The sequence below is a fragment of the Ursus americanus genome, chromosome 16, assembly GCF_024610735.1.
Source record: "Ursus americanus isolate L20-20 chromosome 16, mUrsAme1.1.p, whole genome shotgun sequence".
Lineage (NCBI taxonomy): Eukaryota > Metazoa > Chordata > Mammalia > Carnivora > Ursidae > Ursus > Ursus americanus.
Genome location: NC_142142.1, coordinates 19,855,742 through 19,919,696, shown reverse-complemented (window position 1 = coordinate 19,919,696; position 63,955 = coordinate 19,855,742). Strand labels below are relative to the sequence as shown.

Genomic DNA, 63,955 nt, shown 5'->3' with positions numbered 1-63,955 from the left:
GAACCCCCTTTAGCTTCCACTTGCTCAGAGTCAATCTTGTGCTGAAATTGCATTCCAGTTATTTCAATGAGTTCTTCAGTGTTGGGTTTTTGGGTTTTGTCCTGGGAAGAAACTCCCCTGGGGCTCTTTGGCTAGCTAATTAGACATTCAATCATTTTCCTTGGTGAATCTCTGACAAATCTTTGATTTACCATTAGCCATTTTGCCTGTCTATAGTACTGCTGCATGTCAAAAAAGAAGTTCACAGAAGACAGTCAAAGACCCATTAAATCTGTCTTCCAAACTTCCTTCCCAAAGACTCATGAATTCACAAGGTCTTAATGACCTGGCATCATTGAGGCAAACTTTTTACAATTTAACCATTTTAAGACCATTTAAAAATGCTCTTTAGTCTTGTCTGCATGTGAAGAATTGGCTTCAGGAAAGATATTCTCTTAATATTCCACCTGCCAGGAGGCTGTTGAGCAATGACCCTAGAGAGTCCACAAGCAATACTTTCCCTTTCAACCTAAGTCAGCCTGGTTGTCTTATGACTCATCTGCAAAACACTTGGGCTACCTCTTGGCAGAATTCTGACCTCTATTTTCTCATTTTTGCACATACGTTTCTCAATGACAAATTCACCAAAGGCAATCTGGAATTACAAGTGGCCATTAGGGAAATTTTTGACATGAACAAAATTATTTATTTGAGAAGCACCCTAAATCAGAAGAGGAATGAATCAGATAATAAGGGGAATTTTTTTTTAAACCTACAGAAGCTCCTGTGTTAATTGGTTTATATTATACACCCACATAAATTTAAAGAAATAATTCAAGAAACTCCAAAAAGGGGGAAAAATCACCTAATTCTTTATATTTTTGGTTCTTCTATGGAAAAACATGTTACATCTAGTTCTGAAAAAAACTTTTTAGCTGTCATTTGCTAAGCCAAGAGTTATGAGACAAAAAGCAAAGCAAAGCAGAGCTTTTAGCTATAAAGTCTTTTAAATTTGATTTATGAACACAGGTTTACAAATTGTATTAGAAAAAATTCATTTATTCCTTAAATATAGATGATTTTGTACAAATCTGAGTTAATAATATCTCTTTTCTCCTTTACCACAATGTAAAAATATTCTAGTGGTGGTGGGGGGGGGGTGCGTGGATGGCTCAGTCGGTTAAGCAGCTGAGGTCATGATTCCAAGGTCCTGGGATGGAGCCCCGAGTTGAGCTCCCTGCTCAGCAGGAAGTCTGCTTCTCCCTCTGCCCCTCCACACCTCATGCTCTCTCTCTCTCTCTCAAATAAATAAATAAAATCTTTAAAAAATATACCCTAGTTGGTACAAGTTTAGGTTTTTTCCCCCCATGGTTTAAATTGTCTATTATATTTATTATACAGGTTTATTATTTATACATTTATATTATTTGTATTATTATAAATTTATTATACAGGTTATATGGGTTAACATTGTTTCCACAAGTCATCTAAATTACAAAAATCTAAAATTGTGTCTAACAAAATGTAATTATAATAATAAAAGTCTTTTTAGAGATTTTAAACTTATGGAATTCTTATGCTACAACCAAAAGGACTTCTAGCAGCTTAATTTGTGATTTCCAGGGTGTTAGTTAAGAATATAAATATTTAATTAATAAGTAATCTTGAGCAACTAGACAATATAATTTTGCTATACATATGCTCTTATTTTAAAATTTTATTTTTTATTTGAGAGAGAGAGCACATGAGCAATGAGGGGGGAGAAACAGAGGGGGAGGAAGAAGGGGGGAAAAGAACCTCAAGCAGACTCTGCACCAAGCATGGAGTCCAAAGCAGGGCTCCATCCCACAACCCTGAGATCATGACCTGAGCCAAAACCAAGAGTCAGACATCCAAACCACTGAGCCACCCAGGTACCCCACATGTGCTTTTATTTAATAAATGGAGTAGATGCCTTTAGATTATGTTGGTATGCATATTCATTTTGAAGGAATATAAAAGAATTTGTGTGTGGGGGGGTGCCTGGGTGGCTCAGTCAGTTAAGCATCTGCCTTTGGCTCAGGTCATAACCCCAGGGTCCTGGGATCAAGTCCTGCATCAGGCTCCCTGCTTAGCTGGCAGCCTGCTTCTCCCTATGCCTGCCACTCCCCCTGCTTGTGCTTGTGTGCTCTCTCTCTCTCTAACCCTCTCTGACAAATAAATAAATAAATAAAATCTTTAAAAAAAATAAAAGAACTTGTGTAGGATGTACATGTAGAGTAGTAATGAATACTTTTTCTACCTAGATAAAAAAATTGTTTTGTCTTAAAGTGTCTTGTTGTGCAAGGTTATAAAAGAGTACTTTTTTTAGGGCACCTGGGTGGCTCAGTCAGTTGAGCATCTGCCTTCGGCTCAAGTCATGATCTCAGGGTCCTGGGGTTGAACCCAGCGTCAGGCTCCGTACTGAGTGGGGAGTCTGCTTCTCCCTCTCCCTCTGCTGCTCCCCCTGCTTGTGCTTGTGCTTTCTGTCAAATAAATAAATAAAATCTTTTTTTAAAAAAAGTACTTTTTTGAAAGACAAATTTGAGTGTACAGAAAGTGTAGAAGGTTTGAGGGGTAAACTTTATTCATACGGGTTTATAATGAGGTACAAGTAATCGTTTGGAAAGGATCAATGAATGTGTTAAAACTTTTGACAAAGTTGGTTAAATGCAATGGGTGTATTCACAAGGATGACAGGTTCATGAAGCCATTACTAGGTGTTGATACAAAAAAAATAAAATGAGTAAAACTATAATTTGGATTTTCTTTCTGGTAAAACAAGAAATCTATCACTGTGCTGAGATCAGTGAGGTTTTTTTTATCACTAAATATTCTATGAGCATTTGATATATATACTATTAAATCATTTTTGAAAAAAGCTACCCACTTTTTAAAAGATTAAAGTTCCTGATAATTCTAGTCACCTATTCTTTCATCCTTTACGCTTGTGCACCAAAATGAGCCAAAGTAGACAATGTTTCAACAAGTGGTGTTAGGGGGGCGCCTGGGTGGCACAGCGGTTAAGCGTCTGCCTTCAGCTCAGGGCGTGATCCCAGAGTTCTGGGATCGAGCCCCACGTCAGGCTCTTCCTCTATGAGCCTGCTTCTTCCTCTCCCACTCCCCCTGCTTGTGTTCCCTCTCTCCCTGGCTGTCTCTCTCTCTGTCGAATAAATAAATAAAATCTTTAAAAAAAAAAAAAAAAAAACAAGTGGTGTTAGGACTACTGGATATCTACCTGCAAAAGAGTGAACTTGGAGGCCCTATCCAACACCATTCACAAATATTAACTCAAAATGGATCAACGATCTAAATGAAGAGCTAAAACTATACAACTCTTAAAAGAAAACATAGGAATAAACCTTTACAACTGTGGGTAAGCCAATGGTTTCTACAATATGACACCAAAAGCATAAGTGACAAAAGAAAAAAGATAAATTTGTCTATATTAAAACTAAAAACTTCTGTGCTGCAACTATATTCTCATCAAGAAAATGAAGTCAATCCATAGAATGGGGGTGATATTTGCAAATCATATATCTGATAAGGGACTTGTGTCCAGAATATATAATTCAACAATAAGAAAACAAATAACCCAATTAAAAAATGGGCAAAGAATTTGAATATTTTTTCAAAGAACATAAACAAATGGCCAATAAACACAGGAAAATACTCAACACCATTAGTCATTAGAAAATTGCAAATCAAAACCAGATGAGATACCACTTCATACCCACTAGAATGGCCACAATCAAAAGAGACAATAACTAGTGTTGACAGGATGTAGAGATATCAAAACCCTCATACATTGCTCATGGGAATGTAAAATGGTGCAACTGCTCTGGAAAACAGTCCAGCAGCTCTTTAAAAAGTTAAACAGAGTTACCATATAATCCAATAACTCCACTCTTTTTTTTTTTTCACCCCACTCTTCTATACCTAAGAGAAATGAAAGGATAAATCCACATAAGAACTTGTAGATGAGAGCGCCTGGGTGGCTCAGTCAGTTAAGCGTCCGCCTTCAGCTCAGGTCCTGATCTCAGGGTCCTGGGATCGAGTCCTGCACGTTGTGCTCTCTGCTCAGTGGGGAGCCTGCTTTTCCCTCTGTCTCTGCCCTCTGTGTGCTCTCACTCTCAAATAAATAAAATCTTAGAAAAGAAAAAAACCTTGTAGATGAATGTTCATAGCAGCACTGTTCATAGTAGCCAAAAAACAGGGGTGGGGGGATAGGGGGAGGATGTCCATCAACTGACATATGGATTAAATGTGTATATTCATACAACAGAATAATATCAGCAATAAAAAGAAAAGAAGTACTGATACACTATAACATGGATGAATCTACTGATAGGTATGGAACTTCTTCTAGGGAAGATGAAAATGTTCTAAAATTAGATTGATGGTGTTTGTACAAACGTGAATATACTATAAAACACTCAATTGTACACTTAGAGTGAATCTGATGGTATGTGAATTATATATCAGTAAAGCTCTTTTTTAAAATAGGCAAATGCTGAAAGCAGATGTGTACACAGAAGTTACAGAAAGAAATAGAAGACACAGAATGAAAAATTATTTGATCATTCTAACACGTAGTTATAAATCTAAAAATGAAAATGTCTTATAACTATGGAGCTAAGAATACAGTCATTCTATTTTTAACAAAATCATTTGCTGTCAGTTTTCAATTAATTCTTCAAGTATTTGCATTTTGCTGATACAAGTATAAGAACCAGAAAGTAATGATAAGGTAGACCCTATCAGAGATGTATTTGAAATCTAAAATCAACATTTATAAGATGGACATGTTCCAGGTTCATACATGAAATTGACAGTTACATTTAGAAGGCAATGCCCTTATCAGGTACATATATTGTCAAATCTATGAAAATATGAAACATAGTTTGCTACTTTCTCATTATTTAAAATTCTAATAAAGTTGTTTACCATCCTTTTACTTTTTGTTCAAGTAACTTAGAAGCATTTTTTAAAAAGATCCATGGGGCACAGATGGTAAATAGTGTCATTATTTTTTCCTAGTATAGTGAATATAGATATTGGCTGAGATTATTTCTTGCCTTTGGATATTTTTGACTCGTGTTCATATCTTGTTTCCTCTGACATCTCTTTATGATTTTGCCCTTCCCAAATTCAGGCATAGTAAAACTGTTGTCTTTTTTGCCTGAACACTTTGGGTTTCCTTCAGTTTATAGAAGAAATGATAGTAGGAAAAATTAAGTTTATTTGAGAGTTTTTAAAAATCAAAAGAAAAAAGCTTGCAAAACCAAGAGTTCAGCCTTCCTAGATTAAATTATGCATAAGTAAAATGTGTTAATAAAAATGTTTCAGTGTGTCTTAGTCCATTCAAGCTGCTGTAACAAAATACCAGAGACTAGGTAGATTATCAACAAAAATTTGTTTCTCACAGTTCTGGAGGCTGGAAGCCCAGTATCAAGGTGCCCAGTGTGGTCAGATGAAGGCCCTCTTGCAAACTTTTCCATGTATCCTAACACAGTGGATGGGGCAAAGGAGCTCTTCAGGGTCTCTTTTATAAGGGCATTAATCGCATGACCTAATCACTTGCCAAAGGCCCTAATACCATCACATTGGGCATTAGGATTTCAACATACAAATTTTGTAGGAACACACACATTCAGACCATAGCAAATGACTATGTACATTTCAGGTAAAAAGAAATATACTCATGCTTACATAAAGACTGATACAATAACTGCCTCCAGAAAATATAAACTTTATGGGATAAATGACAGGCCTAGAAAACTGACATGGTCCATAATACCTTTGTCGTCTCATAATAGTAATAATAATTTATAATGATCTTATAATTGTGCTATACCTCAACAGTGAATTCAACTCTCCTCCATTCTACAAAAACATCAATGTTCGTAACATCCTCAATCTTCAGCAAATATAGTCTTCTGGAAAAGACATCAGAGAAATGAAAATTGCCTTCAATGAAAAATAAGCTTATCAGATACTGTAACTAGCATGGCAATGAAAGTCCAAGACAATGACTCCTGGATTCATGTTTCCCAACTAAATGACAAATATCTTCTCCAAACAGCTGGACAACGACTCCATCAGGAGACTTTTCAGTGATTCTCAGGGATTCTCCAGAAGCCATTACGTTTCTTCTTCCAAATTTTTATTAAATTCTAGTTAGTTAACATATAGTGTAACATTGGTTTCAGGAGCAGAATTTAGTGATTCATCACTTACATATAACACCCAGTGCTCACAACAAGTGCCCTCCTTACAGAAGCCATTATCTTTAAAGGAAGATTGCTAATCAAACCCTCAGGTCAAGCAGATGACAACAGAAAATGAACTGTTTCAGCCCAAGGCAAAAAACATGATTAATTTTCTGGTACCTTTGCTCTTTTCCCCTCTTTTGCTTATTACAGTTTGGCACCTCCTAGAGATAACCCTAAAGCTTTCTCAATGTTCTTACATACCTATATCATTAAAGGATTTTATTTTAATCCTCTGTGGGTTTTGGCCACATTAAGAAATGCAAAACTTTTCCGTTTTCTCAGACCACAGCTTCTCTTTGAAACTGTCAAATTCCATTTTAACAGATGTAATACCTATTCCTTCAAACTCTTGAGACCAGTTTCCTCCCAAAAGTCTCTTTGATACTTGAATTTTCCTCTTAATCAGTAGCCCCAGGGGCGCCTGGTTGGCTCAGTCGTTAAGCGTATGCCTTTGGCTCAGGGCGTGATTCTGTTTCTGGGATCCAGCCCTGCATTAGGCTCCTCTGCTGGGAGCCTGCCTCTTCCTCTCCCATTCCCCCTGCTTGTGTTCCCTCTCTCGCTGGCTGTCTATCAAATAAATAAATAAAATCTAAAAAAAATAAAAATTTAAAAAAATCGGTAGCCCCAGCCTTCATTCTTGTAAAAACTGAAAAGTTTACTCCAAGTCAACAAAATGCTTCTGCTATAATCATAACAGCACTGTCAGCAGAACCAAATTCAACAGGGAAGGGAACAAATGCCAGAGCTATTCTCACTGCACTAGTCATTTTCTCCAAACATCTTCCAAACTTCTATGCGGGAACTAAACTCCACTGACAATGTGCTCAGCTCAAGGAAACAATTATTGGCTCATTTCTGCTGTGATAAACACCATTTATATTCCTAACATTATCTGTAACTCACCAGAGATTACTTAGGTCTACACCAGGCTTTTGCCTACCTCCTAAACCCAAACCTATCTTGAGTACACAGTAATTGTTAAGAAGCTTTCAGATATTTAAAGCCCTTTTCTATTTGGCGTAGCATGTGTCCGTGGAAAGGATAACCAGAGACTTCCAAAATGAACCAGGAATTGCTGCACAAGAGAGTTCTCAGAAGTGTTAACTCTCTTGAATACAACTAGAAAAGGTGGTTCAAATTTTGACTCACGCTGTGGAAGCCCAACAAACCAGTTTAAGTTCACTACCCAGAACTGTCATGGGGAATGACATAGTCTTCTATTTCCTCTTGGCAAGCCAAAGGGCAGTTTGCATTTATTATATTATATATAAAAGTCTATAAAAACTACTAGACAGGTACCATAGTCTTTGACTAAGCTAAAGAAAGAAGCTACCTAATTCTATAGTATAGACCCACCTGGACTATGGGACGTTTTCGTAGCTTGGGTTTTGTAACCTAGGCTCCTGGCTTTGCATTCTGGTAGAATACTCATTTTGCTTCCGACAATTTTATTACAGTTGGCAGATGCTTTCTGTCCTGAGCCTTAAATGCTGTTGTGTAGCCACTGCCAAGTCACATAATTCAACAACGATCAACCATTATTAACATGAAGTCCTGGGACTAAAGCAAGAACTACCATTGGATACCTGATACACAATTATAACCCAGTAAAGAGTAATACTAATCTGGCTTGATCACAACTCCAGAAGATAATGGTCTGTCCTTCAACACAGACTGAAGAAAGACCAGAAGAAAACTGAGAATTGAAAGAGAAACTACAATTTGCAAAAATGTACAGCTTGCAAAACACCTAAGTCTACCAAACTTTGACAACACAAGAAATTGCCTAAGCTCAAACTCTTATTGCTAGCTCAATCAGATACATGCTTCAAGATAAAACCACAAACTGATGGAATGATAATTCTGCATAGGCTCATGTGTTTTAACGACACTAAGTGTACCAGCAACTCTCTAGTTTTCAAATTTTCACCAATCCTTGACAAAATGTTTCAAAACTAACCAGAGGCCCCAAACTCCTATATGTACCCTTCCTTTGGAGACACCCCACAGTTCCTCTGGTGTTTGTACTCGCTTGGTACAGCAAGCTAATAAGCCTAGCTTTGATTACTTGATTTTTGGTCAATGGATGTCACTAGTATAAATGAGTCAAGGGCTCCCTTATGAATGAGATACAATGGCTTCAACTTCATAGGCAAAGGTATTACACCCTATATTATACACACAAATGCCTCACAACATTACCAGTATTAAATAAAACCTCACCAGTTTTAACCATGGCAATTTTGTTAAACAAATAATGATGTATGAATTTGGAGATATAAAACTGACAGCCAACCTGTGTTAATGGAAAAACTTGTAATCTTAAGAAATACTAACTGAAAATAATTGCTCCGTATGTAAAAATGTATATTTGATATGTTTTTCAAAAAGTCCCCCAAATTTTGATATAGTTGATTTTAAGTTAACTACTCTAGCAAACCACTATAAAAACAAATGAAAGATTATAAATGCAATGGCATTTGGCACACTATTGTTGTGAATATGCTTTATTTTTAAGTAAAAAATGAATCCTAGCCAAAACAAAGTGTTTTGCCTCTGAATATTTTAAGCTTAAGGGAGAAAAACTCATTAATAAGGAACATATTTTCATTTTTCATGTTTTTAATTTTTTATAAAGATTTTCATTAAGCTTCAGTCAATAAGCAGTTTTTAAACTTAGGCTTCATGATCCTTTTGACTTCGTACTTTTAAATGGAGGCATTTCTCTTCAAAACATGACAAATTTCAGAATCCATTAAAAATTATTTTATTCAAATTATGTTTTCCAAAAGAGAGGGTTCTGTGCTAGTCGTCTTTGAAAGTTTTCATACCTACAAAAGAAAAAACATATTTACAAGAAAATTAAATCTTTCATAATCTACCAAATGACTTATCAAAAAGCAAACAACTTTAGATGTCACTTCTAAAAAGCTAAGATAAAAAACCAAAAAAGCTAAAAAGTTACTCTGGAAGTTTAATTATTCTTATAAAAGGACAGCAAGCATAGTAATTTAGGTATGACTGGCTTGTATCAGAAAGCACAAATCGTAATAAATTTTATTAATTTTTTAACTTCTGCAAATCTGACAGCTAGACCTAAGAAAAAAAATCAAATCTCACTCCTCCTCCCTCATTTCATAGAGGAATAGACGAGAGGAATTTGCTCAAGGTCACGCACCTACATTTTAACAAAGCTTAAACCTAATACCTCCCAGAGCTATCCATGCTACACCATGCTACCACTGCTCAACGAATTCTCATGTATCCCCCACCACTGGGATATTCAAAGTGAAAAGAATACCTACAAACAGAATCATGGGAAAGCTAGGGAAATAAATTTTATTAATTATTTAAGTACAGGGTGCAGTATAAATAATCCTGGTGCTTTATGCATATCTACTTTAGACCAAGACTTTCTAAAATTACAAAAAAATATTGCTTTGTATTTCAAGACTCATATATGGTTACTTACAAATAAAAATATTAAACATTTACAGCCTTAATTGTGGTCCCTAAATACAAGCAATTGTATTTTCTTGTCTTTATAAATTCAAAATGGCTACTTATATAACAGAATATTTAGAGTAAGAACACTCCTTGATGTGAACTCCACAGTATACTTTTTAATGGCATGCCACTGTTAATGTATGCTGATGTCCACAACGAAAGAATATGTTTAAATGTCAAAGAAGAAAGACATTCACCAGCAAAAAATATATATGGTTACTAAAGGCCTTAATATTAGAGATACAAAATGTCCCATACCATTTCAGAACCACATTTGCTGGAATGAACATTTCAGATGGACTTGGTGTCATCTGGGCCTGAGAGACAGCAAATGATGAAGCAAAATTGTAGAAGTTGTCCAACATCTTTTGTGTGAACTGGAAAGTTAATAATGAATAGATTAATGAATTATACTGAATATTCCATTTAGACCTTAACATTTTTAATTAAAAATGTTCCTGCAGTATACTTGGTTTTAAGGACTGTGAGTTCTAAAACAGTCTAATGCTGTAAGTTAAAGAAAGTCATAAAATGACACCGTGGCACAAAATCTTAACAACCTGCCTTTAGCACTTTCTTCATAGCTCAAAGAATTTCTTTGGTTTTTAACTATTTTAATTTCCTAACATATTCATTTTGGGGAAAAAAGGGAAAAAATGTTTTTCCTTCAAAAGATCTTCTTTTATCTCTACCTCTACATTTACTATGTCCCCCTCCTCAAATCCCACCCTTCTCAAATCAAGCTGCTTTCTCATATAAAATAGTAGGAAGTCTTTTTCTTGCCAGAAAGATAAAAGCCTAAATATAAAGCGAGGAAATGCCTTATTAGCTTTTATCTTTTTGCTTAATAATATCAAGGTAGTTTAATCCAGGAGGCAACCATTAAGTTACCTGGACTAATATCCAGAGTTCAGTAAAATCACTAACTAAAAAAAATCAGTATTAGGAGGAACAAAAATCAACAGCAATGCTTAACACTAACAGCACAATTTTAAAATGTAACTTGTATTTATCGGAAACTGGGGATGTACTGTATGGTGACTAACATAATAAAAAATCATTAAAAAAATTAAAAAATAAAAAATAAATAAAATGTAACTTGTATTTAAAAGATTCAATTCAGAGGGGCGCCTAGGTGGCTCAGTCGGTTATGTGTCTGCCTTCGGCTCAGGTCATGACCCCTCCCTGGGAGCCTGCTTCTCCCTCTGCCTGCCGCTCCCCCTGCTTGCGCATGCTTGCTCACTCTCCTTGACAAATAAATAAAAATCTTTTAAAAGATCCAATTCAGAATAGAAACAAAGTCTGTAAATACGTAGGAAAATATTTCAAGACTGTCTTGAGACAGGAAAGAAAACAATCTAAAGGACCTATATACCACATTCAGTGAAAAGATACAACATGTTCATAGATAGGAAGACATAATGTAATGGAAGCAATTCTCCCCAAATTAAACCTATAAATCTAATGTTATTTCCAACAAAATCCAATAAGGTTTTTCATGAAACTCAATAAGCTGATACTAAAATTATTATGGAGAATATGTAAGCTTATTTTGATGAGTAAGAAGAGGGACCTGGCCTAGCAGATATTAAGACTTTTACTGGCAAATAAACTAACTGGAATAGAAGAGAGAGACCAGAAACAAGTCTAAACATATGTGACATGTTATATGATATATATGATAAACATGACATATAACAAATATGCTATTAACTCTGAGTAAAAAAAAAAAAAAGACTAGCTTTCAATTAAAGCTTTAATAACTATGAAACATAACACCTTCACACATTAGGATAAGATAGGAAGGACTTCTCCAATGCAACAAAAATAAAAATTAAAGAAACAACTGATAAGACTGTCAACACAAAAATATAATGTCTGCATGCAAAAGATACCAAAAACAATATTAAAAGACAAGCAACATGCTAGGAGAATTACAATATCTAGAACAAAGGATTATTACCCAGAACACATAAAGGCCTCTTCCCAGAAAGCTAAAATTAAAAAATGCCAAACAATACAATAGAAAATTGGGCAAAATACATAAATGGTCAATTCCAATTAAAAATACAAATGAGGTTAAAATGAGAAAAAATGCTCAACATCACCAGTCACCTAGGAATACAGACCAAAACAACAGTGATATTCAAATTTTACCTATCAGTTTGGCAAAAATTTAAGGTCTTAAAACAAATATTAGTGAGAATATCTATCAATATGGAAATGAAAAAACTGTCTCATTCATACAATGATGTACTATACAACAATTAAAATAGACTAGATTTATTCCATGTATCAACACAGATAAGTCTTAAAAATAATGCTGAGTGAACACCAAATTGTAGAAATTTTGTATAGTATACCATTTATAATCATTTTAAAAACATACAAAGGAGTAAGTCAACAAGAATGGAAAATAGAGGAAACAAAAAAAAGGACTGCAACAGAGAAGAGAAATAAAAGGAATTTCTACAACAATAGTTAAAGAAAAGAATACCTTGACTACAGTTATGCAACAGACGCAGAGAATAATCAGTCCACAGAAGAACAAAAAAGAGTTTCAAGAGGGATGTTTCCAAAACAAATTTAAAATTGCTTTTTAAAAACATACTGAATAGGAATTTATACTTGGCAGAGTTTGGGCATAAATTAGACCTGGAAATAGAAATCCATGCAAAGGAAAAAATGAAGCACTTATTAACCAAGAAAAACAAAGTCATACAAGAAAGGAAATGTAATCATAGTACTACACCTGGCTCAGTTCTGAAAAATATTTACCTGATCATAATACTGAAAATTCTGAACATTAATTTCGTGAAAATCTATAATAAAAAGGTGTGGGGGCGCCTGGCTGGCTCAGTCAGTAGAACATGCAACTCCAGGTTGTGAGTTTAAGCCTCACGACAGATGTAGAGATTACTTAAAATATTTTTAGGGCACCTGGGTGGCGCTGTTAGGTGTCTGACGCTTGGTTTCAGCTCAGGTCGTGATCTTGGGGTCATGGCATTGAGCTCCATATCAGGCTCTGCACTCGGCCTGCTTGAGACTCTCTTAGCTCTCCCTCTGACCCTCCCCATAGCACATGCGTGCTCTCTCTCTCTCTCTTCCTCTCTCTAAAATAAATAAATAAATCTTTTAAAGAAATAAAAATAAAATCTTAAAAAAAAAAAAGGTGGGGAGAAAAGACAACTCTGTATGCCGGGGAACAGAGGAGTGAGAGAGCTAATTCACATTAGGTATTGGTAAGTCAATGGAAAACACCTATAACAAATAAATTGGTTAAGAACAGATGAAGCAAGTTTTTTTCTGACACATGGAAGTAAATACAGGAAGAAATAGGTAAAGAAAAAAAATGAGGGAGAGGTTGAAAGTGACTGCTTTTGAGGAGCAGAATAAGAGCAGAATATAAGAAGTATAGCAGGACAACTGTTCTGCATGTAAAACCATCTGATGCTTTAAGCTATGTACATGTACTATTAATAAAAACTAAATGAAATAAGTATATACTAAGTATATATTAGAAACATGTTTAAACAAATAATGCTAAACATGTTTTGTGGATATATATAAATGTTTCTTTTAGAGTACTAACATAGGATGGCAAAGATATATGAAGTTAGAAGAGTAGCTATCTGGGGAAGAACTGGAAGGAGAGATACAGTGAGGCCAGCAAGCTGTACCAGAAATACATTTTTTTTAAATTAGTAGCAAATATGGCAAATATCAGTTAAATGTAGGTAGAAGACACTCAGAAGTCTTCATATATATTGCACTAGAAAGAGAGCTCTATAAGGATAGCTATTATTTTGTCTACCTATTTTTATTTGTGCTTAGAAAACTGGCACACAGCAGGCATGCAGTAAATATCGGTGGAATGTATTTCCTATATATGTAAATATTTCATAATAAGATGTTTAATAAAAAATACATATGCTTTATTTTAAAAGCTCAAACAATTTATAAATATATAGAGTAAAAAGTCCCCTTGCCCCTTTCCAGGGATAATATCACTTTGGTATGTATGTTTCAGACATTTTTCTAATACAGTCTATATGGGATACTATTAAATGCTGCTTTACAACTTGCTATTTTCAGCACAGCAGTTTATTTTTTTAATTACTGGAAAACAAAAACAAAAAACAGTAAGACCCAGACTCTGTCATTCTTAATTCAGCCTGTTCTCAAGAGATCATGTGACAAGTCTGACTTTAAATTCATGGCCACAACCCTCAAGAGTACGCTGCCCAGCAAACTCATAAGGGGTTCCCTAGTCCATTCACCCTCCTCCCCTCCTAGAGGACTTATTTAATAATCCACTTTCTTTAAATTTCCAATACTCCTTTCCCCTCAATCTTAGCCGATGACCTTGATTCCTGTTTGAGCAAAGAGAAGGTATCGAGAACATGCACAAGTTCTCATCACATTTATCAACCCCCTGCATCTGTATCCATATAGCCATTACTGTGAATACTGTCTGTTATCCAATCTAACATGCTCCCATTTCCTATTCAAGGAGCTCAGCAACTCTCCCCACTCTCCTGCATCATCGGTTTTTCTTTAATGCTTCATTTTCATCAAACATGATGTAATATCTCCCATTAAAAATAGTAAAAACAAAAAAAATTCCTTGTCCCCACTGCCCCCCCCTTAAGCAACCAAACCATTTATCTGCTATCCTCTGTAACTATATTCAAGAGTCATCTATATTCCCTGTTTCCATTTCCTCCTCTCCAACTCACTCCAAACGCCACTTCTACTCTCTGAACTCTTATCTAACTTTATAATGACTTCCATCTTGCTGAATCCAGTGGATACTTCTTAGCCCTCATCTTGACTCAGCAGCAGTGTGATACTACTGAGGCTTCTTCCTTCTTAAAAACCAGTCTTTGCTTGGCTTCCAAAACACCACTTTTTGGGTCTCCTACTTCAGGCTGCTCTTTTTCTTTATCTTTATCTCTTAAGGTTCTCAAATTTGAAATGGCCCCGAGCTCAGTCACTGGCCAACTTTTTCATTTAGTTACTTCTGTAGTAATCATACACCCTTCAAAACTTAGATACTATCTTTACACTGATGACTCCCACATTTTTATCCATAAACCAGACCTCTCGAACTCTACACTTGTCATCTCCAGCTGGATGTCTAGCAGGTATCCCAAACATAGTACAACTTGAAATCCAACTCCTGATTCCACTCCCAGCCCATACTTGCTCTTTTCATAGCATCTCTGTGTTCAAGTTCCTCAAGCCAACATCCTTGGGCTATAATTGATGTCTCTCTTTAATCTCAGACCTTTCATGCGATCCACATCACGAAACACTATTGGCTCCATCTTCACATTATCTCCAGAAATCAACTACAGGCATACCTCAGACATATTGCAGCTCAGTTCCAGACCACTACAATAAAGTGAGTCAAATGAATTTTTTGGTTTCCTAACACACATAAAAATTTTGTTTACACTATACCGTAGCCTATTAGGTGTGTAAATAGCATTATGTCTTTAAAAAAATGTACATACCTTCATTAAAAAATACTTTATTGCTAAAAAATGCTAAACATCATCTGAGCTTTCAGCGAGTCGTAATCTTTTTGCTGGTGGAGGGTCTTGATGTTGATGGCTGCTGACTGATCAGGGTGGTAGTTTCTGAAGGTTGGGGTGGCTGTGGCAATTTCTTAAAATAAGACAACAATGAAGTTTGCCTCATGGATTGACTCCTCCTTTCACTTGAACCCTTAGAGGCCATTGTAGGATTATTAATTGGCCTAATTTCAATATTATTGTGTCTCAGGAAATAGGGAGGCCCAAGGAGAGGGAGAAAGACACGGGAATAGTTGGTAGGTGGAGGAGTCAGAAAACACACATCAATTAAGTTCTTCATCTTATTATGGGCGCAGTTTGTGGTGCCCCAAAACAATTACAATAGTAACATTAAAGATCACTGATCACAGATCACCGTAACAAATACAATAATGAAAAAGTCTGAAATGTTCCACGAATTACCAAAATGTGACACAGAGACACCAAGTGGGCAGATGCTGCTGGAAAAATGGCGCCAACAGATCTGCTCCATGCAGGGTTGCCACGAATTCGGTATGTAAAAAACACAATACCAGCAATGTGCAATAAAACGAGGTATGCCAGTATTTTCAATCACCTTCACTTCCACCTCCCCAAACTTCCCTGGTTCAAGTCACTATCATTGTCATGTAGATGTTCACAAGAGCCTCCTAATTGATCTTCTTCCTTCCCACTACAGTGTCTGTCCAAACATGCAAAAGTGATCCTTTTAAAATATGTTAGGTCCTACTACTCTTCTGCTCAAAACTCTCTGATTTCTTCTCTTCCAAACAGAATTTGAGTAAAAGTCCTTACAGGGGGACCTGGGTGGCTCAGTCAGTCAGGTGTCTGCCTTCAGATCAGGTCATGATCCCAGGGTCCTGGGATCGAGCTCCACTTTGGGCTCCCTGCTCAGTGGGGAGTCTGCTTGTCTCTCTCCCTTTGCCCCTCCTCCTGCTTGTGCTCTCGTGTGCACGTGCTCTCTCTAATAAATAAATAAAATCTTTTAAAAAAAGTAATCGAAGTCCTTATAAAAGCCAATGAGGTACCATATGATTTTATCCCGCAGCCCCCTCCCCAGTTATCTCCCATCTCATCTCCCATCTCTCACCCTTGCTTACTCACTCCAGTCACAAAGACCTTCATATTATTCTTCAAACAACAGATTTCTACCTCAGGGCCTTTGCGTTAGCTACACCTCTGCCTACATCACTCTCCTGTTCAGGCCTTTGTCATACAGAGGTTAAAAGTCAACCATCATGGAATTATGTCACTTTAAGCTCCATGAAGACAAGGATCTTGCTTATCAGGTTCACAACTACATACCCACAGCCTAGCATACTAACTGTGGGAGGGGAAAAAGAAAAAGCTAATATTTAATCCCATTTTTAAATTACGTTGAGCTATTTCATCACTATAAAAACAAGTCTCATCAAAACATTTACAAATTTTAAAATACCTATAGAAGAAAACAGGCAAGCTTAAATTATCCATGGAAGCCAATAACTTACACCATGCATGTTTACCTTCATTTTTACATGTTTTTTACCACCAGGCTAATTTTTAAAGTATAGATTTGGAGGGCACCTGGGTGGCTCAGTCAGTAAGGCGTTTACCTTCAGCTCAGGTCATGATCCCAGGGTCCTGGGATAGAGTCCCACATCAGGCTCCCTGCTCAGCAGGGAGCCTGCTTCTCCCTCTGCCTCTGCCCCTCCCCCACTCGTGCGAGCATGTGGGCGTGCGCACGCACTCTCTCTCTCTCAAGTAAATAAAACCTTTAAAAAATACATAGAATTTGGTTTTAAGATTTTTTTTAGAAAATAATGTGTGTACTGCATACCTGAGTGAATGAGTCAACTGAGGATACAGCAGCGTTGCCTACTGGAGTCTGCTGAGCCAAACTGTCCAATAATTCCACTGAAATTCCAATCTGAGCAACAGATGGAGTTCGGACAATATTCATGGCTCCAAAAGGGTGTTGGCTTCCTTCTCCTGAAAAAAATTAACACGTACCACAAATTTCAAATTTAACTTGTAGCCATACAAATTCCTTTGTAAATACTGAAAAACCTCTGATCCACATGCACTAAAAAGTTGTTATATGAACATCTGTCTCTTTTCGAAGAAATGTGGAAGGCTAGTTTTTATCACATTAACAAAGAATAAGAAAACTAAAATTTTCCCCACCAGAAAAACAGCTGTTACTTCTCAAAAACTTATTAAAATTACTGTGGGTAGAAACGGAAAGTAATAGAATGAGAAAAATAAATGAATAAGCATTAATTACATTTAAAAATTCTCGATGCTAACTCCAAAGGAAGGGTATTTTTTAAAGATTTTTTTAAATTAGTTTTAGCATTTTCTCATTATTCCACTAAAGAAAGATCTTAAATTACCATTATTACTGATAAATGACATGGCATATTCTACTAAATGTCATGGATCACCCCATGTAACACTTGATGTTATGTTATCAAACAGGCAATACAGAACCTTATCATAGAAAATACTTAGTAACTTCTCCCCTTTAAAAATCAAGTTGTCATTTGCTACAACATGGACGGCACTGGAGGAGATAATGCTTAGTGAAATAAGTCAAGCAGAGAAAGACAACTATCATATGATTTCTCTCATCTATGGAACATAAGAACTAGAATGATCATTAGGGGAAGAAAGGGATAAAGAAAGGGGGGGGTAATCAGAAGGGGGAATGAAACATGAGAGACTATGGACTATGAGAAACAAACTGAGGGCTACAGAGGGGAGGGGGGTGGGGGACTGGGATAGACCGGTGATGGGTAGTAAGGAGGGCACATATTGCATGGTGCACTGGGTGTTATACACAACTAATGAATCATCGAGCCTTACATCGAAAACCGGGGATGTACTGTATGGTGACTAACATAATATAATAAAAAATCATTATTAATAAAAAAAATAAATAAATAAATAAATAAAAATAAAAATCAAGTTGTCATTAAGTATATACCTGAGCCTGTAAATGCCATTTAACTTCTATGTGGAAAATAGGGGCCAATTTCTTTAATCCACATAAGACAATCAGAAAAGTTAGTCTGAAGGAAAAAAATCATACAACAGATTTTTGGTTATCTGCTATTTTCATAGACTATAATATATTTAATCAAATACTGAAGAACAAAAATCTGGAGCAACACATATTCCTAATAACTAGAACACTCCTTACAAATATCCAAACTCTCCTTAAATTTTCAAGAATATGAATAAAAAAGTTACAATGTATTCTTCAGTGATTTAAAAATATACACACACACCTCTCACTAAATAGGGCTAGTTTAAAATAGTTTTAATATTTTTACATTGTTTTATTAAACTTCCATATATCTGTGAATTTTCCAGATTTGTTATTTCTATCATTGTGGTCAGAGAACATACTTCGTATAATTTGTCTTTAAATTTATTGAGACTTGTTTTACAGTAGCCTAATATATGGTCTATCCAAGAAAATGCCCCATGTGCAGTTGAGAAGAACGTGTTCTGCTGTTGTTGGGTACAGTGTTCTGTGTAAGTCTGGTAGGTCTAGACGGCTTACAGTGTTTGGTCTTCTACTTCCTTGATAACCTTCCGTCCAGTCATTCTATCCATTACTGAAAGTAGGGTATTGAAGTTTCCAACTATTATTGTTGAACTATTTTCTCCCTTCAATTCTGCCAAGTTTTGCTTCATGTATTCTGAGGTTCTGTTGGTAGGTGCAAACAAGTTTATAACTGTTATTACCTTTCTGATAGATCTTTATCTATCATCATTATATAATGTCTTATCTCTCATAATAATTTGTCATACATCTATTTAGTCTGATTTTAGTCCATCCACTCAAGCTCTCTTTTAGTTACTGTTTTCATGTATCTTTTTTCAACCACTCTGTGTCTCAATAGTTGAATCACGTTTTTTTAATCCATTCTGCAAATCTCTGCCTTTTAATTGGAAAATTTAATTTTGTGTTAAACAGATACTTGCTAGTGTACCATTTTAATTCTCTTACATTTCTTTTACTATGTATTTTTTATTATCTCCTTAATGGTTGCAGTAGGGATTAGCATAAACATCTTAATTATAACAACCTAGTTTGGACTTACACCAACTTAATACCAGTAGTACACAAAAACTTTGCTATGTAATTTCTCTCCCTATGCATTGTCATAAATTATTTCTTTATACATAGCATGCTCATGAACATAGCTTTACACTTTCCATTTTTTTAAGGTTTTGAGAGAGAGAAAGAGCAGAGTGAGCGAGAGAAAGAGCAGGAGTGGGGAGAGAAGCAGAAGGAGAAACAGATTCCCCACTGGGCAAGCAGGGATGCCAATGTGGGGCTTGATCCCAGGACCGTCGGATCATGATTTGAGCAGAAGGCAGATGTTTACCTGACTGAGCCACCCAGGCATCTTACAGTTTCCATTTTATGAAGGTGTCTTTTATATCAAATGGGGGGACGGGGAGAAGAGTTACAAACAAAATGTACAATACTGATTTTTATGATTACCTAGTTACCTTTACCTGTGTTCCTTTTTCCTTCATGGCAATTCAAATTACTGTCTCATGCCCTCTCTTTTCAGCCTGAAGGGCTCTCTTTAGTATCTCTTGTAGGCTAAGTCTTTGAGTAATAACTCTCACAATTCATATGAGAATGTCTTCATTATCTCCTTCATTTCTTTTCTTTAAAGATTTTATTTGAGAGTGACAGAGAGAGCATGTGCATGTGGGGGGAGGGGCAGAGGGAGAGACATAATCTCAAGCAGACTCCAAGCATGGAGCTCAATGCAGGGCTGGATTTCACCACCCTGAGATCATGACCTGAGCCGAAATCAAGAACTGGACATTTAAACGACTGAGCCACCCAGGCACCCCTCTCCTTCATTTCTGTTGGATACTTTCAATAGAGAATTCTTGGCAGTTTTCTTTCAGTGCCTTTGGACTCCACTGTTAATGGAAACCAGCTGTTAATCTTACTAAGAATAGTTATTTGATGAGTTGCTTCTCTTGCATTTTCTCTTTGGCAGTTTGATTATGGTATGTCTTGGTATGGAGCTTATTCTACGTGGAATTTACTGAACTTAAGTGTGTAACGTTTTCATCAAAGTTTTAGGGCATCATTTCTTCAGATATTCTTTCCACCCCATCTCTCTCCTCCTTCTGGGACTCCTATTGTGCATATGTTGGTATACATGATGGTATCTCAGAGACTGTTCATTTTTCTTCTTTTTTCAGCCTTTCAAACTAGGTATTTCAATTGACCTCCCTTCAAGTTCACGGATACTTTCCTAAGCCTTCTCAAATCTACTGATACCCTCTAGTGAACTCCATTTGCTGCTGTACTTTTCAGCTCTATCATTTATGTTTAGTTCCTTTTTATAATTTCTCTATTAATATTTTCTATTTGATGGCATATAATTCTCCTGGCTTCCTTTAACTCTCAGTAAATCCAATCTTATATGTTTTCAAGAGACAGTTTCTGTTCATTTCTTCTCTGAAATGGCCTTACATTCTTATTCCTTTGCATGCTTCCTTTTTGTTGAAAACTGGATGCTGAATATTATAATGCAGCAAATCTAGAAATCAGATGTTTCTCCCTCCTCAGGTTTATTGTTAATATTTGTTGTTTCCTTAATAACTTTTCTGAACCAATACTTTTAAGTCTGTATTTTTGTCATGTGTAACCAGTGATGTTTCTATTAGCTTAGTGGTCAGCTAGTGATTGAAAAGATAGTCCCTTAGAAGCCTGGAACCCAAAAATTCTCCCAGTCTTTGCAGATGGGTTCTGTGCTTGGGACATTCCTTTAACACTAGCCAGGTAGTTTACAACTCTGCCTTAGCCTTTACTTCCTGCTTATGCAGAGCCCCAACATCAGCCAGAGTGAGAACTTAGAACCTTCTTAGTTCTTTCCTGAGCATGTGCACAGCCCTGACTGTATATTGTCTTTAAGGCTTCCAAAAATTTGCAGGTCCAAGAACTCAAAGCCTTATTCCCCAAAGTATCTTATTCCAGGGTGCCTGGGTGGCTCAGTCAGTTAAGCATCTGCCTTTGGCTCAGGTCATGATCTCAGGGTCCTGGGATCTAGTGCCACATTGGGCTCCCTGCTCAGAGGGGAGTCAGCTTCTCCCTCTGCCCCTTCCCCCTGCTCGTGTACTCTCTTTCTCTCCCTCTCAAATACATAAATACTCTTTAAAAAAAAAAATACAAAGTATCTTATTCCCAGCCTTCCCTCCGAAGCTTTGCAGTCAGTCTGTTTTTGCCCCAATCGCTGTCAGTGCATCAGACAGCAGTGACAAGTACATTAGCAGGGAAGTATTTCTGACAAACACTCCCAGGTTGTTACTTTACTGAGATAAAGGAAAGTCTTTTCAATTAATCTTCAAGGGAACCACCAGAGAAACCAAAACAAATTACAGTCGACCCTTGAGCAACACAGGCTTGAACTGAGTCCACTTACACACAGATTCTTTTTATAGTACAATATTGTAAATGTATCTCCTTATGGTTTTCTTAATAACATTTTTTTCTCAAGCTTATTTTGTCTCTAACTTTTACATAAAGTATATGTAACACATTTAACATATAAAATGCATGTATGTTACATACATAACTTTTATGTTATCAGTAAGGCTTCTAGTCAACAGCAGACTATTAGCAGTTATGTTTTGGGGGCATCAAAAGTTATATGCAGACTTTCAACTGCACAGGAGATTGGTGCCCCAACCCCATATTGTTCAAGGGTCAATTGTAATTATAATTTGTTGTGAATGAGGTCCATTCTGCTCCCTCTGGTACCAGTACCAACAACATGAGCTATTATTTCCAAGGCTACCACTGAACTGAGGAACAGGAGATGGATCCAGGGTAAGTTAAAATGTCACAAAGCTCACGGTTCTTACCAAGATTCAGTGGTTTTAATTAAATGTTCCCCTGGTTACTACAAAGTTTTGGTTAGTTTCCAGAGTCCTGAAAAAGATTCTGATGTTGTTGTCAGTGTTTGTTGCTGTTGTTGCTTTTATGGAGAGATGGACTTGTGAAGTTCCTTACTTCACCAAAACTTTGTTTTAAACCTAATTTGTCTGTATAAGAGGCTCCAATGACCTCAATCAAGGAAAAAGGTTTAATACAATCTTTTATTGCCTTAGTTTTAACTACTCAGGGAGGGATCTGCCCAAGCAGAAAGCCTTGTCATCTCTAACCTCCTCTTTATCAAATGGAAGCTCCTAGCGAATTACTAAGTAAAAGTGGCTAAGGCCCATTGTAAAAGATGGGACTACGGAAATTCTGACTTCATTTTAAAGTTCTCTGGGACTAAGACAACTTAAGAGAAAAAAAAAAAGACTCAAAAGTCTTCGACAATCTTTATATTTCAAAGGGATCCACTGTGCAATTACATCATTCTTTCGGTTACTCTTATTCTCAAAATGGGCTCGACACAGTAGTTGATAACCTTCAAGTACAAAGTTTCTTATTTGTAAACCATAAAATATAGGAAAGAAACACTGGAACATAATATAGAAACTTAGTGTTTAATTTTGGATCTGAATTCCTGACAGCAAAAGTAAAAAGAGAAACATGATCAATTACACTGAGTCTTAGTGTCAAAAAATTAAACAAAAACAGAGAAAGTAAAACATCTGACCTGGTCTTGAAGAAAAAAATTAGATAAATTCCTCGATAACATTCTAATAGTAACAGCAGCAGAAAATCTTTCAAAGGTGTTCCTCAAAGTGTCCCTCCTTAATGCAAGCCAAGAACCTAACACAAGGCAAACCTCAAAGGAAGAAATCCTACAAACTAGTCTTTTACTGCTGGTACACAAGGAAAAGCAGCCATCATCATTTACTGTCTGGGTCTAATGGACTCTTTAAAAATATATACATTTTAAGTCATTTTACAAAAAAATTTCACAAGAAGAAAGAGTGAAAAACAACTTTATTAGAATTTTTAGTAAGTACTGAAGTTCAACAAATGCAAATATTCATTGCACATTTCCCAGGTTTTTAAGTTATAAATAGCCAAAATAAGCCACATTCTCTGAATACCACTGTTCACTGTCATGAATAAATATGGAATATATCCATCTTATAAATCTGACTCTTGATTTTTAACACATCTTCTAATAGCTTCTAACTTACCACTACTTCTGGTTCTTTTTCTAGCAACTGCATTATCAAAATTCAATATTTCAAGCTTTAAAATTTTAAAAACTTTTAATGTCTCATAATTTGGACAGGCATCTTCTTTGATCCATAATTTGCAAAGCACTGTCATTTTTAGATTTATAAAATTATGCAGAATAACCAATCCAATGAATCTGTTTTATTTCTACACCTATCGCCTTCTAATTGCCTGTTTACACATACCCATTTTCAGCAGTGTCCACTTACAAGCTGTATCCAATTTTAAAGCAAAAACATGAAAAAATACAGCATAAAGATGGTGTCTCCAGTCTCCTTTTACCCTTCCTGAAAGATGACATAATCTTTTAAGCAATGCAATATGAAGACTCTAGGATAATGCAATGGTAACTAAGGTGCACAGGCCAAATTTGGCCCACAACCTATTTTCATATGACCTGTGAGCTAAGAATAGTTTTTTACATTTTTAAAGGGTTGTTTAAAGAAGAATATGCTACAGAGACCAAATGTGGCCCACAAAGCTTAAAATATACTTACTATCTTACCCTTTACAAAAACGTGTGCCGGGGGACCTAGGTGGCTTAGTTGGTTAAGTGTCTGCTCTCAGCTCAGGTCATGACCCCAGAGTCCTAGGATCGAGCCCCATATCAGGCTCCCTGCTTAGTGGGGAGTCTGCTTCTCCCTCTCTCTTTGACCCTCTCCTCCCTGCCCCCGCTCATGTTCGTTCTCTCGTGCTCGCTCTCTCTCAAATATTTTTTTTTTTAAGATTTTATTTATTTATTTGACAGAGAGAGACAGCCAGCGAGAGAGGGAACACAAGCAGGGGGAGTGGGAGAGGAAGAAGCAGGCTCCCAGCGGAGGAGCCTGATGTGGGGCTCGATCCCAGAATGCTGGGATCACGCCCTGAGCCGAAGGCAGACGCTTAACGACTGTGCCACCCAGGCGCCCCTTCTCTCAAATATTTTTTTAAAAGAAGTTTGCCAACCTCTACTCTTAAGTAATTCCACCATTCTTTCATTTTCTTATTATTTCAAACTTATTTTTTTGCATGATTGAGAGCAAATGATGAGTAATGATGAAATAATTCCTTGGATGAAATAGCAAAATGTTTCACAATATAGGAAAAATAAGATTACTAGTATCATCAAATGCATCTTAGATTTGTAAGATGGTCCAGTAGACCCATATGGTAATTGCAAGATAGAATGACTTTTAAAAATATACAAGCAAATGTTTTCTCTATTCTTTAGAAGACTTCCACAAAAGAATGAAACTCATGAAATATCAATCTTCTAAGAGTTATAAACACCCTAAAAAGAAACTAAAAAACTAAAAGTGAGTCCACTGGCGAAGATATTGTATGTGTGCATGGCAACAGAGATAACTAAAGAAAACACTTATGACAAAAATAAGTAATTCACTATAAAGTGGCATTTGAACACGACATATGCTAAAAAGCTACATAAAACAGCTTAATTATGCCTGCATAAAAGCCTTCTTGGTATTGAATTAGAAATCAAATATATATTTCTAAAACTGCTTTACTTCATTTCTATTGATAACCTGACAAGGCTGAAATTACATTTTTCACTCATGCATAGTTCAAGAGCAATGTAACTACCAAAGGTTTATCAAAAATAAATATTTTAAACCAGATAAAGATGATAATGTATCTGACATTACAATATGTCTTGAATTTGAATGTCTAAAATGTATTTAAACAAGCAATATTTACCAAGTATCTAAGATCCAGTACTGTGCTCTATACATTCTAAAGAACATACAGTAAAAGATACAAACAGCCCCTACTCTCAAGGAGCTTACATTCTAATGGGAACAGTAACAGTTACTTAACCTTTCTGAACAGGCTTCATTTTCTTCCTAAGATCTTTCCTAGATCTGTCTATGATTTTATAAAAACATACTAACTATTCCTTGAGTACCAACTATATACCAGGCACTACTATACATTTTGCATTCGTTATCTCTAACGCTTGCAAAAACACTTGCACTATAGGTATTATTAAATCCATTTTACCTGAAATCCCCTCGAAGGTGAAATAACTTGGTCAAGACTACACAGCTAGTAACTGGGATTCAAAATAGGTCTATCAAGCTCTAAAGCTGATGCTCATTCTAGTTCATTATCCTCAAATTCCATCATATGAACTCCTCACTGATCTTATGCATTACTTGCTTCACAATAAGCCACTCAAGAAAGCAAGCCAAGAAATGTCAGGAAGTAAAAGGTTCCCTCCCATTCTGGCTCACTAGCTGTTTCATGTGAATAGACTGAGCAGCATCTTGAACTCTTGTTGTCCTTCCTAATCCCCTTGACAAGCTCAACCCAATTTTAAAACAAAAACTAGAATTTAAAAGTTTCTTCCTAGCAACTGAGTTAAATGAAATTAGAAGAGACTGTATATGTCATGTGCAGAGAAAGCCAAAGTGATGACATTAAAATATGGCAGCAAGCCCAAAAAGAAAAGAGCAGAATTATAAAGAAGAAATTCAAAAGATTATTTATAATAAATTCTAATTTTAACATTTCTTAAAAATTCCTCTTGGGTGCTAAGTCTTTTTACATGGTTATTTTTAACATCACTGTCATAATATACAAAGAAAGGCTGAGCAACTGTGCCAGATTAAAGACTAAAGACGATTAAATGTAATGCACGATCCTAACAATCCTAGATGGAGGGAATAATGCCTGTTACTAATGGCATTATTAAGAAAATTGTGAAAACTTTAATGTATACTGTATATTAGACAAGAGTATTGTATCAATACTAAGTTTGCTGAATTTGATAATTATACTATGATCATATAAGATACTATCTTTGTTCTAGGAAACATATTCTGATGTATTTAGGAGTCAAGAAGCATAATGTCTACAAGTTATTCTCAAAGTTTCAGGAAAAAAATATATATACACACACGCACATATATAGATCTTACAGAATGATAAATAAAAGATAGCAAAATTGATGAATGTGGGAGAATGTAAGAATTCTTCGTATTATTCTTGTCATTTTTCTCTAATTTTAAAATTATTTCTAAATAAACAAATAAGTAAATAAAATTATTTCAAAATAAAGTTGCTTTAAATCCCTAATGCAAAGAGAATTTTTAAATATCCGAATGGGGATACTTTTAGAACTAGCACTACCTCACACTAGGGCCAGGGAGAAGAGGAGAAGAGAGGAGAAGAGAGGAGACGGGAGGAGAAGAGAGGAGAAGAGAGAAGAGAGAAGGGAAGTGGGAAGGGAAGAGGGAAGGGAAAAGAAGAAGGAAAGGAAGGGAAGAGAAAGGGAAGGGGAAGGGGAAGGGGAAGGGGAAGGGAAGGGAAGGGAAGGGAAGGGAAGGGAAGGGAAGGGAAGGGAAGGGAGAGAGAGGTAAAACCCTACCATAAGGTGCCCAAATTACTCTGAAGGCCTGAAACATTAAAATATTACCTTTTCTCATAACAAGAGTATTCTACAAAGCTCTACTACATTCAATACTCTATTTTAGTTATATAAAGATATGATCCCTCTTCTTTATACCACAGGTGATTTGAAGAACTATTTCTTATTCTTCTACTAAGTACAATCACATGTTAAAGTGCTACAGACACAATAAAAAATACTTGTCAAGTTCCACATAAATTTTTATTACATCTGACCTAATGTCCTACTCCCCCACCTGCTCTTCCAATCTTGGCCTCTTCTGTTTCCCATTCTCCAAATAATTCTCCACTGCAGATGTCACTGGAATTCTCCCTGACTGAGGCATTGAACCATTTCCTCATTGTCTCGTGAAACACTTTACAAATAGTTAACCTACAGAGAAAAGGAAGGTTTTAAGTTGAACTCTGTGTGTATGAGAGTATGTGGATGTGGCTTAAACTCTTCAAATAGTACACGAATTCCACAAATATTTACCTTTGACAGACATATGTATATAAGTATACATAAATGTGCATAATATAAATTCTTTCGGCTCCATATTTTTGGTAAGAAAAACTGCTTCCACCTTCCAAATTCAGAATCAAAACTTTAAGCCTTTATTTAAAAGATACTGTACTCCTGTTCCTTATATATTGTGAACCAAAACTTCTTAAAGTTAACATTACATTACATAAAGTTAACAATAATGTGAATCTCATTATTCACACTTGTTACAGATTTTAACAGATGTTTAAGTTATTATAAATGGACACAAGCACATACTATATGAATGCTGAGTTTTCTTAGTCATCTTACAGTTTAATGATCCTACTAAGGCTAGATAACCCTTTCAGAATTCAAATAAGACAATTTAAGAAAAAAATTCAAAAAGCACTGTGAGATCTGATGGTATTAATACAGAACTAGAAAGAAATACTTTAGTATATGTGGAAAATGGGATTTCCAATGAAATGGACACACATCAAAAACATAAAAATAAAAACAGCCTATCTCCCCATAAGACTTCATTGAGAAAATTAAAGATGCAGTCTACTGAAAAAATTTCCAATATTACACTATATGTTAACTAATTTTTTTTTTTAATTTGGAAGGAAAACAAAAAAAAGAAAAAATTCCCAGTGCAACCTGGACTTGATCATGAAATACTTTGCTTTGACTTAATCTGGTTGTGAAAAGGTGAGTAAATAATCCTGTTTGCCTCTGCTATTCAACTCTGAAAAATGTGAAAATTCTGAACTCTGGGGAAAATATACAGAGTATTTACAATAGACCTTTTGGCTTCTAATTATCCAGCTCTGAGTCACATTCTATTAAGAGCTGCAATGTTGGGCATGCCTGCGTGGCTGCCTTCAGCTCAGGTCATGATCCCACGGTCCTGGGACTGAGTCCTGCATCAGGCTCCTTGCTCAGTGGGGAGCACTCTCCCTCTGCCTGCTGCTCCCCCCGTTCATGCTCTCTCTGACAAATAAATAAATCTTAAAAAAAAAAAAAAGTTGCAATGTTGAACTGTGGTATGAAGATGATAAAAATGGGAGATAAATATCTTTAATTCAAAATAAATCACCAAGGGGCACCTGAGTGGCTCAGTCAGTTTAAGCATCTGACTTGGGCTCAGATCTCATGGGTGGAGGGATGGGGCCCTGCTCAGAGGGTGTCTTCTTGGATATTCTCTCCCTTTGCCCCTTCCTCCCCACCCACAACAGGTAAATAAAACCTTTTTTTAAAAAATTACCAAAATGTGATTTTTGCCATATGGTTTTTATCATTACATTCAGACTTTCATTAATTAGACCAATATAGCAAAGAAAACTGGAGATGAAACCCTACAAAATGGCAAGATCCAGTTTCATAGCTGTCAAATTATAGATGTTTATTTTGTTAATATTAGTTTATGGTACACTGTGAAAAGTTAACAATCCGTATCATAATCTCTAGAGGAAACACTAAGAAACTAATACACCTAGGGGCTCCTGGGTGGCTCAGTCAGTTAAGTGTCTGCCTTTGGCTCAGGTCATGATCTCGGAGTCCTGGGATGAAGCCCCACATCAGGCTCCTTGCTCAGTGGGAAGTCTGCTTCTCCCTCGCTCATGCTCTCTCGACCACCATTAAATAAATAAAATCTTTAAAAAAAAAAAAAAGAGGAAGAAAAGAAACTACTACACCTTTGCAAAAAACCAACAGAATATGGATTTTTTAAAAAAAACCAAAAGGCGGCCAAAAAACCCCCAAAGAGCAAGGTAAAAATTTAAACCTAGCATATCTATAATGTTAAATATTAATGGACTAAGCATCTCATTTTAAAGGCAGAGAATGTAAGAACAACTTTTTAAAAAGCAGCACCTAACTATATACTCTTTACAAAGGGCACACAGATTTATGTCAAAAAGTAAAAATGGAGAAAAAAATACAGCATGTGAACACTAACCATGAGAAAGCCAGAAGAATTATACAAATTTTAGACAAAATAGACTTCAACAGAGTAGCATTACCATTTGATAAAGGGCATTTTTGTATAGATGAAAGGGCCAATTCACCAATCTTATGCACTCATAAAACAGAGGAAGAGAGAACAATTGTTATGTCTTTTATTTCTTTTTCTTGTCTCACTGCACTCTTTACTACCTGTATTCAACATGGTGTTTGAAGGCCTGGGCAATGCAGTAAGGCAATAAAATGAAATAAAAGGCATCAAAATTGGAAGAAAAAAAGTTAAAGGTCTTTTTCAAAAGCATCGTCTATACAGAAAATCCTGAGCAGCACCAGAATAAGGGAGTTTAGTAAGATAGTCAATATACGTTACCCTTTCCTTCATCCTTCAGGATACAAAGTCAATATACAAAAATCAGTTGTGTGACAATGTGAAACACTGTTGAGTATGAGGAGCAACAGAAACTCATTCCTTGTCGGTGGGAATGTAAACATATAGAGTCACTTTGGAAGAGAGTTTAGCAGTTTCTTACAAAACTAAACATACTCTTACCTAAGATCTAGCAATCACGCTCCTTGGTACTTACGCAAAAGAGATGGAAACTTCAGTGCACACAATGATGGATGTTTAAAGCAGCTTTATTCATAACCTTTATTCATAAATTGAAAGCAACCAAGATGTCCCTCAGTAGGTAAATGGATAAACTGTGGTATATCCAGACAATGGAATATCATTCAGCACTACAAAGAAATGAGCTATCAAGTGAAAGAAGCCAATCTGAAAAGGCTACATACTGTATGATGCCCACTACATGACACTGAGGAAAAGGCAAAAACAGAGAGCGAGTAAAACTTCAGTGGCTGCCCAGGGTTAGGGGGAGTGTGAGATGGGGGAGATGAATAAGCAGATTTTTAAGGCAGTGAAATACTCTGTGTCAGAGATATAGGTCATTAAACATTTATCCAAACCCACAGAACGTACAACACCAAGAGTGAACCCTAAAGTAAATTAGACCTTGAGTGATTATGATGTGTCTGTGTAAGTTCATCCTTGGTAAAACAAAACAAAATAAAACAAAACAAAACACACACACAAAAAAACATTCTGGTGAATGATTCTGAAATGGGGGAGACTACGTCTGTGTGGGGACAGAGATATATGGGAAATCAGTGTACCTTCCTCTCAATTTTGTTGTAAAACTAAAACTGCTCTAAAAAAAAAAAATAAAGTCTTTTTAAAAAAACCAGTTGTACTTCCACATACTAACAATAAAACAACTGGAAATTTACAGGATGTCCAGAGACTTATGGAAAAAAAAAGCTGAAATGTCCAACAAGGACTAAGTAATCAAACCATAACTTATCAACAAAATGTAATACTATATTATCATTTAAAACAAGTTAAAAAAAAAAAAAAGAACCATATCTTCTACACCAGTGTTTCTGAGAGCCTTTTAACTCATGTCACCTTATCCCTTTAAAGAAACATAAAAATCTCATCTTCTATTACCAGTTCAGCCCATCTGAAGATCAGAAGGTGTCTGTTTCTCACTTTACTTGGTTACTAGGGAAAAAGGGATGGAAAAGAAGGAGAAACTAAACACTTAATACATTTGGAACACATCAAAATTTCATAACCCATTATGAAATAATACTAAAGAAAAATGGCAGAAAACAGTTGTTACAAGCATATGAACTATATATACATGTAAGACAATGGAAATTTGAGTGTATTTTTCTCTTTAAATTTACTTTGGGAGGAGAAAAGAGTTTGTTTAGAACAGTGAACTAAAAATCTGAGTATCTAGATCCTAATTCTGCCTCTATTTTAGAAACACTATAAAATCTAAATCTCAAGATTCTCAGCAGTAAAATTAAGGAGTAGATTATTTTTTAAGTAGGCTCCATGCCCAGCGTAGAGCCCAAGGAGGGGCTTGAGATTAAGACCTGAGCTGAGATCAAGAGTCAGATGCTTAACTGACTGAGCCACCTAGACACCCCAAATTAAATTATTTTTAGGGCCTTCCATTCTAATACCCCATGGCTTACTCTGTTATTATACTTGGCAAGGTTATGTTCTATTAGTTTTTTTATGTAGTACCAAGTACACTGTACCTTTATTACGACTCTCTAAAAACTGCCATGAAAATCATGATCCATTATCCACATTGAGTACCCTTTCTCCAGGCCTCCTATACCATTTGTTTTAAAGGCCATTTTAATCCAGGAATTCAGTTCCACTTCTAGGAGTTTCTTCTATAGAAATACAGTGCTAGAAAATATGTACAAAGATATGTGTAAGAATATTTATTGTAGCATTGGTAGTAAAACAATTTAAAACAATGGAAACAACCCATATTTCCATCCACTGAGAATTAGTTAAACAAATGATGGTATTGCCATACAACATTCAACTGTTTCAAAGAGGCTGATCTACACATCATACCTAAAAGTTAACACACTCTCTTCTCTGAGCAAAATATTTTAACTTCTCTTAAACCCAGCCTCTTAAAAACCAGATACTAATAATACCCCCTTCTAGGCTTTCAGGTGTATTAACTATTTAAACAATCAAAGCCTAGTAAAATGCACCACAAAAGCAGATAATTCAGTATATGATACCCTTTCCTTTATCCTTCAATCATTATAAAATCTTCCTAACTGTTTTTTCTGGCTCTAATCTCAACAGATTCTCCAAGCCATTCTGGACAATAATTTTTCTAAAACACCATTTTAAAAAGTATCACTCTCTTGCTCAAACACTTGCCTACCAGAAAAAATGTAAACCCCATATAGCTTAACCATCACACAACAGCTCCACTTTACTTTTAAAACCTTACCCCCTCCATACCTTCCAAATAGGAGCTTATCATGCCACCCTTAAATGTCTGCCTCCTCACTGCCATTTGGAGATGCAGTGCATATTACCTTTATGACTTTGATCATTTCCAAATACAATTCTCATCCTCCCACTGCCATCCAAATCTATTCATACTTCAAATAAATACTGCAGACTAATTTTCCACAAAGCCATTTTAAATTACCTCCGTTTACTAACCTGTTTCCTTTGAACACTGTCTTGGAGTGATTCTGATATTCACACATTCACACACACACACAGAACCTAACAGAACAGTCATCAACTTGACACTCTGCTAAGAGTGAAGTAGATTTCAATAATCAGTTGAGGGATGGGATATACAACAAAGTTTAAACTACATACGCAGGTACTTTCCTCTTCTGTAATTTATTTAATAGAAATGCCTAAAGTAATTCCTGGTATATTTCCCAAGCTTTCACAATGTAAATAGACAACTTGAAAATCATGGTACAGAATTATTGACTATATGTTCCCTACCCTGTACTTTTCATCTCTGTGACCTACCTATTTTATAACTGGAAGTACGCACCTCTTAATCCCCTTTATCCATTTTGCCCATCCCTCCACACACTTCCTCTCCGGTAACCACCAGTTTGTTCTCTATATTTAAGAATCCATTTTGTTTGTCCAGTGTGTGCTTTTTTTAAGATTCCACATATTAGTGAAATCATACGGTATTTGTCTTTCTCAGTCTTATTTCACTTAGCAGAATACCCTCTAGGTTCATCCATGTTGTCACAAATGGCAAGATTTCATTTTTTTTACAGCTGAGCATTATTCCATTGTGTGTCAAACACACACACCTTTATCTACTGATGAACAGCTGGGTTGCTTCCATAAGAAGCTTCTAGATGAAAAGAACAGCATAGGGAATATAGTCAGTAATGGTGACAGATGATGACTGCACTTATGGTGAGTACTAAGTAGTGTGTAGAATTGTCAAATCAGTATGTTGCACACCTACAACTAGTACAGTATTCAATTAAAAAAAAAAGGAGAAAAATACAAGATAGTCCCTGAGAAAAGAATTGCAAGCCACAGTGTGAAATGGGAAACAAAAGGAGCAGCAGCTACCTTAAGCCTAGACATCTACAGAGTATGAAGGGGAAAGGGGCAAACATTGAATGAACCCCTAACATGAGTGAACAGCCTAGATTAGTGAGAACACTACTTCATTTGGTGTTCTGCTTTGGTTTGATTTACAGTGTTTGGTTTCTGTTTATCAGGGAGCTTCTGATCACAATCTGAAATATTTTATTCAGTCAGAGTTGCTGGTGGGGATGGGGGGCATGATTAAAGAGATAAAAAGAGGTGCCAAAGAGGAGCAATAGAAAAATGACACTAGGAAATGCTTTTAAGTTTATATTGCACATATATAACCAATAGGTCACTGAACCCTCAAATCAACATATGGAGACAGGGAAAAAAATCATGGTATAGCAAAAGACCTATACCCACTTTTAATTTAAGTTCCATAAAACAAGTTTTAATTTTATTAATGTTCTTGTTTGTGTTAATTTGAGTTGGCATATACTTCCTACGAAAGAGAAGAATCTCTTTACATAGAACTCCCAATATTTCATAATTTTTTACTAATTGTTTGGTTAAATAGCTCTTTCACATTATGAAGACCAAGGACAGCATCTAAAGACAAAATTGCAAGAGACTCATTTAAATAAACTTCCTAAATTCTCCAATTCTCCAACTACCAAATCATATCTCCTAAGCTTGTGTCTTTTTTTTTTTTTTTCAGGATTTCTAGATCCCATGTAGGTAGGAATGAAAGGAGGAAGAAAAGAAAAAGAAAATTCTTTTTGTTTCTTAATACCAAACCCTTCATTTCATATTTTCGAGTTTAGTCCTATCCTAGTTGTTAACCATCACCCCCAGACTGTTCCAGCATCAGCTTAAAAACGTATTCGCCATATAACTAACTCCTTTCAGATTCCAAGAGCCACAAAGAATCTTCTCTCAATCAAAATAAAACTCACAGTAATTAACTTCAAGACTCCCTATCAACCACAATTCCCCAATTGAGCTCTCTTAACCTTCCCCAACCAAAACTGTTCTTTGCAAATAAATCTTTTATCATCTACCAGAAAACTGCTAGAACACTGCCAAAAGTTCTTAAAATGAAATTTATTTCACTTGAACTAACTTTCTACCCTCCTTGCTTCCATACAATTCTACTTCTTAACTTCTCAGTTCAATCACAACAGCCTAGAGTTGCTTCAGCAAGTCTCTCTCCCACCCTGAAGTGCTCCTTAGCTAGATTTGTCCAATATAATAAAACTTACGTCCTTAGGCTTGAAGGGCATCTCAAAGGTTCAAAAATATACACCCATTAAAAGTCAACTTATTCTTATACTTTAATATTACACTATTCCCTAATATGAATAACATTTTTATATATAAATTAAGAATTCTGATACCCTAGGACTGACAAGAGTCCAACATGGCAGAGGAGTAGGAGAGCTTAATTTTGTCTGGTAACAGGAATTCAGCTAGATAGCTATCAAACCATTCTAAACACCTGCGAACTCAACCAGAGATTGAAGAAAAGAATAGCTGCAACTCTATGAACAGAAAAGCGACCATTTTCCGCAAGGTAGGAGGTGCAGAGAAGTGAATCCGAGGCAATGTATGGGAAGATAGACCGCAGGGGGAGGGAGCCTCGTCAGCCAGCTACTGGCAAGTGATAGAGCAGAGGAGCACAAAATCGGAACTTTTAGAAGTCTGCTATGATGAGGGACCCTTGCTGGGACACTGTGGTCTCAGGACCCTCAGGGTCAGAGAAAGACTGAGGGTGCCTGAGTGCGGCAGAGCTCCCAGGTATCAGAGCAGGGAAGCCGGCTGCAAAGAGTGAGCCTGAGGAGTGGGCTCTCAGCTCGGGGTTGCTATAAACCTCAAACTGCGGCACAGTCAGGCGCTGGTCTTTGAGCAGGGGCCCAACATGCGGCAGATCCGGGGAGACTCCCCTTCCTCCCCCAGAGGAATGGTGTGGGAACACGCTGCAGGAACCTGCTGGGTTTGGAGACTCCAAATGGGATCACGTGCCTGAGACAGAAATGCTCGATCACAGGCCAGGTGAGAGTGGAGTACGGCTGGAGACCAGGGAGACAGGAGTGATTGACTGCTTTTCTCTGAGGCCTCACTGAGAAGTGGGGCCCCAAGCTTTCAGCTCCAGGGCCAAAGATTGGGAGGCCGCCAATTTCATTCTCATCCTCTTAAAGCTGCTCAGAAAGCCTTCACGGAACAAAAGCCACAAAGAGCAAACCAGACCAAATTACTTAGCCTGGCCTCTGGCAAGGTCGATGCAATTCCACCCGAGGCAAAGACATTTGAATCAACCCAACAGGCCCCTCCCCCAGAAGATCAACAAGAACATCCAGCTAAGACCAAGTTTACCGACCAATGCGAACTGCAAAACTCCAGCGCTACGGGAATACGGCACATAGAATTCATGGCTTCTCAAAATATGGAAAGACCCCAGATGTCCACTGACAAATGGATAGAGAAGATATATATACAGTGTGTGTGTGTGTGTGTGTGTGTGTGTGTGTGTATGAATGTGTGTGTGCATATATATGTGTGTGTGTGTATATGTAGTGTGTGTGTATACACACACAATGGAATATTATGCAGCCATCAAAAAATGAAATCTTGTCATTTGCAAGATGGAGAGTCTAACTACTAGGATAAATGAGGCAGAAGGGAGAATTAATGACATAAAAGACCAAATGATGGAGAATAAAGAAGCTGAGAAAAAAAGAGATAAACCACTACTGGATCACAAGGGGAGAATTCAAGAGATAAGGGATACCATAAAGCGAAACAGTATTAGAATAATTGGGATCCCAGAAGAAGAAAAAGGGGGGGGCAGGCAGAAGGTATCCTGGAGCAAATTATAGTGGAGAACTTCCCTAATCTGGGCAAAGAAACAGGCATCAAAATCCAGAAGATGCAGAGAATCCCCCTCAAAATCAATAAAAATAGGTCAACACCCTGACATCTAATAGTAACACTTATAAACCTCAGAGACAAAGAGAAAATCCTGAAAACAGCTTGGGACAAGAAGTCTGTAACCTACAAAGGTAGAAACATTAGACTGGCAGCAGTCTAATGGAGACCTGGCAGGCCAGAAAGGACTGGCATGATATATTCAGGGTATTAAATGAGAAAAATATGCAGCCAAGAATACTTTATCCAGGACGCCTGGGTGGCTCAGTCATTGGCCATCTGCCTTCGGCTCAGGGCGTGATCCCGGCGTTCTAGGATCGAGCCCCCATCAGGCTCCTCTGCTGGAAGCCTGCTTCTTCCTCTCCCACTCCCCCTGCTTGTGTTCCCTCTCTCGCTGGCTGTCTCTGTCAAATAAATAAATTAAAGGAAAAAAAAAAAAGAATACTTTATCCAGCTAGGATATCATTCAAAATAGAAGGAGTGATAAAAAGCTTCCAGGACAAACAGAAACTGAAAGAATTTGTGATCACCACACCAGCCCTACAAGAAATATTGAAAGGAGTCCTCTAAGCAAAGAGAGAGCCCAAAAGCAACATAGGCCAGAAAGGAACAGGGGCAATATGCAGTAACAGTCACCTTTAGGCAATATGATGGCACTAAATTCATACCTTTCAATAGTTACCCTGAATGTACATGGGCTAAATGTCCCAATCAAAAGACACAGGGTATCACATTGGATAAAAAGCAAGCCCCAACAATACGTTGTCTGCAAGAGACTCATTTCAGACCCAAAAACACCTCCAGATTTAAAGTGAGGGGGTGGAAAACCATTTATCATGCTAGGGGACATCAAAAGAAAGCTGGGGTGGCAATCCTTATACCAGACAAATTAGATTTTAAACCAAAGACTGTCATAAGAGACGAAGAAGGACACTATATTACAATTAAAGGGTTTATCCAACAAGAAGATCTAACAATTGTAAATATTTATGCCCCTAACATGGGAACAGCCAATTATATAAGCCAATTAACAACAAAATCAAAGAAACACATTGACAATAATACAATAATAGTAGGGGACTTTAACACCCCCCTCACTACAATGGACAGATCATCTAAGCAAAAGATCAACATGGAAATAAGGGCTCTGAATGCCACGGTGGACCAGATGGACTTCACAGATATATTCTGAACATTCCAACCCAATGCAACAGAATACACATTCTTCTCTAGTGCTCATGGAACATTCTCCAGAATAGATCACATACTTGGTCACAAACCAGGTCTCAACTGCTACCAAAAGACTGGAATCATTCCCTGCGTATTTTCTGACCACAATGCTTTGAAACTGGAATTCAATCACAAGAGGAAAGTTGGAAAGAACTTAAATACATGAAGGCTAAAGAGCATCCAACTAAAGGATGGAAGGGTCAACCAGGAAATTAAAGAAGAATTTAAAAAATCCATGGAAACAAATGAAAATGAAAACATAAGTGTTCAAAATCTTCGGGATGCAGCAAAGGTGGTCTTAAGAGGGAAGTATATGGCACCACAAGCCTTTCTCAAGAAACAAGAAAGGTCTCAAATACACAACCTAACCCTACACCTAAAGGAGCTGGAGAAAAAATAGTAAATAAGGCCTAAACCCAGCAGGAGAAGAGAAATAATAAAAATCAGAGCAGAAATCAATGAGCTAGAAACCAAAAGCACGGTAGAACAGATCAACGAAACTAGGAGCTGGTTCTTTGAAAGAACTAATAAGATCAATAAACTCCTGGCCAGACTTATCAAAAAGAAAAGAGATATGACCCAAATAAATAAAATCATGAATGAAAGAGGAGAGATCACCACCTACACCAAAGAAAAACAAACAATTAGAAGAACATATTATGAGCAACTATATGTCAACAAATTAGACAATCTGGAAGAAAGGGATGCATTCCTAGAGACGTATAAACTACCAAAACTGAACCAGGAAGAAACTGAAAACCTGAACAGACACATAACCAGCAAGGAAATTGAAGCAGTAATCAAAAATCTCCCAATGAACAAGAGCCCAGGGCCAGATGGCTTCCCAGGGGGATTCTACCAATTTAAAGAATTAATACCTATCTTTCTGAAGCTGTTTCAAAAAAATCGAAATGGAAGGAAAACTTCCAAACTCTTTTTATGAGGCCAGCATTCCCTTTACCCCAAACCCAGACAAAGACCCCACCAAAAAGGAGAATGACAGACCAATATCCCTGATGAACATGGATGCCAAAATTTTCACCAAGATACTAGCCAATAGGATACAACAGTACATTGAAAGGATTATTCACCACGACCAAGTGGGATTTATTCCTGGGCTGCAAGGTAGGATCGACATCCACAAATCAATCAATGTGACACACTACATAAATAAAAGAGAGGACAAGAACCATATGATCCTCTCAATAGATGCAGAAAAGGCATTTGACAAAGTACAGCATTCTTTCTTGATTAAACTCTCCACAGTGTAGGGATAGAGGGAACATACCTCAATATCATAAAAGTCATCTGTGAAAAACCCACACGGAATATCATTCTCAATGGGGAAAACTGAGAGCTTTTCCCCTAAGATCAGGATGTCCACTATCACCACTGCTGCTCAACATAGAACTAGAAGTCCTCGCCTCAGCAATCAGATAACAAAAAAAATAAAAATAAAAAATAAAAGGCATCCGAATCACTCTTTGCAGATGACATGATACTTTATGGGGAAAATCCAAAAGACTCCACCCCAAAATTGCTAGAACTCATACAGGAATTCAGTAAAGTGGCAGGATATAAAATCAATGTACAGAAATTAGTTGCATTTCTATACACCAACAAGACAGAAGAAAGAGAAATTAAGGAGTCAATCCCACTTACAATTGCACCTAAACCATAAGATACCTAGGAATAAATCTAACCAAAGAGACAAAGGATCTGTACACAGAAAACTATAGATTACACATGAAAGAAATTGAGGAAGACACAAAGAAATGGAAAAACAGTCCATGCTCATGGACTGGAAGAACAAATATTGTTAAAATGTCTATGCTACCTAGTGCAACCAACACAATCAATGCAATCCCTAGGGGCGCCTAAGTGTCTCAGTCGGTTGAGTGTCAGCCTCTTGGTTCCGGCACAAGTCATGGTCTCAGTGTCATGAGATCGAGCCCTACATCGGGCTCCGCACAGAGTCTCCTTGGAATTCTCTCTTTCCCTCTGTCCCTCTGTCCCTTGTCCCACTCGTGTGCACACTCTCTCTCGCTAAATAAATCTTTTTAAAAAATGCAATCCCTATCAAAATACCATCAACTTTTTTCACAGAATTGGAACAAATAATCTAAAATTTGTATGGAACCAGAAAAGACCCCAAATACCCAAAGGAATGTTGAAAAAGAAAACTGAAAATGGTGGCATCGTAATTCCAGACTTCAAGCTCTATTACAAAGCTGTAATCATCAAGACGGTATGGTATTGGCACAAAAACAGACACACAGATCAATGGAACAGACTGCAGAACCCAGAAATGGATTCTCAACTCTATGGTCAACTAATCTTCGACAAAGCAGGAAAGAGTATCCAATGGAAAAAAGACAGTCTCTTCAACAAATGGTGCTGGGAAAATTGGACAGACACATGCAGAAGAATGAAACTGGACCATTTCCTTACACTATACACAAAAATAGACTCAAAATGGATGAAAGACCCAAATGTGAGACAGGAATCCATCAAAATCCTTAAGGAGAACACAGGCAGCAACCTCTTTGACCTCGGCCACAGCAAATTCTTGCTAGACACGACTCCAAAGACAAGGGAAACAAAGGCAAAAATGAACAATTGGAACTTCATCAAGATAAAAAGCTTTTACACAGCAAGGGGAACAGTCAACAAAACCAAAACACAAGTGACAGAATGGGAAAAGATAGTTGCAAACTACCTATCAGATTAAGGGCTAGTATCCAAGATCTATAAAGAACTTATCAAACTCAACACCCAAAGAACAAATAATCCAGTCAAGAAATGGGCAAAAAACATGAACAGACATTTCCCCAAAGAAGACATCCAAATGGCCAACAGGCACATGAAAAAATGGTCAACATCACTCGGCATCAGGGAAATACAAATCAAAACCACAACGAGATACCACCTCACACCAGTCAGAATGGCTAAAATTAACAAGTCAGGAAACGGCAGATGTTGGCGAGGATGCGGAGAAAGGGGAATCCTCTTACACCATTGATGGGAATGCAAGCTGGTGCAGCCACTCTGGAAAACAGTATGGAGGTTCCTCAAAAAGTTGAAAATAGAGCTACCCTATGACCCAGCAACTGCACTACTGGGTACTTACTCCAAAGATACAAATGTAGTGATCCAAAGGGGCACCTGCACCCCCATGTTTATAGCAGCAATGTCCACAATAGCCAAACTACGGAAAGAACACAGATGTCCGTTGACAGATGAATGGATAAAGAAGAGGTGGTATGTATCAATGGAGTATTACACAGCCATCAAAAAAGAAAGCCTGCCATTTGCAATGACATGAATGGAACTAGAGGGTATTATGCTAACTGAAATAAGTCCATCAGAGAAAGACAATTATCACATGATCTCACTGATATGCAGAATTTAAGAAACAGGGCAGAGGATTATAGAGGAAGAGAGGAAAAAATGAAACAAGACACAACCAGAGAAGGAGACAAACTATAAGAGACTCTTAATCTTAGGAAACAACCTGAGGGTTGCTGGAGGGGAGGGGAGTGGGAAGGATGGGGTGGCTGGGTGATGGACACTGGGGAGGGTATATGTTGTGTTGAGCAAGACTGATGAAACACAGACCTGTACCCATGAAACAAATAATACATTATATGTTAATTTTAAAAAATAATAATTAAAAAAAAAAAGAATTCTGATACTTTAGACATCCAAAAGGTGCTTTTCCAAACTTACTGGTAAAAAACCAAACTAAACATTTAACAGCATTTTTCCATTTGCTTAATGTTGATATGCACTAAGTCTCTAAACATTTTAAGCTGCTTTATTTTTCTTTAATAAACATTTTGCTTTACCTGTCATAAATACTGCCTTGAAAATGTTTTAATGGATAAAATTATCAATAGTCATGTTATAATGGAAATGATGACAGATCATTTATTTTTAAAAAGGCAGGAGAATAAAGAACTAATCTTATTATCATAATGGAAATAAATCCATTTTCTTGTACTGAATCAGGTATTATTCTGGGATTGAGTTTTAGACTATTTTACCTAACTCCACAACAGAAAACATATCTCACTGAGTTATTACTGTTCCAGTTATAGCAACTGGATTAACCCATTTTTGATTGTTGAATATTCTCCAAATTTGATGAAATAAGAGAGTAAGGAAATGTCCAGGTATGACCCCAAACGCCACCCTCACCCAAAGCTCCAACCTATTGGGTAGCATAAGAGAAAAGGGAAAAATCAGCCAAAGGCAATGCAAAAAGGATAGAAGAAAACACTTTTCACTATTCCCAAAACCATGTCCTGCAAGGAATACAGTGATGATCACAAATGAAAAAGAGACACAAAATGTTGGCAAAGTTGGGGCAAAGAGAAGAGAGAAAAAGGTGGGGATTAAACTGACAATATAATTGGTATGTCTCCAAAAACAAACAATGGGTCCTGGTCTACTGGCTCATGGCTAATATTTACCTTAATCAATGCATATGAGTCTGCGTACAAAATAAACCCGCACTTTCCAACTATGCAAACGGTTAACAGCTGGCTACTAGCCTATTGCTACCCAAACAAAACCTACCACTTTATATTTGAGGCACTGCTATCATGTCCCAGAGGCTCCTCAAACCCAAACCAAAAACATCACCTCTCTTCCCCTCTTTCTATATTGCTAAATATTTACCAGTATCCATCTAATCTTCTAGCATGTCTTCAAACTAGTAATTTATTGTCTAAAAAAAAAGTAATAGTATCTATTTCCATTTCTTTGTCTTTTTAAATCAATATATAAATATTCATTTATGTATGTTACATTTTAAAATGGAGCACTTTGGGAGCCCCCAAATGAATATCAAAGTGAACATGCTTGATAATGGATTCAGAAAAATGTGACATTACTTTGTCTTTTCTACAAATGGTACTAGAACAGTTGGCTATCCATTTGAAAAAAAAATTGAACTTCAATCTATACCTTGCAGTAGATACAAAATTAATTCAAACTGGATCCCAGATAGAAATATAAAATCTAAAACTAAAAAACAAAGAGAAAAACTTGGTGACCTTGGATTAGGTAAAGATTTCTTAGGCTCAGTACCAAAAGCACAATTTGAAAGTACCAAAAAAAACAAATTGAAAAATTGGACTTTATCAAAACAAAAAACTTCTGCTCTATCAAAGACACTGCTAAGAGAAAAAACAAGTCAAAGACTGGGAAAAAACATTTTCAAATCGCATATCTAATAAAGAACTTGTATCGAGAATATATACAGAACTCCCAAAACTCAATAATAAAACAACCCAGTAAAAAAAACAGAAAGACAGACATTTCAACAGGAACGTATACAGATACGTAAATAAGCACATGAAAATATGCTCAATATCCTTATCCATTAGGGAAATGCAAACTTAAAACACAGTGTATAACTCTACACACCTACTAGAATGCCTAAAACTGACCAGACCAAGCACTGGCAAGGATGTGGAGAAACAAGAACTTTCATACACGGCTGGTTGAATGTAAAATGGAACCACCACGTTGGAAAATAGTTTGGCAATTTTTTAAAAAGTTAAACATACAAGTACCATATGATCTAGCCATTCCACTTCTAGACATTTACCGAAGAGAAAGGAGTGCATATGTCCATACAAAGACTTATATACAAATATTTATATCAGTTTTATTTTTATGAATCAAAACCCCTAAACAATCCAAATATCCAACAACAGGTGAATGGATGAACAAACAGTGGTACATTCATACAATGGAATACTACCCAGAAATAAAAAGGAATGAACTACTGATATATACTGTAACATGAACGACTCCAAACATAGTAACTCAGCTGAATGAAAGAAGCTAGGCAAAAAAGCATACGGTATGCTTTCATCTATATAAAACTCTAGAAATGCAAACTATTTTTTAGGGAAACAAACTAGATCAGTAGTTGCCTAGGGTAGGAGAGGAGACAAGGAAGGATTACAAAGAACACTAGGAAACTTCGGGGCTGATATGTTCATTATCTTCAGTGTGGTGTTTCACAGGTGTGTATACATACATCAAAATTCATCAAACTGCACCCTTTAAATATGTGCAATTTACTGTATGTCAATTATATCTCAATAAATTACTAAAATTGTTAGCAAAAAGTAAATTTTCTCTGTTCTTTAGAAGATTTCTTAAGAAAGGATAAAAATTACAAAATATCAGCTTTTACCTAGAAAATGAAAAATTAAAATTAGGGGGCACCTGGCTGGCCCAGTAGGTGGAGCATGCAACTCTTGGGGTTGTAAATTCAAGCCCCACGTTGGATGTAGAGATTACTTTAAAAATTTTAGGGGCGCCTGGGTGGCTCAGTTAGTTAAGCATCTGCCTTCGGCTCAGGTCATGATCTCAGGGTCCTGGGATGGAGTCCTGTGTGGGTCTCTGCTTAGCAGGAGTCTGCTTCTCCCTCTCTCTCTCTCTCTCTCTCAAATAAATATTACAATCTAAAAAAAATTTTTTTAAATTAGGTCCAATGGATTCTGAGGGTATACCAACGGTTCAAATACATCAAATATAAACAAATACATACACACATATCTCCATGATTTTATAAACCTTTAAAAAAAAACTTATTACTTTAGGAAAATGTTAGGGAATCAACTCATTTTTTGAACATCGGTATATGAAGAGGAACAACAAAGTATTATCATGCCTTTCCTATGATCCTACCTCTGGGTAACCAAATAGTATATTCAAGAGTCTCTTTATAGCTAATAAATGAAATAACAATTTGAATGTGATCATTTGAACCCCTACTGAATTAACAAATATAGGCATGGCATATATATGTCTACTAATTTCACAAAAAGAGAGAACTATATATATACTTCCTGATCAAAGAACATACCATTATCTATAATAATCCCTCCAAATTTTTTTTCAAAATAAACTCAAATGAAGTCTGATCAAATCTCTAAGACCAACTAATTTACTGGAAATAGAGGACAAAGAATACATTGTACCTTTAATTTTTATGAAAGATACTTGAGACATCAACCAGTTGCAATGTACAATGTTGACTAAAAGTACTTACAACTTTAAAATATATAAACAAAAAACTCAGATCACTGGAAATCTGAACACTAATCAGACATTCAATTCTCTATTAAGGAATTATTATTTGTTTTTAGACGTGATAACATTATAGATACATTTAAAAAAGCAGAGAGGAAAAAAAGACCTTGTCTTCTAAAGACACATACTAATGTATTTATGGATTACATGTTATGATTCTGGAATCTGTTTCTAAATAATACAAGAGAGAAGTGAGTGGGAATATAAAAGAAGTAACATTGAGGCACCTGGGTGGCTCAGTCCGTTATGCGTCCAACTCTTCATTTTGGCTCAGGTGATGATCTCAGGGTAATGAGCCCTGCCTTGGGCTCCACACTAGCTCAAAGTCGGCTAGGGATTCTCTCTCCCTCTGCCCCTCCCCCTGCTTGTGAACACGATCGCTCTCTTTAAAATAAATAAATAGGGGCACCTGAGTGGCTTAGTCAGTTAAGCCTCTCTACCTTTGGCTCAGGTCATAATCTCAGGGTCCTGGGATGAGCCCATCAGGCTCCCTGCTTCTCCCTCTCCCTCTGCCCCTACTCTCTGCTCTTTCTCTCTCTCAAATAAATAAATTCTTTAAAAAATAATAAATAAAATAAAATAAATAAATAAATAAAATCTAAAAAATAACCCAAAAACATTATCCATGAGTTGTCATTTTGAGTGATGAGAGAGTGGTTCAATATTCCATTTGGTCTGCTTTTGTATACACTTGAATTTTGTATAACGAAAAGTAAAAAAAAAAAAAAAAATAAGATACCTTGTTGAATTTACTTTGTAACTATTTTATATACATCGATATAAAAATCCTAAATAAATAAAATTGGCATAGGTCAAATTTCTTCTATTGTCCTTGTCCTTTTGGGTATGAAGATTATATTAGCTTAGAAATATAAACTGGGTAACTATCTTTTTCTACTCTCTAAAAGTTTATATAAGATATGAACAGTTTGTTTCATAAAGGTTTAGTTGAACTTTGTAAAACCATCTGGGACTGACTACGTGTTGAAGGGAGGATTCCTACACATAACAATGTTTTATCTTTTACCTGTAATTACATAGCACTATAGGCTGCATACTGATTAACTGCCATTTACTGCAACTTGCTTCATGACTTAATATGTGGTCAAATTTCATAAATGTTCTCTGTACTTAAAAATGTATATGATCTGGGGCGCCTGGGTAGTGCAGTCGTTAGGCGTCTGCCTTCGGCTCAGGGCGTGATCCCGGCGTTCTGGGATCGAGCACCACATCAGGCTCCTCTGCTATGAGCCTGCTTCTTCCTCTCCCACTCCCCCTGCTTGTGTTCCCTCTCTCGCTGGCTATCTCTGTCAAATAAATAAATAAATCTTTAAAAAAAAATGTATATGATCTAATAATTAGGTGCAGGGTTCTATAAATGTCCATTGGCTCAAACTTGCTAACTCTTTTATTCAAATCTTCCATTTTACTAATATTTTATTGTCTTATCAAGAGGTAAATAAAATATTAATAGCATTTATCATTCTAAATGTCAATTTTTTAAATATATTGAAGTTATATATACACCCAAATTCATGACTTATCTTTTCCTAGAAATATTTTATTTTCCTGATGAATTATTTCATTTCTACTCAATAAATTTCTTAATCCCTGATGTTTTTGTCTTAGTCTAATTTTTCTTAGAATTAATATACCTATGACAGCTATTTATTGGTTGCTTGTGTTAAAATGTTTTAGACCCATTACTCTAAGCAGCAAAGTAATTATTTGTTTGCTCTCTTTAAAAGAAATCCTATCCTGGAGTCTCCATGTTTTCTCTGGCAAGTGTACCCTGTTTACATTTCTCCTGATAACTGATATAGTTGAAATTATTTTCACCATCTTATTTTGTTTTTAATATACTATGCCTATATACTATGACTTTACTTTTCCTTTCTTTTTTTAACTTTTCCTTAAACTTTTAACAAGATTACCTGAAAGTAGAATCAGTATTGTTATTCTCTTTCTAAACAATAAGACCTCAGAAAGCTTTAACTCTGATCATTACCACTCCTGTCTTATGCATTATTTTCTAGTACAATATTTAATTCTTGTGCATTTAAGTTATTTATTGTGTTGTTTTATACAATCAGGTTGCTGGATTAGGCTACATGCTTACCAATTCTTTTTTTTTTTTTTTTTTAAGATTCATTTTTTTGACAGAGCACAAGAATGGGGAGAGGGAGAAGCAGGCTCCCTGTAGAGCAGGGAGCCTGATGCGGCCCTCGATCCCAGAACCCTGGGATCATGACCTGAGCCAAAGGCAAATGCTTAACCAACTGAGCCACCCAGGCGCCCCATGTTTACCAATTCTTTAACTTTGCATCCTGCATGCTCTTCTACATCCTGGGTTCAATTTCCTCTTACAAAGTACAACTACCTTCAGTAGTTCTTTCAGTAATGGTCTATGAGTAGTAAACTTTCCATCCCCATCTGCGAAATATATTTATTTCTCCATCACTTTAGAATAACAGTTTTGAGAGTTATTTTATTTTTCCTTGGCACTTTGAAGATATTAATCTATTGGTTTTGGTTTCTATTCATACTCATGGTAAGTATGCTAAACTAACTGCCATCCAGTTGTAACTGACTTGTCTTTCCGGTTCCTTTATTACTTTCTCTTTACATTAAATGCCCAGAAATTTCATTAGAATGTATTGAATTGTCCATTTATATTCTTTCTACTTATAGATTGTTTATTTATTTTTAGGCACAGTCACATAAAAGAGAAAAAGTGATGAGAATGACTATCTTCTTAATTCTCCCAAAGATTATTCAAAACTAACTCCATGCTAAAGGTATAAAACATTAATTCATTACATGGAGTGGATGACCTAGGAGTGGTTCTCTAACTTAAGCATGCAAAACACCTGGGGAACTGGACTCCACCCATGGTTTCTGATCCAGTAGGTTTAGGGTCCTGCCATGAATCTGCATTTCTAACAAGTTCCCAAGGGATGCTAATGCTAATGCTGATTCTGGTGGTCAGGTAATCATGCTTTAAGAATCACTGTCTTGGGGCACCTGGGTGGCTCAGTTGGTTGAGTGTCTGCCCTCAGCTCAGGTCATGAGCCGGCTCAAGTCATGATCCCATGGTGCTAGGATCAAGCCCCATGTCAGGCTCCCTGCTCAGTAGGGAGTCTGCTTCTCCCTCTCCCCCTGGCTTGCACACGCTCTCTCTTGCTCACTTCCTCTCTCTCAAATAAATTAAATCTTAAAAAAAAAAAAAAAGAATCACTGTCTTAGGGATTAGGGATAATTATCTCATGGAACCCCAGTTGATAAGGACCACAGGGATTTGTCCTGTTTCTTCATTCTAGAGATTAGTATTTCTCATTAATTCTAAACAAAACTTAGCTTTAAATATTGCTCTTTCCTGTTTCTTCTTCTAGAATTCCAACTACATAACATAACAGCACCTAACAGTCCATCATCCAGCCAGAACTGCTCCAGTTCATTCCTCACACAGTCCTCAGGCTAAAAACAAACTTGTTCATATCACCTCCCCTACCAAAAAGTGTTTACTGGCTCCTCTACACCTATAGGAGCAGTTCTTTATGGGGAGGGTACATGGATGGGCTTCAGAGTACATGCGAACTTTTGAGTATTTACATTATGTTATACTTATTTTTTTAGAATACCACCAAACAGGTCTGTGAGATCACTTAGATAAGTACATTAAAAATTGCTGACTTAAATTCAAATGAGTTGGTATAGCACATAAAGCTTTTCCTGACCCATGACTGCCTAACCTACTCTTGTACCATCCTCTGCACACCAGGCTTTCAAAATTTCTTCATTGTACACGTACTACCTCCACCTAGAAAAGAATGCCCAATAGGCCTCTCACGGGCCTAACTAAACTTCTCTTCCCAAGAGATCCAATATCACCTTCTCCAGGAAACCTTCTCAACCCACTTGAGAGTTGCTCCCCTTTCCAATCTCTCTCAGCATCTTGTACAAACATCCACTATTACATTTCACCCTTCAAATTAGTGGTCTACAAAACTATCTTCCTTTATAAGAATATGAGTTTTCTCCAGCAAGAATTTAATCATTATCTTTAAATTCTCATAGTAGATACATTATGTCTGTTTTAATGTAGATTTTCAAGGGAACCAAAGATTCAATGGGAGTAAATGGCACCTAATCTAGTTTTGTTCTCACATTTCTACACAAAACACTTCAAAGCATCAATGCAATGATTATGCCCCTATAAGGTCTAATGCTTGCACTGGCAATAAAACCAAGAGAAAAACATCAGAGGGATAATCAAATCTAAGAGTTCAAAAGCACTGGAGGGGTGATCTAACGTGAGAGCTCAAAAACCTTCATTTAAAAAAAAAAGGACTCTCATTTTAATTCCTACACAAGTCTACTTGCTTTATCTGTTTATTTAATACACAGATGTGCATGTTACAAATTCTGAGAAGATTCCTTGTCATTATCTGTTAAAACACCCAATAAAATCCCTACAGAAAAGTAAATGGCTCTCTCCAGGAACAGTGGGTGGAAATGTGAGGAGCCAAGGAGGTCTTTTGCTTATTAATTTTCAAATATATCAGTTTATCATCTGAATTTTTAAAAAATCATATATCACTTTAGAAACCAGTAACACATAATGGAAAGTTAAAAAAAAAAAAAGCCATATCCTATGTTATGTTATTAAGAAAACAGCTCAATTATGTAATCATTTTAATATTATTTCTTACCAGATTTAAGACCTGAAATTTTGAAGATGGCACTTGGTTTCCCATTTGTGACAAATCCTAGGAGTTGCCATACAGGCATTCCATTTGAATCAGGATAGGAAAAGTAGACAGATCCTCCCATTCCCTCAGGAAATGGGATTGTTCCCAGCATAAAAACCACAACATGGTTGATACTTTCATAATCAGGCAAGTCAAAAACAAATTTATCCTCTGCCACTTGCTGTGCAGCTGTTTGCACCTAGAAAATAAGAAACTTGTCTTAGTTCAATAGTTTGATGAGTTTCTATAACCCTTACAGTATTCCTGTAAGCTGTTATCAAGTATTGTCAATTATAGTCATTATACCCAGTATAACCCTGGGTTAATCTCCAAATATACCAGTGTTAAATTTAAAAAGAAAATCCAAATGCATATATTCAGACTTAAAATGGTGACTTAGTTAATGTAACCTTTAAAAAATAGAATTAAATCATTTCAGAAGTGCCCATTAATGGGCCCATTAATTTCAGAAAGGAATTTACTTACATAAGTAAATCACTACAGCTTCAGAATGTTAAAGAAATGAAAGGTTGTTCAAAATACCACACCACCAAAGCCTTATCCTCTAGTATGCAAAGTACGGGAAATTAAAATGGGTAAGCAATCCAAAAGAATTAGTTAATCCTCATTGTTTGCAGATTCCGTATTTATTAACTTGCCTACTCACTAAAATTTATTTGTAAGCACAAAATCAATAGTCATTGCAATTTGGTGGTCATTCATGGACATGTTCATGTGCAGAGCAGCAAAAATTTTGAGTTGCCTAATGCACATGTTCCCAGCTGAGGTCGAGAAAAGTTAGCTGCGCCTTCTTCCTTTCAGCTCTCATACTGTAAACAAATGTTTCTCCCAGTCAATTTACTGCCACATTTGTCTGTATTTTGTGCTTTTGTCGGTGATTCTGATGTTTAAAATGGCCAAGCTGAAATGCAGGCTAGTATACCTAAGTCTGAAACAGTTGTTATGTGCCTTACCAAGAAAATGTTATATAAGTTTCATTCAGAAATGAGTTACGGTGTTATTGACTGTTAACTTCAATGTTAATGAATCAACAACACATATTAAATAAGATGTCTTTAAACAGACACATACAGAAAACAAGGTTATGTAATGATAGGCTGATAAAAACTGTCATCAGAGGCTTGAAAAAACCTATTTCCCCTAAGGTCAACGACTCAGTATTTACCAGTTGAGGAAATGAGCGTTCACACTAACTTCACAGAACCGAAATACTGTGAATAACAGAATCAACTGTATATAAAAAGCAAAAATCCTACCTTGAATGTGCTAAGTGGGAACCTGTAAAAGTTTCCTCTTGACTCATTTCATAATCTAATTTTCTGTTCTAGAATTGAATGTCAGTTTCTAGAATGAGATCTTATCTTATTTTGAAGTTTGAGAAATCTACTTCCAAAGAGAAAATTCCTTTTATCCGCTTTCAGAAAATTACTGATAACTGCTATTATCACATCCATTAACAAAAAGAAGTATTAATTCTGAGGGCACTCAGATCAAAGGCTATGAACAGTTTACGTTTTAACAAAGTTTTTTGGTTTTCTTTTTAATTGCTATTGCCACTCTATTCACCAAAACGCCAAATCTAAATTACTACCAGTATTTTAAGACTCTAAATGGTCAAATCTTATTACCTAGAATGTAACTTCTTTTCCTTTGCTAATAGTTGCTGTTGTTATTAAAATGCTCACTTTTTTCTTTTAAAATATCCTAGCTACTATTACAAGGAAACTTAAAAAATTTATAGCTGTGAATTATCAATAAATATGAGTTGTCCTAAATTTATTCCCAAGAGACCAAGAATGAATGTTCTTAAAATCAAGTTCTGATTCTCTCTTCTGAAGTTTTCCAACCTCATTAAAAACTGTCCAGTTTAAAAATAGAATAAAACAACAGAAAAACATAAACATAAAACCAAACTGCCTGTATCAGTGTTAAATTCAATTTCACCAGTTTTGGGCATGCACATAATCTTAAAAAACATATAAAATGATGGTATTTACAAGCCATGAAATAACCATCAGACAAAATAAATATCTGTTAAATGTCAACTCTAGCAAGCACCAAACATTCTATAAATCTGTATTATGATACAGTAATCCTTAACCTTAGGGAAAAAGATAATTCTTTTATTTAAGAAAAAATTTTCAAGGAATGAAACTAAGTTCACAACTTTAGATAAGTGGACTTTTCTAGTTAGAGAATAATAAAGTTAAGTTTTGGATATCTCCAGGTCTAGTTCCCCTTTTGATGAACACGTTCTCTGGTTAACAGAGTGAAAACACCTCCTAAAAATCTTATCTTTAAAGAACCTCTACTGATATCTATTACAGAGGTTAGGTGTTAGGTAAGTAGACACAGATATTGCTATAATTAAATATCCTTCCAAGTTAGTTGACAACATGAGATACACGGAATCCATGTGGCCTTTTCTTTAAAAAACAGACATAGGGGCATCGGGCTGGCTCAGTCGTTAAGTATGAGACTCTTGATCTCGGGGTCGTGAGCTCGATCCCCACGTTGGGCGTAGAGATTACTTAAAAATAAATAAAAATAAAATAAAACAGACGCACACATTTTAAATGTCATTCATTAATGACACTCACTCATCCGAGTCCCACACTGGGGGGACTGGTCTTTTCATTATCCCAGACTGGTCTTTTCATTTTCCCTGCCAACAGCAGGAACAACCCAAAGCTATCTCACCAATATTACCAATTACCACCCACCAAAGTGGCCTCCCAGTGACTGAAGAGACAAACTTTCTGAGGTTAGTCGTCTCCAATTTATCTTTGTGGTTTCTTAACTGTGCAGTGAATACATTACCAAAAGTTGATGAAAAATTTAATTCAACAATTGGGCTGCAAAATTTAACAAAGCAGGGAGAAAAAAGAAAGAACGGAACTCTGGGTGAAAAGTGTTAAGTCTGAAAAGGATTTCTGGGTGGTTTCTAAAGAGGCAAGCAAGATTCGTCCTCCAAACTATGCCTCAACAATTCCAGGTGCTGATCTAATTTAACTCTAATAATCTAGCAAGGCAGGTTATCTCTTCTGACCAATAAAGATTTTCGCAGCTCATACCCTTCTGGGGTATCTCGGCCATGACTCACACTAAAGTTCAGGCGTTACTATCAGGCAACTTCCAATTAATTTAAGCATATTTTTACACTGCCCCAGCACCTTTACCTTTTAGAAACAGTATGTTACAGACTAGATTCAAATGCCAGGTTTACCTCTAAATTACTGTGTGAGCTCAGGCAAGTATTTAAACTGACGATTGAGCTTAAGTTCCTCGACTACAAAATAAGAATTATAATAACCATCTCACAAGTTCGGAGGGTTAAATCGGAAGTGCCAAATAAGCGGCACCTAGAAGGCTGAAATTATCAGAAATGGACAAAAGGCGTGCACTGCCAGGCGTATAAATAATGCACACTCGATAAATAGTAGCTAATGTGGCTACTATTCAAATGACTGAAAAGAGCTGAGGGCAGAGGAGAACGAACACCACAGCACCCACTCTCCACCCTCACACTGAGGTGGAAAGTACACTTGGGGGGTGGGGGGATTTCCCCACATCTCCTGCACCGGAGCACCCTCCCCTTCCCGGGACCTCGCCCTCGGGTGTCCTGCCCCCTTCCTGATACCACCCGGCCCCATCCTCACCAGCCTCCCTGCCACCAAGCAGCCAAACATGGCGGCGACTCCACTCAGCCGGCAGGCACCCGAAGCCGGCGACTACAAGTCCTGGGGCTACTGCCCTAGTTGAGTCCAAGAACCTTCCAGAACAGGCAGGAGGACGCCAGTCCTTCCACTACATAGCGACTAGGCCAGCGGCAGGAACGCCTTCTGCCTCGGCGACCTCTGACCCCACTTCCTAACCAGCACGCCCCTCAGGAAGCGAGTACTTCCGGGGCTTACACGAGCCTCCCCAACTAAGGGAGAAAGTCAGGCCAGAGCCAGCACGAGACTACAAGTCCCAGACTACCCTGCACCGGCTTCCGGGAGGAGAGTCAAAATGACTTGCCTTTCGGGATTGACTGTCCAGAGTCCAGATTTTTCAAATTCAGTGCTAGTCGATCTTTCTCACATTTGTGTAACATTTTAGAGATTACAGTGCGCTTTACAATAATCACTTCACTAGGTCCTGGCAGAAACCTTACAAGGTATGCGAGGAAATTGCCCAGAGCGACCAGTTCCCAATATTTACACGGCACTAAATGTTGGAGCCAGAATCCAAGTCCTGATCCAAATCCAGGGCTCTTTCTGCTACACAGTATCTTAAAAGTACTAATTTTTAATCAGCCATTTAGTACTTACTGACAACGTTATTGTGGTTCTTTTCAGCTTCACTTAACTTCCCCATTTATTTTCTGTAAAACTGTAAGCAAGATACGTAACTTTAAAACTTCGTGCTTTAATGTCCCCATTTGTAAAACAAGAAAAATAATTGTACCTATCTTATACAGTTGCTGAGATGATAAAATGAATTAGTATATATAAAACAGAACAGAGTGGCAGCAGTTAATTTATGGGGTTTTTAAATGTCTTATTTTTTTTCTATATGCATTTGCAGAAAAGGTTCATAGGAAATAAACAATAGCCAAAAGAACTAGCATCAACTACTGACAGACACCAATACTCATTCTCCTTTCACAGCTTTAATTATCTTCTTAGATAGAAAGGTAGGATATCCCCTCCCCAAGAGTCTCTGCCCTACTTGAAATATATGAGTTTAGGGCACCAGTCATCAGCAGGTCTGTCCTTCCAAACCCAGGTTATATATGGAGGATCAAAAAGTTTGCAACAATCCTCTGGCTGACACGCTGGTTCCATAAACTGCAACCATTTATATTATTTCAGATATTCCTTTTAGAAAGCCAAGCCTAAGGTGAAGAGATAGAAGATGTTTCTATCGATGTCTTCAACTTTCTACCTAAAAAGTCCTAGGACCTTCAAAATACAAAGACCATTTATTATAAGATCACTTCATGAGGGGCAGAAACATTGCTTGGGTTCAAAACCCATCTCTGTCATTTAGTAACTATATAATCTTAGGTTAGTTAACCTAACACTCCCATTTCTCCTTTTCCCCATCTGAAAACGGGATAATAATAGTATCTGCATCATACGGTTGTTATGAAGGTTCTTGAATGAGAAGTACTAAATAGTAGCCAGAATATAGCTTAATAAAATGTTAGCATTTAGCATTATTACCTCTCCTGACAGATTTTCTATGTCTTCATAACCACCGTGTAACCTATAAAATAAAAAATAAATATATTGGTCTCTGCCCCTAGTTCCTGAAACAGGGCACTGAAACCGTTGTAAATCCCCAAGTGATAAGGGTACTAGGAGCATCTTTTGTTCTAATGAGGTGACTCTGGGTAGACTCCTGGTTGGAGGCTGGTCACCAGAAAGACCCAGCCACGATTAGAGGCTTGGGATGTTCAGACACCACCCCCCCATTCTCCAGAGAAGGAAAAAGGACTGGAAATGGCATTAATACTTGATTATGCCTATGTGAGGAAACCTCCATAAAACCTCAATAGTAAGGTGATGCACCCCAACAACTCCATAAGGACAGAAGCTCCTGCGCTTGGGACCCTCCCAGACCTTGTCCTTTGTATCTCTCCATCTGGCTGTTAATCTGCACCCTTTATCATATCCTTTAAAAAACTGGTAAACATAAGTAAGTGTTTCCCTGACTTCTGTGAGCTGTTCTAGCAAATAATTGAACCCAAGGGGGAGGAGGTCATGGGAACCTCCAGTTTGTAGCCTTTTCAGACAGAAGTTGTGGGTAACCGTACCTATTACTTGTAATTGGCATCTGAAGTGGAGGGGGCAGTCTCATGGGACTGAGGCCTTAACCTGTGGAATCTGATGCTATCTCCAAGTAGTATTGGGATTGAGTTAAATTGTAGGACACCGAGCTCATGTCACAGAATTGTTTGGTGTCGGGGGAAAAAAACCCACATATTTGGTGTCAGAAGTGTTGTGAGTGTGGTAGTAGTGTGAGAGTGGAGGAGAAACACAGAAGAAAGACCAGGTTTTTTTCTTTACATACCCTTATTATGCATTTGATTGTCTGAACAATTCATGTTTTTCAATCTTTTTGTGCTTACACAACTTATTTTACCTGCCTATAATATTCACTTGGCAACTTCTTATACAACCTTCCAGTTGACTCAAAATACTTTTTTAAGATTTCATTTATTTATTTGAAGGAGAGAAAGTGAGCAAGTGAGAGAGAGAGCACGAGCAGAGGGAGAGGGAGATGCAGACTCCACGCTGAGCAGGGAGCCTGATGCAGGGCTTGGTTCTAGGATCATGACCTGAGCCGAAGGCAGACACTTAACCAACTGAGCCACCCAGTCACCCCAAAATATTTTCTTCAGGAATCTTTCCATGATCTACCTGTTAATTAGTCACACATTATCTTACACAACAATTAATCGTCCTAGCCTTTGTTATGTAGGATTTCAGCCTTTTCTCCATTTTGCTGGTGAATAGTCTAGTTGTAACATTGGACAAAGAATTAGAAGCACTGGGTTTAATATCTTTTCTCTAGACTATAAAAGCCAGCCTTCCATTCACCAAACTCTATTATTTCTACATGCAACAGTTTTTTATAACTAAAGAGAGCAGAACTAGGGGCGCCTGGGTGGCTCAGTCAGTTAAGCATCTGTCTTTGTCCCTCTCCTGGGGCCCATCCCCTGATTATGCACTCTGTCTCTCAAATAAATAAATAAAATCCTGAAGAAAAAGGACAACTCACAGAATGGGAGAAAATATTTGCAAATTATATATCTGATGAAGGAGTCGTATCCAAAATACATAAGGAATTCTTACAGCTCAAAAACCTTAAAAAAAGCAATTTTAAAATGAACAAAGTATCTTATATTATTTTCCTAGGGCTGCCAAAACAAATTACCAACAACTGAGTGGCTTAAAGCCACAGAAATGTTCATATAAAAGCTTGTACATAAATGTTTATAGCAGAATTATTCATTATATCCAAAAGGTGGAAACTGTGAAATGTCCAATAATGGATGAAGAAATAAACAAATGCAGTATATGCTTACAATAGAATATTATTCATCCACGAAAAAGTGAAGTTCTGATATATGCTACAACATGGATGTACCTAGAAAACATTATATTAGGTGAAAAAAGCCACAAAGATCATATATTATATGATCCATCTGTATGAAATATTCGGATAGAGAAATCTATAGAGACTCAAAGTAGATTAGTGTTTGCTTAGGACCAGGGTGGGTGGGTATGTGGAGATAAGGATGATAGATAACTAAAGGATATGGTTTCTCTCTCTTTCTCTCTCTCTCTCTTTCTCTCTCTCTTTTTTTTTTTACCAACTTAACCATTTTTTAAGTATACATGACAGTATTGTTATCTATATGCACCTTGTTGCAACAGATCTCTAGAATTTTTTTATCTTGCAGAACTGAAACTCTATGCCTGCTAAACAATTTCTGCATTCCCCTCCCCCAGACTCCTTGAGGTGATAGAGATGATCTAAAATTGACTGTAGTGATAGTTGCTCATATATTGAACATACTAAAAACCATTGAATTATGCATCTTAAATAGGTAGATTGTATGATATGTGAATTATATTTCAATAAAACTGTTTTTAAAATCAGTGCCATTTATAATAGCATCAAAAAATTTCATGTGAGGCGCCCCTGGGTGGCGCAGCGGTTAAGCGTCTGCCTTCGGCTCAGGGCGTGATACCGGCATTACGGGATCGAGCCCCACGTCAGGCTCTTCCACAATGAGCCTGCTTCTTCCTCTCCCACTCCCCCTGCTTGTGTTCCCTCTCTCGCTGGCTGTCTCTATCTCTGTCGAATAAATAAATAAAATCTTTAAAAAAAAAATTTCATGTGAAAGTGCCTATGAGCAAGTAGGCCATCCTGGACTGGGATAGAGGAATTACATGAAAGCCTTCCTGATCCTAACTCCACAGTACTGCTTTCAAGGCTCCTATCCCCCAAGTAGAAGACTGGGAGAGGCTTCTCAGGAAAAAGTGAACACACCAGAGGTACCATTATCTTGAAATCTTTGTTGACAAAACTGATAGGCTGCCTAATCCTACTATAGTGAAACATTCCACTTAACCGCTCTCGCTCTCCCCGTATTTTTTGCTTATAAATAGAACATGCCACTAAGGATCACCAGACATTTGAGGAAAACCACTATCAAGAAAGAGTGACTGGGGAGGGGTGTGGAGGGATGAGGTTACTGGATAATGGACATTGGGGAGGGTATGTGTTGTAATGAGCACTGGGTATTATATAAGACTGATGAATCACAGACCTGTACCCCTGAAACAAATAATACATTATGTGTTAATTAATTGAAATTAAATTTAGAAAAAGAAAGAAAGAGAGTGACCAAAGTAAACAAAAGGGGGGGTGGAGGAATTCAGTAAATACAAAAACAATACAAGAAGCAGAAAATAATAAAACCCTAGGGTATTATCCAGAGAGAGAGAGAGAAATAGAGAGACTGTACCATTAAAATAAAAACAGAATGCTATAAAAGTAGAGAATCAAAGAACAAGAAAAGAACCCATGAAACTTAAAAGTATGAGAACTGAAGAGACAGTTTTTAGTTTTGTTGTAAGATAAGGTCAAGGAATTATCCCCAAGAAGAAAGCAAAAAGAAGGAAATGGAAAACAGGAGAGAATAAAATTAGAAGATCAGTACAGGAGGTTCAATATGGGAATTCCTGGGAGAACACAGAAAACACTGGACAGTAAATTGTCAAGGAAATGCTATTTTTTAAAATTTCCTGGGGCGCCTGGCTGGCTCAGTTGAAAGAACATGCGACTCTTGATATCAGGGTCCTGAGTTTGAGCCCCACCTGGGTATCACAATTACTAAAGATGTAAATAAATAAGTAAACTTGAAAAAAAAAATCCTAAACTGAAGGACATGGGTCTCCAGAAAGAAGAGGCTTATTGTATGACCAGCAATACAAATCAGCACCCACCAAGGCTCATCCTTATGAATTTTCAGAATACTGAAACTAAATAGATTGCATAAAGCTAAAAGAGAAAGTTGCGTGCAATGATTGGGAGCCAAAGTGAATTGACCTCTGTATAGCAATAGTGAAAGCCAGAAGACAATGGAAAAATGCCTTCAAAATTCTGAGCATAAATTATTTCTTGTCTCAGGGGCACCTGGGTGGCGCAGTCGTTAAGCATCTGCCTTTGGCTCAGGGCGTGATCCCGGTGTTCTGGGATCAAGCCCCACATCGGGCTCCTCCGCTGGGAGCCTGCTTCTTCCTCTCCTACTCCGCCTGCTTGTGTTCCCTCTCTTGCTGGCTGTCTCTCTGTCAAATAAATAAATAAATAAATAAAATCTTAAAAAAAAAAAAAAGGAAAAAAGGAAATTTGTAGTTAAAAAAATAAGATAAATTATTTCTTGTCTCAAATTCAATATGCAGTCAAAATTCCATTTAAGTAAAGGATAGAATAGATATTTTCAGACCCCCAAAGTCTCAAAAAAAACCAAAAAAACAAAAACTTACCTCCTTATTCTCAGGAAATTACTGGATGTGCTCGTCCCAATAAAAACCAGTAAAAAGGGGCACCTGGTGACTCAGTTGGTTAGGCATCCAACTCTTGATCTCAGCTCAGGTCTTGATCTCGGGGTATGAGTTCAAGCCCCATGTTGGGCTCCACGCTGCGCATAGAGCCTACTTAATTAAGAAAAAAAAAGACAATAAAGAAGAAGACATGAAATGAGATTCAGAGTACAGGATAGTCAACTAAGGGGAGTGATAAAGAGAATTTCAAAGGTGATGGCGAAAAGATGTCCCAGGACATAGGCAGAGAGTTACAATCCAGGGAGCCTCTAGACGGATTCGTTTTTTCAGGGGGAAAAATGGAATAGATTACTATTTGATACTTTTGATATGAAAAATTATACAGAGAGGTGTTTTACGGAGCCGATGGATAGCCTCTAGACGGATTCGTTTTTTCAGGGGGAAAAATGGAATAGATTACTATTTGATACTTTTGATATGAAAATTATACAGAGAGGTGTTTTACGGAGCCGATGGATGTATGAAGACTTAGCCTCAGTCAGATATTCAAACTATAATGGAAAAAGAGTCCATTATTTAGGCCAATAGAAATAAAATCGTACAATAAAGGGACTTAGCACAAAACAATATATACATGAATGTATTGTTTCCTATGGCTGCTGTAAGAAATTGCCACAAATTTGGTGGCTTAAAAGAACACACATTTTTTTTTACTGTTCTAGAGGTCAGAAGTCAGACATCGGTTTTAATTGGCCACAAACAAAATGTCAACAGGGCCACAGTTTTTCCAGAGGCTCTAGAATAAATTCCGTTTTCTTGCCTTTTTTAGGTATTAGAGCTATGTTCCCTAGCTTATAGCCCCCTTCCTCCACCTACAAACTCAACACTGTAGCATCCTGTTCCAGTCCTCACATCGCCTTCTTCTCTATCAAATATCACTCTGCCTTCCACTTATAGGGATATTTGTGATCGCATTTAAGGTCCACCAGGATAACCCAGAATAATCTCCCCATCTCAATAGCCTTAACAATCATACCTGTAAAGCCTCTTTTTCCATATAAAGTAGCATTCAAAGGTCCCAGGGACGAGGGCCTATTTGAGGAGGGCATTATTCAGCCTATTATCCTATCTTAATAAAAACTCCAAATGTGGATTAAATAAGAATGGTTATTTAACTATATTAAGAAGATGAGAGAAGAGGAAGAAAAGGTATGGACAGCTAAAATCCTCCTCATAGTCAATATGTATCAAAATGAATGAATGAATCAAAAGAGAACAGCAATTGCGTATTAGAATGATAAGGTAAACACAAGAAGAAACAGCTAAAAACATAGTACTTGCTTCAATGGACTAGAACATGAGAAGAAAACTACTGGGTTTTTTTTTGCTTAAAAACCTTTTTACCTGTTTTGCTTTTTAAACTGTGTGCCCATATTATCTTAATAAAAAATCTAATTTTATAAAAGTGAAAAAAATGAAGGAATTGGACTAATCTCTAAAATTCCTTGCACTGAATATGCCATGATTTTATGTCTCCTTAACATTATTGTTTTAAATCACCAGTATCTCAGCCTCCTAACTTTCGGTGCTTAAAGCAATCACTATCAGGCAATCATCAATAACAATCCCACCGGTATAAGAACTTCAGCTCAGGAAGAGACATATTGGTGATTTGAAACTTTCCAAGTGATAGCTCTCTCTTGAAGGGAGATCTGAGTGGCTTTCCTGTTGCCTATCTTACCAGCTATAGCAGATTGCAAAAATAGCACAAATTCTTCTTTTCCCTGCATCCATGACTTTGCAGCTTCTCCCATCAAGAGATGGAATCTATTTCTTCACCCTCCTGGCCTTCTTACCTGATCTGATGGCAAGAATGCAGAAGTGATGTGCCCCTTCCAAGTCTAGGCCTCAAAATTATTTGCAAGCGTCTGTTCTAGTTCTTGGAACTTTGCCAATCTACCACAGGAACAAGCCAAGGATAGCTTGCTGGATAATGAAAGACACCCGGCCCCCCTGCCTCAGCTAACAACCAAACCTCAGGGACAAAGCTACCAAGCTGCTTTGCAGCTGACCAGACGTGAGTGAACCCAGTCAAGACCAGAAGAACCTCTCAGCTAAGCTCAGCCAAAATAGAATCATGAGTTAAATAAAATTTGAAATGTGTTGTTATGCAGCAAAAGCTAACTTCTGTGTAGTTCCTTCACAATTTGTGATTGCCTTTTATTCATTAATTTTCCTTCCTGTAACAATCACTGGTAGTTAGCTATTTAACATCCATTTCCCCCTTCTTTGTTAACAGAACCCGATTTTTGTTCAGGAATGCATCCCTCCTCCAGGAGACTCAGAGCCCCAGAGGAAGGCCCTGCTTAATCTAACTACTAATTTTCCTGTCCGATTGCAGTGACTGGTTTAGGATCAATCCTGTAACTCAGTTCAGGTCAGTGAAACCCGAATGTAAATCTTCTGGGGGGTGCTGGGATAGGTTTCTTGGTCTTAAGAAAATCACATGAAGAGATGATCACTTTTTCCTTCTGTACATAGACATAACTGAAAGTGACACCTAAAGTTGTAGCAACCAATCATCCTGAAACTTCAAAGAAAACAACCTAGCAAAAAAATTGCGTACAAATTTCTAGCAGTTTAAATTTTTAAAAATTGAGCAGTTTTAACTTTTGCCTTAAATTAAAAAATCAACTAATGGCCAATACTCAAAATCAATGACTTTCTGACAACCTACAATGTAATGGTTTTAGAATTAAACACATACACACTTCCTCAACTCATTGCACACAATATAACAGAAATCACCCAACTTGTTAAATTTCACATCAGCCTGTGGTAACTGAAGCAGAGAAAGTGAAATGAGTATGCTTTCATTCATCTGGAATTTTGTTCTGTATCAGAAAAGAACCACAAAATACCAAGAGTCTTTTTAGAAATCCATCAGTTCAATACCAAAATGATAGTCATTTTCTACCTAACAGGGGAAACCCACAGGCAATAAATGAAAGTAGGGGAAGTTACAAATTTTGTAGTGTTAGAGCTATATTTTATGGTTAAAGAGATCATCGAGCACCTTTTTTTTTAAAGTAAGCTCTACATATACCAAGGCACTTAAACTCAGGATTCTGAGATCAAGACTTCATGCCTTACCAACTGAGCCAGCCAGGAACCCCTAATGTGGGTCTTGCTCCCAATCTCCTTGGTGAAAACCCTCTAGACTAATTTCCCCTAGATCAGTGTGTTTCAGACTATAGGTTGAGATGATTATTAGGTTGTGCAATCAACTCAGTGAGTCACAATCACATTCCAAAAAAAAAAAAAAAAGAAAAAAGAAAAGAAACAAAATGTCAGAATACATCATACATGGTAAGTGTATTGTTTCATGGAACTTTTTGATTTGGTTATGTATATATAAATCTTTGTGTAATCAGGATATTATAGTCTATTTCTTAATGTGGGTTGCATTTAAAAAAAAGTTTTTTAAACTACTGTCCTAGATGATGCAATTAAGCAGAATGACTATCCCCTTTGCCTCAAGTGAGACTTTTAATTCTTTAAGCACTTCTGGACAATCCGACCATCCGTTCTTTAGACCTTTACCCTTCTCGGGCATTTGCTTAAAAAAAAAACCCAAAACTTTAAAAATCATTTAATTTCTATCCAGCCCCTTTCCAGTGTTCTGTAGGATACACCTAAAGTCACATCCCAGTCCTTTCTTAGCCAATTTTGTTTTCCTTCTAAATGCCCCAAGACTTCATTGTACTTGTCATCTCTGCAACCACAACCATCCTCTTTGCTTTGCGGATTTCTTCAGACTCAGGTCCCTGCTCACAGAGCACAATATGGTTCCCAGCCTCTGCCTTATTTCCTATTGCTGAAATTGTTATTTTTCTTTTGGCAGCAAACGTGGGGAGAAGGGGAGGAGGTGGAAAATCATTCTATTCATTTTACTTAAAAGGACCAAAGAAGACCAAGATAGAGCCAGAAAGAGACTGATAACAAGACTAAATAGTTTAAAAAGAAATGAGAACCTATCAACAGAGTTGTCAGTGTCAGAAGGAGCTTCCGAGAAAAGGGAGGCACAGGACCTCAGGTCAGCCCCAGGACCTCAGGTCAGCCCCAGGCGGGATCAGCTTCACACGCGTGTGACCAATGCAGTAAGTAGCACGGGCACTGGGCTCAGAAAGAACCCATGTTTTGTTTAATGCCTCCTCTGCTCCCATCTTGGTATTCTTGGTAATTTTCTTTGAACTTGCATTTTGTAAGTAAGGTCCAGTGGGACAAGGCAGCATGTATGTAAAGAGGGGATTTGTGCAGTATGCATGTCTACTGTTCCTTGCCTCTCGATTCGTATGAAGCATTTTCGATTCTCCATGAGCAAAGAATTCCATTGTAAGATTCAAAATGAGTGCAAGTGTGTTTCATCTACAATTGAGTGAGCAGGGGTCCTAACAACCCCAAGAGGCTGTGCTTTCAGTTTGAACCAGAACGTCGTTTAAACAAAAAAGACAAAGCATTTTAAGAAACTCGAACAATTAGGGGCGCCTGGGTGGCTCAGTCGTCAAGCGTCTGCCTTCGGCTCAGGGCGTGATCCTGGAGTCCTGGAATTGAGCCCCACATCAGGTTCCTCCTCTGGGAGCCTGCTTCTTCCTCTTCCACTCCCCCTGCTTGTGTTCCTTCTCTTGCTGGCTGTCTCTATCTCTATCAAATAAATAAATAAAATCTTAAAAAAAAAAACCTCGAACAATTAAGTAGCGCTATTCTTGCTTATGTTACTTCGTTACTTCCTTGTATTAGTCAATCATCTATACTGAAGATGACACAGAAGAAAAGGGAAAGATAGGGCAAGGGATGGTTCTTTTCCTTTGTCCTAAAATCAGTAAGTCTAATGCAGAGAATGTTGGTAGAATGTGCGATATCAAGAAGTGAAATAACTTACTTTTGTCACACATTTTCACTGTACTGGCAAGAACTAAATACACATGAAAACTACAAAATACCAGTTGAGTAATTTCAATAGGAGTTAAATGCTTTTATGTTTGCATTGGAAACTGTCATCG

The 63,955-nt window shown here is 37.0% G+C and overlaps 1 protein-coding gene across 3 annotated transcripts; it reads right to left on the bottom strand.

Annotated features, from left to right (window-relative positions):
• Positions 1 to 9,023: 9,023 nt before the first annotated feature.
• HIKESHI (heat shock protein nuclear import factor hikeshi) lies at positions 9,024 to 53,205 on the bottom strand. 3 transcript variants are annotated; one of them, XM_045815583.2, is made up of 5 exons: positions 52,986 to 53,202; positions 49,267 to 49,504; positions 17,178 to 17,329; positions 10,038 to 10,156; positions 9,024 to 9,103 (listed from the first exon to the last, which is right to left on the bottom strand). In XM_045815583.2, exons 1-5 carry the CDS (start codon positions 53,013 to 53,015, stop codon positions 9,049 to 9,051), a joined length of 594 nt encoding a protein of 197 aa, XP_045671539.1. In that variant the 5' UTR covers positions 53,016 to 53,202; the 3' UTR covers positions 9,024 to 9,048. The 3 variants fall into 3 exon arrangements, 1 of the variants encoding a protein (XP_045671539.1); XR_015726952.1 differs by lacking the exon at positions 9,024 to 9,103 and adding an exon at positions 15,299 to 15,452 and having other exon boundaries at positions 10,035 to 10,156; positions 52,986 to 53,205; XR_015726953.1 differs by lacking the exons at positions 9,024 to 9,103; positions 10,038 to 10,156 and adding exons at positions 11,502 to 15,176; positions 15,299 to 15,452 and having other exon boundaries at positions 52,986 to 53,205.
• Positions 53,206 to 63,955: the final 10,750 nt, after the last annotated feature.

What these genes read in the sequence shown, in the direction of transcription:
- HIKESHI (XM_045815583.2), bottom strand. Translation starts at nt 53,015, where the DNA reads ATGTTTGGCTGCTTGGTGGCAGGGAGGCTG. An exon ending in GCTTGGTGGCAGGGAGGCTG is followed by an intron (nt 49,505 to 52,985) that starts GTGAGGATGGGG and finishes CTTATTTTCTAG; the next exon opens with GTGCAAACAGCTGCACAGCA. An exon ending in GCAAATGTGGTTCTGAAATG is followed by an intron (nt 9,104 to 10,037) that starts GTATGGGACATT and finishes TTTCTTTTGTAG; the next exon opens with GTATGAAAACTTTCAAAGAC.